Source organism: Spermophilus citellus (assembly GCF_964194105.1).
Source record: "Spermophilus citellus genome assembly, chromosome: 13".
NCBI lineage: Eukaryota > Metazoa > Chordata > Mammalia > Rodentia > Sciuridae > Spermophilus > Spermophilus citellus.
The window spans coordinates 102,203,480-102,275,568 of record NC_138193.1 but is presented as its reverse complement, the minus strand read 5'-3'; the positions used below and the strand labels follow the sequence as shown (position 1 = coordinate 102,275,568).

The window sequence follows — 72,089 nt, the reverse complement described above, 5'->3', positions numbered from 1 at the left end:
GGAAAGTTAGATCCAATTCATTCTGATGTCTTTCCTGTCCCTATCTTCCCTCTCTTCCCTTAATTCCCTGTTGTCTAATCCTATGAACATCTATTCTTCCCACCCCCTTTTTGTGTGTTAGCATCCACATATTAGAACATTTGGCCTTTGCTTTTGGGGATTGGCTTATTTCACTCAACATAAAATTCTCCTCTTCCATCCATTTACCTGCAAATGTCATAATTTCATTCTTCTTTATGCCTGAGTAATATTCCGTTGTGTATATATACCACATTTTCTTTATCCACCTAGTTTGGTTCCATAACTTAGCTATTGTGAATTAAGCTGCTATAAACATTGATGCAGCTGCATCACTGTAGTATGCTGATTTTAAGTCCTTTGGGCATAAACCAAGGAGTGGGATAACTGGATCAAATGGTGGCTCCATTCCAAGTTTCCTGAGGAATCTTGACATTCAAATTCACTAAGTTTCTATCTTTTCCAAATTGTCAATAGATCCTGCTTCTCTTTCTTACTTTGCCTAGAATTGACTACAAGTCCAATGTTTCATCAAACCAAAGAGGCTACTCCAACTTCTAAACTGTAAGCAAAGTAAGAATTAGTGAATCTATTCCCCCAGTGATGGACCAAAATGTTCTAGCAAAATCCATGCTACATTGCCATCCTTCTACATGTTGCCTGGGGATATGTGTGAGCACATTTGTACTGGATCATAAAATACATGTATATTTAATTTGACCAAGAATGACCAGATTCCTCTGCAGAATGTCTGTGTCAGCCCACTCTACCCTCAGCAAAGCTCAAGGGCTATTTTATGTCTGTATCTCCCCTCCAACATCTGGCATTATGAAATTTTGTCATTTTAGCAAGAATAACCAGTACAAAGTTGCATCATGCTTAATTTTCACCTCTTAATTTATTTGTTAGCCTCTTAGATTTTTTCCCCCATGGTAACTTGATTGCACACATTCTTGGTTCTTTATCCTAGAACCAATCCTAGAAGCATTCATGTCTTTTACATAGTGATTTTTGGGAATTCCTTTTCTGTCCTAGGTATGAATATCTTATCTACAATAGACACTTCAAGAATATTTCTAAGCTGTTATTGATTTTATTCATGATGCCCTTATATCTAACATAATAAAATATATCAATTTTTGTCCCATACATTGCATTTTAAAGATTTTATTTAAGAAGTTCTTCTACCTCCTACTCTTCAAAAAATATTCTCTATCTTCTTCAATTAACATTCTAGAATTTTCTTCTACATCTAAGTCTTTAGTCCATTAAACCTCACCTTTGCTAGTTGTCAGGTTTATTTTTCTTTATATTGTAAAAAGTTTTCCCAAATTCAGCTACTGAACAACTAACTATACTCTTCACCCCTATCAATTTGTTCTGTGGACTCTTTGTAATATTATGTTCTCAGAGATAAGTATAAATATAGATGATATAGATCGACAGGTCTCAGTTCTCCATTGTTTCATTAAATTATTTGTTTCCTGTATGCAATACCATGCTTTGGAACATGTCTTAATATCCAGCTAGAAAAAAAATTCCTTCTTTTTTCTATTTTTTATGGTTGACTTAGCAATTAATGGACCTTAATTCATTTATAAAATTTTTAGAATGTTTTTTGCAGATGTTTCAAAATATCTCACTGAATTTTTTTTAAACTGGGGATGGAAGCCATAAAACCTTCACCACTGAGCTACAACTCAGTTCTGTTCAAACCATTTTTACTTATTTTTTAATTTTATTTTAATGTTGAGACAGGGTCTTGCTAATTTGCTGAGTTCTTCTTGCTGAGCTGCCCAGGATGGCCTTGAACTTCAGATCCTACAGTTTTGTTTTCTCAAGTCACTGGGACAACAAGTACAAAGTTGATTTTGGTTATTAATTGTCACTTAATATTCCTCTTTTCGTTTATTTGTTAGCCTTTTAGGCATGCACTATCGTGTCCAGCTTCCCACTAAAATTTTAAGTGAATTGTATGAATTTGTAAATTAATTCTGGGAGAAAACAGCCTGTTGACACTAAGCCACTCCACACAACAACAAAGAGAGTCTCTCTCCATTTAAATAAATTGTCTTTTAAGTACTCTAATAGAACTTAATGGTTTTTCATGTAAATCTGTCACATACTCGGTTAAGCCAACTCCCATATACATTGTAGTGTTATTGGTGTTATGAAACTTATATTCTTTTTTTATTATCTTCTTTTCTTATTTATTTGATAGCTAATTATTGTTGGAGAAAATAGTATTGAATATATTTAAGTTGATGTAGAATCCTACAAACTTATTGAAATTTCTTATTCTAAGTTTCTAATTCTAAGTGCCTGTTTTTTTTATATTTTTATGGAAGTTTCTTTTTGTTTTATTTAATCAATTATTTCACTGAGTTACATAAAATATTCTTTTTTGGAATATTTTTATCTATGTGGAGATTATAGATTTTTTAAATGAGTATTTTTAAAATAACTGCATGGTAAATTATGGGAACCAAGAAGAGAGATCCAACTATATTTTCAAATGCAATATGTTTTACAGGAAAGCTACAATTGGAGGTAGACATTCCTCCTGGATCTTAGAGGGTTTGTGAATTCTGCTGACAACAAATCTATTTTATCTCAAAGATGTATTCATGATGTTTCACGTAGATGATAAAAATGAGACATAAAGGTTATAGTATGGTTTAAGAATCTTTTCACAGCTTATGTTAAAGAAAATGTTATATGAAAAAGGTGGATGAACATTTGTTACGCAGCACTGCTGACAGTTGCAAGCAGGAGAGTCATCCTTCTGAGTCCTGAGGACTTTCCCCAATGCTCTCCTATCAAAACATGTCTGATGCCACACCGTGTCTTCTTCTCAGCTCTTCAGTTCTACATCCTTCATCCCTTGTCCTACTTACACCTCTGGCCATGGTATGTTCAGGTTAAAGTTCCTGAAACTGGAAACATTCATGGAAACTGTTCCAAGTTCATTGAACTTTTGTCCTTTGGGTAATGTGCAGTTTGTTCAATGGCAGGTGTTTCCCTGTGCTATTCATAGCCCCCCTCGTGTTTCCACAAACCGGAAGAGCCCAGAAGAAATGAGAGCTATCTCTAGCTGAAGGCAGGAATATTATATCCTAAAATTAAAAAAAAAAATTCCATTCAGAGGAAATTTGTCACAATTTTCAAAATCCTTCCGTGAATTTTAAAGTGATGGTAGTGACCCTCATCACACAGAGGTCATTTGAAACAGTCATATTCTTTCACACTACTGAATCCTTTTCCTGAGTTTTTTTTTTTCTTACTATCAAAGAGCAGCTGGAAGACCTCTATGGTTCCACCCAGAAGCAAACATGCCATGAGATTCCATGCCAGTTTGGACAAGCAGCCAAGAACCACCCCACTTTGGAGGAAGCAGAGGGGTCTGCCACCATCAAAGCAGCTCTGGAAGGAATGAGCTACAGCAGGAGGGAGGGAGCAACTGGGTCTGGAACATGAATCTCGTTCAGCTCTTCTGAGACAGGCACATGCTACCACCTGGTTCCCATTACAGCCTCACTCTAGCGAGACTCGCCCACTGAGGCACCCAGGTGGAGAGTGAAGCACAGGCGCTCTGTGCTTGGAGCCCAGAGACTGTTCCCAGCATATCACAATTACAGAAACATCTGTGCCCAACAGCTTTCTGCTGAACTGCTGTGAAAATTTACAGTGTTCGATTGCTTTCAGAATTTCTCACTTCTCAGCCTAAGGCAGGGTGGTCCCAAGGCTGCCAATGAATTGCAGCAGGAAGAGAGAGATCACAATTTCCAGGGTTTGGATGAAATGTGGCATAAGGGTGGGAGAGGTGAGCCTGGAGCCCCAAGTACTGTGGGCTTCCATCAGCTGATCCTGTTTTCCTTCCATTTTCAACTGACGTACACTTCCTAAGCATAATGTAAACTGACTTTGCAAGGATAAAAATCAAAATGTTGGTCCTCACAGAGCCAAAGGCTTAGTGAGAAATGACCAGTGGGTGAAAATAATTCGAATACAGCGTATGATTCAGGTTGAAACTAAAAGACAACAATTATAAAATTTATATGTCGTACTAAACTTGGAAATAGATTCTATTGGTTTTAAAAACTCCATTTATAGCAGCACTAATCAAATAGAAACCCACAAACTAATCACATGAGCTGGCACCATGTCAGAAATGCAAATCTGTGATCCCTCCCATGTGGACTTACTATGTAAGAATAGGGCCCAGGAAACTGTGCATGCAAAAGCTCTCTGGTTGATGCTCACTAAAAATTTTAGAAGCCTTTACCCAGAATCTAGACAAAAAGAAGCAATAATTCTGAGGATAAATTACCCAAAACAACCTAACTTGCTTTTTCCAGAAGACCAGAAGAGACAAGCAATGAGGATGGACTGGTCAGGCCATCGCAGCCAAGAGTCAGAGCATGTGAGGGTAGGAGTGGACAAGGAGCCAGGCAATTAGGTTGCATTAAAAGACAGCGAGAGGCGAGTTGAGAGTCTTGGAAAACTATGGATATTCTGCAAGAGAGTACTTTCTTTACACACTTAGACTTTGTTAATTCTGATGTCATGCGAAGACCTCTCGATAATTAAAAACTAAACTATGTTTAAACTTGTGCTTTTAGATAATGTCTGTGCATGGTTGGGAACATTGGCCGATTATGACCTCTGTCCCCAGTTACCTAATGTCCCCACAACCATGCCCACCCCTTCCTGCATTAGGAATCAAGACATTTCACTCTTCCCCTCTTTTAAATGTTGGAACCTTGTATTAAAATGGTATTTTACCTGGAGGCAAACTGGGTAGTAGAGAGGCCAGCTGCTCTAGTTGAGGAAGGAACTAAGCCATTAAACCCTTTTATTTCCAGCTTTGAGAGGACTCATAAGAACTTCCAGGAATTTTATAACATGAAGTTAAAAGAAAATTCTGGGTGCTCTTCAAATATTCTGGTTCTGTCTTCAACCAACCCCCCACACACTCAGTTCTATCCTGGTCAACCCTGGGGAAACAAGAGAGGCTACCAGTCCCCAAATCATTCCTCCATCTCTCCTATCCTCCTATGGAGACCAAGTGCCCTCACAAGTACAATTTATTTCCAATATATTTCTGTGCCTCCTTTGGAAGAGAGAGGTCAATAATCCAGTTTTTTGAGGATTGGATCCAATTCTCTGATTTGGTCCGCATCTTGGTTCTGAGGTCAGCCAGAAGCAGAAGCAAGACACCAGACCTCTGGTGCAGAGTAGAACGTCACCCAAACAGAGTGTTTCCAAGAGACTCTACAACCTCCACCGTCCCCAACCAGGGCAGGATTAACTGCTGCCCTGATGCAAAGCTCTCATCACAGGCATTCAGCAATTTTACACTAAATACAGCCTCACAAAGGATTACTGCACGCTTAACTATGGCCAAACCTCGAACCTTCCAGTTTCTCATTGCACCACCTTTTTCTTCTTTGCCTCGGAGTCCTAATCTGGTAAAGTGGTAACGAAGAGCAAATGCTGGAATCGTGCAAGGAACGTTAGTTGCTCCTGGGTCAGCTCCTGACCTAGACTTGGTTCTTTTGTGGAAGTCCCGGTTTTGTTTTCTGTTGACTGGTTGCTTCACTGGTTGGAGGTTTTCGTTTTGCTTTGATTTTTTGTTGTTGTTGTCGCTTTTGAAAAGGTTGATCTGAAGCAAATTATGAGTTAGAAACCAATGATGAGGCCTCTAATAAATTATGCTAAAAAAATAAGAAACAAGAAGGATCTCTCTAAGTTTTGTATTTTCTCCTTGATTCTACAAGGAAATGTAGTAATAAAGAGAGAGAGAGATACCCTTATACAGCCTTAACTGAAAAGTCTGGATTCTGCCTGGTTATCAATATCTGCTCAACCTGTAAATATGTGAGGGAATACAAAAGAGGAAAAAGGAGGTGTTTTTTAAAAATTGCCAGTGGAAATGTTAAAATAATTACTTAAAGGCAAAAAATTCTCTTGGGCTTCTCTGGAAAAGACCTTTTTATACTGTTCTTGTATAGTGACCCGAAAGACAGGGCCTTAAACCTGTGTTAATCCCTGAGGCATAGGAATGTATCCTGAAAAAAAGAACAGCCACACAAAAGAGCACAGCATTGGCTGCATCAAAATATCAGTTTGAATCTTGGAGCACAAAGCTGTAAGCCTCACTAAAGTGTTCCAGAACAATCTCACATTTAATAGATGGGGGAAAATGATACTAGAAAAGAATCAGGTAAAAACAAATTTAAAAAATAAAAATGTTTTAAGTAAAATAACAGGCACTTTACCTGAGAAAAAACGAAAATAACCATAAACATGTAAAGTGGCTTAATTTGTTGGAAATGAAATTTGCTAGTTAAAACATCAATTACATAGAGAGATAGATGATAGGGTTTTTTGTTTTGTTTTGTTTTGGTTTTTTTTTTTTGGGGGGGGGGGGGGTGTTGGGTACTGAAGATTGAACCCAGAGGTGCTTTATCACTGAGCCACATCCCAAACCTTATTCTTTTTTTTTTTTTTTTTTTTTTTTTGAGTCATAGTGTAAGTTACTTAGGGCTTTGCTAACTTGAACTTGCAATCCTCCTGCCTCAGCCTCCCAAGTCACTGGGATTACAGGCATATATGCCATGGCATGCAGCAGTATTTTACACTCACTACAATGCAGACAAAAATTTAAGGTCCGACAATACCAATGTTGGTGAAGAAGTAGAGAAATGGAAACTCCCTACTCTGCCAGTCAGAAAAATATGTGGATTATAATTAATTTAGAAATCAGTTAGGCATGAAGTCAAGCATACATAATTCTGTCCATCCCATCTCTAAGACTGTATCTTAAAGAATTTCAACAGAGGTGACCTGGGTTTACCTGCTGTCACCAATAAAAAAATAAATAAATACATACATACAATGCAATACACTGGGTAGTTATCAACAATAGAATTTTATTTCTCACAGTTCCAGAAGCCAGGAAGTGCAAAGTCATTATCCAACATAGACAGTTTCTGGCCAGGGCCCTCTCCTGGCTTGCTTGGTTACACGCTTGGAAGAGACTAGCTAGCTCTATTGTGTCTCTAAACTATTCATGAGGGCTCCACTTTATGACCTAATCACCCCCTAAAAGCCCTACCTTTCAATACTATTGCCTTGGGCTTAGGGTTTCAAAATATGAATTTGAAGGTGGACATAAATATTCAGACCATAGCAGGTACCCAGGACATAGCGGGTACCCGTATTTGTTTTATTATTCTATAAACTATCCACATTCCCTTTGTGTGAATGTTTTTCATCATTAAAAAATAAAATTAAACCTGCAAATTTAACGAAACCAACATAGAGCAATAATCAAAAAGTGATTTTTCCAAATCACCCACAAATAAATGGCCAAACATAAACTTGAACTCAGATAATCAGAGTTGGAGAGTTTAATTACTGTGTTCTTTGGCTGATGGTTCTGCTATACACAGTATGTTCTAAAATTCCCACTTCACCTCACCAAATCTTATGTCATCATCTGTCAAATAGAAATTAAATATATGTTTGTAAAATTCTAAGCACATTGCTCAGCCTCAAAGAATACTAAGAAGGAAGAGGAGAGGAGGGAAGGAAAGAAGAGGGGAGGGAAGGAGGAAGAAAGAAGGTACAAGGAGAGAGAGAGAGAGAGAGAGAGAGAGAGAGAGAGAGAGAGAGAGATCGAGAGATCCCCAAATGAAGAACGGTATCCTTCAGGAACTGCACATGCCCAACTTGAAAATACACAAAGTAGAAGTATAAACTAGAAAATCTGTTTTCTCTTCATTGCTGCAGGCCCCAGAGCATCTGGCCTCATTAAAGGTGCAAAAGTCGAATATCCTATTGAAAATTCTCTTTGGTGTAGGAAATTAAGTTAAATTAAAAACATGACCTTTCTCTCAAACTGGCAAAAGTGATCTCGTGCTCCAAGCATGATCATGCCCTTCAGCAGTACATCAAAACCAGACGTCGCCGAGGGACTTCTATGGCTGAGCCATCAATCTCCTCCGAGACTCTCATTTATTTGGCTCCATTTAGGCAAAGAGATCAGGTTCTTTATAAAATCCAAAGGAAGAAGGTGATATCCGCCCAGGGAGGAGGGTTTCAAGTCTTCTCTAGCGTTTCACAGCCTTCCACCTGAAGACAGCTGCTCGGAGCCTAGAGAGTCCCTGCCCTCACTCTTCATTTTGGAGAAAATATTGGGGGCCAAGGGGAATGCAGAAAAGATTGCTCCTCTGGCTGAGGCTGAGTGGTGCATTTGATTATAAAGCCTAGCAAAGGAGAGGCCTGGAGTTCCCAGGACAAATATGGACCCAGAGACTCAAAGCAGCCCCTCTCTCTTTTAGCCTGTTTTGATGATTCTCTTCCCAGGCAGGGCCTATTTTTCCCTACCCAAGGCCCGACAAAGCAAAGGAGTATTATTAGTCTGCTTCATCATCCAATCAACCACAACTTTCCTGTTTCTGAAAACCTTCTGGAATCCAGAGAGAAATCAAGGGGAAAATGGGACTCTCCAAGGGGCAGAGACGCTAGCTTGGACCAGACAGAAGCCCAGAGAAGCAGATGAACTTCTGCGGCCAGAATCTAAAGATATATTCATAAATGGAGATAAATAATTATGTAGAAGCACACCAGTTGCAGTACTATTTATAGCATCAATGAGTCTAAATCAATTTAAATTTCAAGTCTAGAAGATGACTAAATAAATCATGGTCTAACCTATATTCTACCACTTAAAATAGCCTGTGACATGAAAATCTCATAACCTCCAATGAGAGTAGATTTTCCAATTAAACTGTTATGCCTGTTAGTATTACAACCTATACAAATATTAGCTAGGACAATACAATTTACAATGTGTCTTCCTTCTATTGAGTTTATCTCATTTAATCAATGAATGTATGAGCTAGGTTATTAATTATTCCCATTTCATACATAAGAAAACACTGGCTCAGAAAGAGTAAATAAATTGCCCAAGATCAGAACCCAATAAATAACAGATGATTTTCAAACCAAGGTTCTCAGACTCTGACGCTGAAGCTCTTTCTGCAAGGTTATGCGTATCCCATCAGCAAGAGTTGGAAGGAGTAGGCACAACAAAATGAGAATCCCCATATGAAGGAGCTTAAATGCACTGGAAAATGTATTTGATCAATATAAGGACTAAAAGAGGTTTTTGATATGATTGTGCTGAAAGAAACCTTTGCAACTCTGGGAAAGATTTTATCCCATACCCTTTAGAGTCATGAATAGGCTAAATAAACGTTAAAAGACAGAGTAGCTGTGTCTTAAATAAATAAGTAGTACTGGGGGTGAGGAGGAGGAGGGGAAAAGGAAGAAAAAAGGGAGCAAGATTAATGGTAGTAAATGAGTATTTATTCCACAATTTTCACAACAAGCACCTAACAACTGCTAAGAATCCCTTATGGATTACATTATGAAAAACCAGAGTCACACCTAGCTATTTATTTCTTTAATGCTTTCAATTCTTTCAATATCCAAAAACTCTTCAGGATTAAAAATAACTACAGGAAGTCTCCTGACCCATCTTAGTTATTTTCTGGACTTGTTCCTACTGGGGATTGGATAGGAATCTAAAGTCAAAGACAGTCATTTAGAGGAAAGTGAAAAAACACACCATACCAACAGATATTGTTTCATGCAGATTAATAATTAATAAATAATAATAACAATAATAAATACAGGAACAAAACAAACAATTCAAAAATGTATTGTGATACCAGCAAAGAGAAAATTGTACTGCCAGACCACAGTATGAAATTATGAATTAGTGTATATGTATGCCTATAAACTCGGGAAAAGGGGTAGTTAGGAAGAAAGAGAAGAAAATTACTTCTTAATTCCATGCAAGGATTAAAGCTACTGAACAAAAGATTGTCACACTGAGAGCTTTCAAACAGACCCCTCACTTCTGGAAATTGTCATCATTTCATATTTGTTCATCATCCCTTTCCAGTGGACTCATCTGCTACTCATGGAAACCTACAATTGTCGTTAATGAATCCAATGTTCTCTAAGTTTTCCATAAAGGGATCTTTTAAGGAAATGGAACGTGAGTAGTGCAACTGTTCTTAAAAGAATAGGCCGTCAGTTGTGCATTGTGACTTTCCCTGCACTCCTCCATGCTCTGAAGTCTTAATTAGAGCTACAGCTATCCTGAACTATTTTGGCCTTTGACTTTATAGCACAACATATAATTCCTATTGGAATAGTAAAGCAGTAACTTCAGTATTTATGAAAACTGAATAAAGTTTATAAGCCTATCAAAATACCTCTTGCTTCTTGTAAATATTTACGAAACATTTCTGAAATGTTTCTGAAAGTTAAGATCTTCAGAGTTAGCAGGATCCAAAGAGGGACCCCACTTTCCACCTTGCTTCCCTGCGAATGAAGCAAGTCCTGCACTCTGAAAGAGGCAAGGAGAGCCACAGGCATCCAAGAGGAGAGTCAGAGGAGATGGACTACAAGAGGACAACAGGCCTCTCACAGCCATGTAGGCAGATGGCATGCTTTGACCATTAAAAGCTTAGCAGCCTCCATTAAAAATAGCACCTGGATTCTCAAGAGATGTGAGAAATGAAGTAGGAAGAGTGTGGTCTCACTTCACATAGCCGTCTTTCATATATAGCCTTTACTTCTTATCCCTACACCATTTCTGAAAAATAAGTTCACATAATTGCTCTTTGGCAGGAATTTGAAATAATGCCTATGTGAAAGAAACTGACAAAATTTAGGGTCTCACCATAGATTCCAAAGGGCTACTGCTCCTTGTATAAGCTACTAAATGGAAATTATAGGAATACCAGACCCACTGAGTTATGACCATTAAATGAGAAAATTCATGAATACTTAGCATGGAATGAGAAAGAACTGGAACCTACTGTTATTAGGTGCTGCCATTGTTCCTGTTGCTCTAAGAAGCTCTGCAAGAGCCCTGGGCTGCTTCCAGAGAAACTCTGAGTGGTGCGGCCTTTTGCTGCTTCATACCTTGCTAGCTAGTTCTGAGAGATACTCACAACTTGATGCCTAATTCTCTTTAGATTAATGTAGAATTTGTGAAACATTTCCACTAGAACAGCATAGCAATAACAAGAAGATTCGTGGTTACTCATGCTCGACCATTTGCAAACCATGAGGTTCCTTGACATGTCACTTTAAAAGCATTATTGTTACTTACCATCTCATTTCTCCTCCTTTCTTCCCTCTTTTGAACATAATTTAATCAGGCCTTTGATTTCACTGTTACACTAAAGCAGCTCTTACCAAGTCCTCTTGTGATTTCCAGAATAACCTTCAACTCTCCCTCTCTGATGAAAGACATTTTTCTCTTAATACCACTCACTTGGTTCACCTCCAAATTTGTCACCTTTTCCTATGCCTGTTCCTTTACAAGTCTCTTCTCATCTTCCCAACTTCTAAATGATGAGTGTTCCAAAACTCTGCCCTGTGGACTTTTCTTTTCTTTTCTTTTTTCTTTCTTTTTTTTTTTTTTTTGAGAGACAGAGAGAGAGAGAGAGAGAGAGAGAGAGAGAATTTTAATATTTATTTTTTAGTTTTTGGCGGACACAACATCTTTGTATGTGGTGCTGAGGATCGAACCCAGGCTGCACGCATGCCAGGTGAGCGCGCTACCGCTTGAGCCACATCCCCAGCCCCAGACTTTTATTTTCTCTACACTGGCAATCTTTACAGACACGTGGCTTTAAATGAATTTTATATACCCATGACTCCATAATGTGTATCTCCAGCCTGAATATCCAACTACTTACTCAGTATTATCTCCACTGAAACACTAAACTGGTTACTTGAAATGTATCTTGCCCAAAATCAGATTTGGAATATTTACCTCAAAATCTGTTCCTCTCATTTTACTTCAACTCAGTAACTGACAACTCTCTTTTTAGTTGCTAGGAAAAAAATTCCTTGAACTTATTATTGACTCTTCTCACACAGGGTCTGAACTGTCAGCATATTCAATAGGTTTTACCTTCAGAATACATAGAGAGAATATAACTTGTCATTAGCTCCACCACTACCCACTAAATAAGTGAAATGGGAAACTATTCGGGGAACTCTGAGCAGAGAAATGGCCTGACATGATTTAGGTTTAAATGGACCTCTGTCTTCATTGGTAATGAACTACAGAAGATCTATGGCAGAAACAGGAGTCAATCACAAGCCTATCTCATTGACCCAGATAATAGATAGTATTTATTGCTGCATCCTCCCCACAGGCTAGAACCATTTTTGGCTCATAGTAAGTGTGAATAACTGTTGAACGAGGGAATAATATCATCGGATGGATTCAGGAGGGGCTGCAACAAAAGAGAGTTTATTATGATGGAAAGTAGATTAGACAAGGCATCCTCTTGGTGCAAAACATCAAAGTATATAATATGCATTGCATGCTTGATAATTGTCTGTTTGGTAGATAGACTGATGAATTGACCAGGGGAAGACAAGAGAAGACAAGTTCAAATTGAAGGAGAATGGAGTAAGAAGACCCACAGAAAACAATCTCTCCAGAATCATGGCCAGAATACTCAAGGAAAGCCATGTGAGGAAGACTGCTGGCCTTCAAAGTTTGTTTTTTGTTTGTTTTTTTTTTAAATCTCGCTACACTTAAAAACCATGTTTAAACATTCAGTATTTCATGACATTGGCCACAGTAGTTCTAGTAATGATTTTATTTGTTCTGTGACAGAATTAAAATTATAAATATTTTATCAAGCCAAACTTTTAAAATATTTATTAAAACACTGTTTTAACCCAACTGACCATGGCACCTTGCTTAAGCATGTCTTGTGGCTTTAAATGCCTTTTATGTACTAATGACTCTAAAATGTGTGTCTCCAGCCTGAATATCCAGCTACTTACCCACGTTCTGCTCACTATTCATATTGATGCTTCACATTCTTCACTTGACCAAACCTCTGTCACATGACACACACTTTACCTTTGTCAGCTATTTATCATGTAAGTTTGGACTTGCTCTTCGGCGATACAAATACCCCAAAAGACTAAAAAGTCTCTTTATCTCTCCCAAGAAATTCTCAGTGGCATCAAAAATTCACTGTTAGTTTGCTTCTCTGCCATCTTGGTCATTTCATGAAGCAACCCTGATACAGAATTTCCTGGGAGAGGCTAAGCAGCCATCTCCCAGTGGCCTGGGCTTAGAAGCAACAACCAACCCTTGTGCAATGATAGTTCAGCACTACGGACAGCAATGTGCTATTTGTGTGCCCCCCCCCAGATGATTTTAAGCATGTTCTAACTATACCCAAAAAGTACCCATCTTACGTTAGTGTGTGCCAAAAAAAATCCCATAATTATAACAGGTGAGATGTATTAAATACTGGTATTTGTTAAGCATTGTTCTAATCTATTTGGCCCCATAGTTTAGTTCTTTCAATAACCCTGCAAGATATGTATTTTTACTTTCATTTATGGATAAAGAATCTAAAATTCAGAGAGACTAAGCAACTTGCCAAACATCAACAACTAATAAGTCTCCAGAGTGGGTTCCTTGATCCCTTTACCACACATGTCCCCCCCACATACACACACACACACACACATACACACACACACACACACACTCTCCTCCTGGGAGTCTAGTGGAGGCCTCAGTTTCTCTAGCTCACTTTTAGGTAAGAGCCAGTGAGAGGAAGGTCCTGTCTCAGGTGGGGAAAATACAGTAGCCATCAGAGACACACAAGGAAAGCCATCATTGTATAGGAAAGAGAAGGGACTTCTGAAAACAGGTTTTACCTGGGCCCATCTACAAGTTACTCCTGAGGTCTGTAGGGTACAAAAACCATAGTGATAGGCACATTCCATTTACAAACACTTGAATAGATTTTCCTTTTCATGCTTCTGATCCCCAGAGCATTGCAGTTTCCTAATCAGTCCTGCATGTCTGTTCCCGACTGTGTATCTGAGAGTCAGCCAGCCAAGATGCAAAGTCCTTGGCCACAGTGGCACTGGCTTCCCCAGGATGGCTGCCTCGTCATCTGAAAGCTGCAGAGGCTCTCTGATCTCCCACTTGGACGAGACTGCAGCCAGGCCTTCCCGTCAGCACGCCCCTTCTCCAGAGGCCTTCCCTTCCCTGGAACACACCTCCCGCCCTCCTCTTCTACTGCGGCTCTAGGCAGCATCCCTCTGTCTGGGTGCTCCTCACACCTCCGTGACACCTCCAGAGCTCTAGTCTTTACAACAACAATGCCCTTCACACAGGTACTTAGCTTTTGGTCCTCCCTGGTTCTTTCGTTGGCACTGGGGAATCCTGCACCCTTGGTTGGTGCTCTGCAGCCAGAGCAGAGAAATTCGTGCTGAGCAAGCAGGTGGGGGTTGTGGTGTGCCTTCCAGGTCCTGCCCTGTGGGCAGCCCTGCCACTAGCCTCACGAGGCCACCATATTCCAGCTTTGGGTTTCTATTCTGGATCTGAGAGAGGCATGCTTACAGGGTGGCAGGCTTCCAGTCTTCTCTGTCTCCTCCTCACAAGGGACTACTGCATTCCATAAGAACTGAGAGCCATGGACTTCTGCCTGCACTGATCTCTATAGAAGAGCGATACCTACTGGAGGGTCTGATGTGCTTGCCCGTCACATGAATGATCTTTTTCACTCTTCACAACTACTCAAGTTACACTTAGACTTTCATTACCCTGTTTTACAAATAGCAAAAACAAAGGCGATTCTAGAACAGGAATTTCCCAATGATTTTATCTTACATAGCTGTAACTCCAGGGCCTAGAACAGTGCCTACACCAGTGCTCAAGAAGTAATTATTAAGTTCATGAATAATGAAGCCAAGGAAGATTCACTCAGCACAAGTAAATGTTAAATGATGTTCAGTTATTTGATTTGTCTTGGTTTAGTTTGAGTTGTTTGGTACTGAAGATTGAAAAATGAATACTTTTCCACTGAGCTACATCCCTAGCCCTTTCTATTTTCTTATTCTGAGACAGAGTCTCACTAAGTTGCTGAGGGTCTTGCTGTTACAGAAGCTGTCCTCAACTTTGCAATTCTCCTGCCTCAGCCTCCCAAGTCACTGGGATCACAGATGTGTGCCACTGAACCAGGCTTAAAGAATATTTTTGGAAGTGGGACTTCTGTGTTCCTGTACAATGTCCATGCAGTCATTTTGTGAGTAGGTTCAAGGCAGTAGTCAACATGGTAGGGTCTAGTGGGAGGTGAAGCTGGGAAGAACATGGACCTCAGCCCAGGTCCTGGATCCATGGTTTACTATGTGACACTGGACAAGTCATTTCAATTTCCTAATGTGAAAAATGAAAATAACATCATCCACTTTTTAGTATGTAATTTTAATGTGTCTTGCAAAAGTGAAAATATGCAAAGTCCTAGCAAAAAAAGTTGTATACATGCTCAACAGCCTGCAGTTATTGCATAATGATACTGAGCCTCACGAGGAAGCACAACACCATTTTTATGACATTCCTGCCAAGAAAACACAATCCAAATCAAATCATGGGGTCATGTTTCACAAATCCAAAAGAGGAACATTTTACCATATAACTGTCCTATCATCTTCATAAGTATCAAGGTTAGGAAAGACATGGAAAGACTTGAGAAGCTATTCGAGACCAAAAAGACCAGTGACAGATGACCACTAAATGCAACAGAGCATCAAGAATTGGATCCTCAGGAGTGTGGCTGTACATCCACTGATATACAGAGTGCTTGCCTCGCACATGTGAGGGACTGGGTTCAATCCTCAGCACAATATAAAAACAAACAAATGAAATAAACACATTCTGTCCATCTACAACTACAAAAAAGTTTTTTTAATGTAAAAAAAAAGAATTGGATCCTCTTTCTATAAAATCCATTGTTGGGAAAATCAGTAAAACTTGAATGAGCTCTAAGGATTAAATGGCAGTAATACATACGGATGTTAATTTACTGGTTTTGATACTTGGAGGGAAAGTGTTTGTTTGTCAGAATTACACATGAAAGTTTTCAATGACGACAGGACATCATGTTGGCAACTTTCCTCATTTGATTCTGGGAAAAAAATATTTGTGATAGTCCAGTAAACTTTCTATAAGCTTTAAATTTTATTAAAATAGAAAGAAAAAGAAAAATTAATTGAGGAACAAATATAGGAAAATTTTAATAAATGGAGAGATATTCGATATTTCTAGAATGGAAAAAACTATACATGGCAAAAAAGTCATTTTTTCTAAATAAATTTTACAAAATCAATACACTTCAAATAAAATTTTATTTGAAGTCCTGTGGATATAACTTAGTGTTGGAGCAATTGTTAGCTCATGCAAGACCCTAGATCCAATCCCCAGCACTGCAAACAAAATTTCAGAAAATTAAGAATTGCATTAGAAAGTCGAATTAATTCTAAAGTTCCTTCTGAAAGAATAGGGGTAAAAAGAGCCAATAAAATATGGAAATTTAAACATTCCAGGGAGAAATTTTCATTACATGGAATTTAAATGTATTTCAAAGCTTTAAGAATCCTAAGAGCAAGGCACTGAGACCAGTCTATATAACAGAACAGTTCAGCAAAATTAAAAGACACCAAAGAGTCAAGTACAAAGGTAAGTGTTAGGATCACAGGTAAATAATTTGGCAGGGGGGAGAATATGAATATGTATTTAATATATAATAATTTTTTCAAAAAAATATAAATTATAGAATATCATTTCTATCAAATTCCATTTATATTAGAATTTAAATACAAATAATGAACACACGTGAATAATAGACACACAAATTAATACTTATAAAATCTTGGGGCATAAAAGAACTTTATAAATATGACACCAGAGGTAGGAACAAGAAGGAAAATATGGATAGAATTATGTATATATGAGTTTAAAACACAGGTACATCAAAAAGTGCACAAAGAACCCACTCATTTCTACAATTAATATTCATGAAGAGTTATAATTTTTTGAAAAAATTTTTAGTTGTCAATGGACCTTTATTTTATTTATTGATACATGGTGCTGAGAATCAAACCCAGTGCCTCACACATGGTAGACAAGCACTCTGCCACTGAGCCACAATTCCAGCCCAAGGGTTATAATTTTTTTAAAGAACATAAAGAAAGGTGAAATGTTTTTAACAAAAATAGCAGAAAGTTCACAATCCTTACTATTTAAATAGCATTATTATATATCAATTAGAAAATATATACTTAGAAAAAAATAAGGAATAATTATATAAGATGAAACAGAAAGGGCCAGTAGTCGAGCTATAGAACAAACCTAGGGGCCCTTCAACAGATGAATCAATACAGAAAATGTGGTATATATACACAATGGAGTATTACTCAGCCATGAAGAAGAATGACTTCATGGCATTTGCCAGTAAATGGATGGAACTGAAGACTATCACACTAAGTAAAATAATCCAGTCCCAAAAAGTTAAAGGTTGACTCTTTTCTCTGATATGTAGAAGCTAATACTAAATAAGGAAGATGGAATACAAAAAAAGAATAGAAGAAAGATCAGTGAGGTACACAAAGGGGGATGAAGGGAAAGGAGGAGAATTGGAATAGGGAAAGACAGTGGAATGAATCGGACCTAACTTTCCTACGTACCTAGGTGAACACACCACGGAGCATCTCACCATCATGCACATCCACAACACATTTATTTTATAAAAAAATTTAAAAAACTATAAGTAAATAGCAGAAAAATTGGTAGAGGAAGGGAGAAGGGACAGGGAGGAGTGGAGGGTTAGGGGAAGTACTAGGGACTGAACTAGAACAAATTATATTCCAGGCTTTTATAATTATGTCAAAATGACTTCTAATGTTACGTATAACTAAAAAGAACCAATAAAAAATAAAATAAGAAAAAAATAAATACAAATGGCCAATAAACACATGACATTTAATGTTGAACTTCTTTAGAAATAAAAGTGTCAATTATATTATTTCCAATTATCAAATTAACATTAATTACATCTCAATCCAAGAACACTCTTTATAATACTAATAAAATATTGGAAGCCAGAACAATTTTTGAAAACAGGTAAACTGTAAAATAATTTATGATATTACAGTACACAGAAATACAAGGTGGTCTCCAGGATTTCTTGTCCCTGGTATATGTGCTCTGCAGACTAGTGAGGATTTTGAATGCAGTAGATTTTACCCCCCTGAAGAGGTGACATTGTCTGACACAGCTGACCTTTATAGGAGACTGTCCCACAAGCCTCACTTGATCATTTGAGCCCTTTAAGGTAGAGATTTCTCTCTAGCTGAACAGAGGAGGGAGTCGGAGATTCAAACATAATGACTCAGTGCACTGCTGCTGGCGTGAAGACAGGGACCACATGTCAAGGAAGGCAGGTGGCCTTAAGCTGCTAAGAGTAGTCCCCAGCTAACAACCTGCAAGGAAACCAGGACCTCGTCCCACACCCTCAGGGAACTGAAGTCTGCCAGGGAGACCAGCTTAGAAGCAGACCCTTCCCAGAGCCTCCAGATAAAAACTCAGCCCAGATGACACTGATTTCGGCCTTGGGACGGCCTGAACAGAAACCCAAGCATGCCATATAGTCTTCTGCCTACAGAAATGCAAGTCAGTAAGTGGGTATGAAGTTGCTAAATGTGTGGTTGTTTGTTACACATCAATAGAACACTAACACAGATTGTTTGGGTTAGCTTTTGTCATGTGACCAAAAGAACAACTTAAAAGAGAAAGTTTACCGTGGCTCACGGTTTCTGAAGTTCTGTCCACGTTTGGTCCACTCTGTATCTCTGGGCCTGAGGTGAGGCAGGTCATCATGGTGGAAGGGTGTGGCAGAAGAAAGACGCCCAGGACACTATAGCCAGGAAGCACAGAGACGGTCCCTCTCTCCAGGGACAAAATATAGACCCCAAAGATGTACCATGCAGTAACCTAACTCCTCCAGGACAGCGTTCCTGCCAGTGACCACCCAGTTAGTCCATATCAGTGGATTAATCCACTGATCAGCTTACAGCTCTCCTAATTCAATCTTTTCACTTTTGAACATTCTTGCACAGTCTCACACATGAGCTTTTGGGAGACACCTCATATCTAAACTATAATGCACGATGATGCATTCACAATAAATATTTCATAGTGATCAAATATACTTTCACTAGAGTACAAGAAAATTGGCTATTGTTTATGATATAATAGTTTTTTTAAAAAAAGGAAACAAACCCCAATGTATCTTATGATTGAAGTCTTATTTAATGTGTATACACAGAAGAAAGAGTACATGGAAATATATCAGAATGGCATCAGAGCTAATATCTGGTGAAAGGACTGAGTATTTTAAATTTCTCCCTCATATTTTTCTGATCCAATTTCTCCAAAATGAAGGCATATTACTCTAACAAGCAGAAATAAAATCAGCAATACAACTGCCAAGAACAAAGCATCTGGTTTTGAAGGGCTGCTAAAGTATTCCAGCTAGTTTATTAATAAGATGGAAAAGAACTCTTACACAGCATTTTTATACTAGAATTATGAATTAAACTCTGTTACGGAATAAAAATACACAAACACAAGTCAAACACAATAGGACTGCTGTGCTTTTCTGATCACATGTCCCAGATGTGACATTAATTCTGAAGCCCGAGTCTGCCCCACTTGGCAGCCTTGCAGTCCAGTTGGTCTCTGCTTCTGAGGGGGAACCTTGGAAGCGCCACAATATTAGCCTTCACTGTTAATCCTGCTAATGCACTCGCAATCTCCTTGACAGGCTGCCCATCACAGCCCTGTGTCAGGGCGAGCAGCCTTGGGAGGTGGCTGTGACGAGGGGATTACTGAGAGGACGCCCGGGGGGACACAGCAGCCCTCCCTCCACTGCATTCTGAGCGGCTCTGTAGATAGGCCACATACCACAGAGGGCACCTGGCAGAGGCTGGTCTTCAGACCCCTTGGCACAGAGATATCAGAGGGACAAGTTCAACTGTCCTCAGGGACAGCCAGGCCACTCCGAATATTACTCAGCAATAAAAGAGAATAGAATCATGGAATTTGCAGGTAAATGGATGGAGTTGGAGAAGATAATGCTAAGTGAAGTCAGCCAATCCCCAAAAAACAAATGCTGAATATTTTCTCTGATATAAGGAGGCTGACTCATAGTGGGGTAGAGAAGGGGAACATGGGAGGAATAAAGGAACTCTAGATAGGACAGAGGGGTGGGAGGGGAAGGGAGGGGGCAGGGGGTTAGCAATGATGGTGGAATGTGATGATCATTATTATCCAAAGTGCATGTATGAAGACATGAATTGGTGTCAACATACTTTATATACAAACAGAGATATGAAAAATTGTGTTCTATATGTGTAATAAGAATGGTGATACATTCCACTGTCATGTATTTAAAAAATAAAATCAAATATTAAAAAAAATAAAGTTGAAGGAGAAATTCATAGCCATGAGGACCTGGGATTATTCCTTAATAGCAAAGACCCTTGCCCTCTGGAGGCGCCAGTCGCTAGAGCAAATGAGAAAAAATTTCCTGCCTCTAGGCATGAGTCATCATGAGTCTTCCTTTACCTCTGACCACCAGGTTCCTGGTGAGCGGTTGACACTTCATAAAAGCCGTCTTTTCACAGGCTCGTTTTCATTGAATTAGCAGGAATGCTCTGTTTGCTCTCTAAATTTTCAGGAATATCATTTGTAATGCCTCATTTTAAATACAAGGTAAGATGGAAAGTAAAAGGCATGGCCTTCATGCTAGCAGATTATAGTTATTAAAAAAAAAAAAAAAGCAGTACAGGATTCATCCCAGAGCAATTTACTGTCAATTTGTGCAAACATATACTTCCTTCTGAAAATGTCCACCCCATCTTAAAAAAAAAGAAAATGAGAATACTATTTGTAGTTATATCATACTGCTCAGAATGATTTACACTACAAAGAAGCAAATCAATATTATATTACACATATAAAGAATACTTTTAGACACTGCTTTCCATGTTTCCTGCCAGTCAAAAGGATGTCTCAGAACCAGTTGTGAGATGACCTTAATATCCATAGCTAAAGTCCACGTAGTTGTTACCTGGCTTAGATTCACTCCCTCATTTCAATCTGTTAGTTAGTTCCTTGCCACATCTAAGAACCAGTGCAGAGATGGAGAGAGAGTCCCTGCCCATCGTGGAGTGTTGGAACTCCTTGTCTCATAAGGATGGTCTTAAGCAAAAATTCCCATTTTAATACCGAGTGTGGTTGATGTGTCCACTACAGGACACATCATGTGTCCACTACAAGGCTCTCTTCCTTGAAAGTGAGTTTTACTTCATTTGTCTCTCTAGAAACAGGTATTTATAATTCAAAGCTCTATGGTAATTATTTTGAAATTTTTGTTTTGTCAGTGTTCTTACTTTAAAAACAGTTGGTTTGCTTTCATTGTGCTTCTGGAGCAAGTTGGAAAATTCATAAGCATGAGATTGATTTACTAATTATAGCTATATTTTAATCTTCGTCTGTCTACAACACCATTCTCTCAATCATGTGCAAGATTTCTTTCTGCCTGAATCTATGTGGGTGATATAGCGAGTCTCAGGATACCTAAAAAATCACAGTACCCAGGAGAGAAATATATATTTTTTCTTACTCATAACAATCTAGTCAATCTTGGAAATTAAGCCTGAGGTGTGTGTGTGGGGGGGGGGGGGGGGCTTTTACACCTATTTCAAACTTTCTTTTTGCACTGACTTTTTTTCAGTTTTACCTGTTGTTGTTATTGTTGTTGTTTTTAATTAAACATGACAGTAGAATGTATTTTGGCAAATTATACATACACAGAGTGTAACTCATTCTACTTAGGATCCCACTCTTGGGTTGTACATGATACAGAGTTACCCTGGTCGTGTGTTCAAATACAAGGCTAGGAAAGTTATCACCAGTTAATTCTACCGTCTTTCCTGTTCCCTCCCCACCCCTTTCCTTAGTCTCTCTTTGTCTAATCCAATGGACTTCTATTCTTCCCCTGCCCACCTCCTTTGTTTGGGTTAACATCCACATGTCAGAGAGAACATTCAGCCTTTGGTTTGTTGGGGGGAAAAAAAAAATCTTAAAACACAGAAGAAACATCAGGAAGGAAGAAAGACCAGCAGAGAAAGCAAAATCATTCTTAGATATACTAATCTTTCCCTGACTTCCTGAATTATATAGATTATCTTTGATGGTTGAAGCAAAAAGGATAGCATTGAATAGAAGATATAATCTGCAGAGTTAGTTCCTTGCCACATCTAAGAACCTGTGCAGTGTGGGTCTCAATGTATGCAGAAAAAAAAGATTTAAGATAATTACTTCATACACAGGGAGAATAAAAGAACTCAAGGTTTCTATACTCAAACTGGTGAAATGCTGACACCAGAAGATCTCTGTGGTGGTTACAGGAACCTATGTTTGTGATAAAATAGCAAAAAACAATATATGCACTTTGTACAAATAGTTTCCTGGTTATGCTATAGTATTATTATGCAAGACTTAAGCTGCTATGGTTTGAATATGGAAGTACTCAACAAGGGTCCATATCTAAAGGCTTGGCCCCAAATGGCAGTATTGGGAGGTGCTGTGGACCTTTAAGAGGTGGGGCTTAGTGGGAGGTCCTTAGGTTAGGGAGGGTGGTGCCCAAAAGGGATTGAGGGATCCTGGTCCTTCCTCCCTTTCTTCTTTCCTGTTGTAAATATGAACAATCATCCCAACATCATTTCTTGCCATTACCATCTACTGCCTTCATCAGAACTGTGTACCAAAATAAATCTCTCATTACTTCATAAGCAACCTGTGGCAGGTATTTTGTTTTAGTAATGAAAAAATAATTCAAAAGGTTGGTAAATTTGAATGTTGAAATATTTTATCATAAAAATATTGCTATTTCACTCCAGTGTGATAATAATGTAAAATAACACCTTTATTCCTGAAATATGTGTGTCTCTTAGTCTGTTTTATATTGCTGTAACAAAATATTTAAAGCTGGGTACTTAATGAAGAAAGGAAGTTTATTTAGCTGACAGTTTTGGAGATGAAAGTCCAAGATAAAGTGTCCTTATTCAGTATATCTGAAATGGTTTTCTGCAGTTCAGGGAGAATGATTGATGTGTTGAAATCAAGGAACATGCCAGGCAGTGGCGCACATCTGTAATTCCAGCTGCTCAGGAGGCTGAGGTGAGAAGATACTGAGCTCAAAGCCAGCCTAAGCAACTTACTGAGGTCCTAAGCAACTCAGTGAGATTGTCTCTAAATCAAATATTTTTAAAAAATGGCTGGGGATGTGACTCAGTGGTTGAGTGTCTCTGGGTTCAATCCCCTGTACCAAAAAAAACCCCAAAAAACCAACCAAACAAGGAACATCAGTCCAAAGGCTCATCGTCTATAGGGCTGTGCAGACTGAAGTTCTCAACATTGTTTTCTTAAAGCCAGCCTGTATTGGTCCCCATTGTGGAAGTATTGGCAGGTGGTACCTTTGAGAGGTATTTGGGTCTATTAAGAGGAATTAATGCTTTCCTCACAGGAGTGAGTTCACACTGTCCTGGGACTTGCTAGGTTACCGCAAGAATGAGTGGTTATGATATAAGTTTGGCTTCCTTGCTTCTTTCTTGCTTCCTCTTTCAATGTGTGTCCCTTCCACATGACCCCTCCATGTGATGCTATCAACCATGAGCCCCCTCACGGTAATTTAATGCTGTGCTGTGTCCTCAGACCTCCAGAACTATGAGCTCGATAAACTTTTATTTACTTAAAAAAAAAAAAAGGTAAGGTGTCCTCATCTGTTCAACTATGGTAGGGGCCTCCTTGGCTGAATTACAACACAGCAGAGAAGTAAGAAGGAAACCAGCCTCCTCAGGAACTACCAGGATTCCACGAGAACTGCACTAATTCCTTCTCAGAGAGGTATACCCAATGCCTAACCATGTTCCAAGTTTCCACCACCTCAACACCATCACCCTGGAGACCCTGCTTCTAGCACATATACCATTGGGAGACAAACCATATCTAAACCATAGTGTATGGGCCAAAGCATTTATAGGTGAAATATAATGAGGCCTGGAACTTTCAAATAGTTCAGAGAGAAGACTGATAGGGAACCAAATTTTACAGAATAATGTTGATTATGACTCTATGAGTAAGATCTGAAGGAGTTCCTGGTACTAAACCTTTAATTATTCTCTATGTTTGTACAATTCCCCTTTTGGAAAAAAAAATGGAAGGATGGCTTGAGAGATGGGTATGTGATAAAGCAAGTATAGCAAAAATTTTAATTGTGAAATATAGGTGGTGGGTCATTGGGTAGTAGTATAAAGTTCTTTCAATCTTTCTGTATGTTTGGAAATATTTAGAGGGAATACTGGGGTAGGGGACACTGGAGGAACCTATCACAACCCAGAGTCCTCTTCTAACATTTCCAATCCTCCTTGGCTCAGTTAAATACACACTTAAGACAATTAAAATAAAAATCAGCCTTTGCTAGGGATAACAGCTTGCCTGGCTTCCTAGCTGGATAAGCCCTACCACTGCTTCACCTTGTTCCCATAGTGATGATGCTCCAGCCACTGCCACTGTCCCAACCAAAACACTAAGGAGTCCCTATGTGTACTGTTGGTTATCAAGAAGAGACAAATCTGAGCTTGGTTGTATCGACCTCGTGAATATTCTCCTTTTCCCAGCAGCTATGTGAAATATAAAAGATTAATGCCCCTTAGGCAAGCAGCCAAAACCAAGGAGTATTTAAAGAGTCAGGGAATTTGGAGTAACAAATAACTAGGGACCTTTTTAGGTGTTAAGTATATTCATTGTATTATTAAGGAGTCCAAGTGATATATCATTACTGAACTTGAGACTCTAAGTAAATATGTTAAACATTTAAGAGCAATCACTCAAGAAATTGAGCTAAAACTAATCATTTTAATCAGAAGTCAAGAATGGGGCATCAAAAGTTTCAAAACTAAAAATGTAAAATGGGATTATAGAAGTTAAACTGTAGAAGTTAATAGAAAAATATACATTATCACAATAAATGTAAATAGGTTAAATAGTTATATATGCATATGAGTGTGCTGACTAAAGTATCAAAGTTAGGAATTAACAAAGAAATTTAAAAACATGAAAACTAGAAGATATAAGTCTTATAACTGAAGAGATGGCTCTTATGAACACATGAATTTCTCTTAACAGTTATTAAAAACTCTCTAGTATCCACAATTATCTCAGAGTATCCCTGCTCAAATGTTTCAGTGTTGATCAATCTCTCCAATGACAAGGACATCCAGACAGTTCCTAATAGCTCCAGCACCACACTTGCCTACCACAGACCTGGAAAAGGTGCTACAGATGCTTCAACATACTGAAGCAATTAACTGCACAACGACAGACATTCAGCCCTCAACATAGGTTAATAAGAAGCAGACCATCTTCCAGGTAAATTTCATTATTAAAGGCAAGTCAGCTTTTTTTCACTGTGAACAAACCAAGAACAACTTAGAGGAGGAAAGGTTTCTTTTAGCTCACAGTTTCGGAGATGTCAGTTCGTGGTCAGACTGCAGAAACATCATGGCAGAAGGGGACTGCAGAGGAAAGCTGCTGAGCTCTCAGAAGCTGGAGAACAGAGAGAGAAAACAAAGGAAGGGACCAAGACAGGTATAGTCCCCAAGGCCATGCCTCCAGTGACTTACCTCCCCCGACCCTGCTCCACCTGCCTAGAGCTCATAATATTTCAGTTATTCATGAATGAATCCAGCAACTATATTAATTCACTAATGAGGTCAGAGTCCTAATCTTTGCTTAAAAGCCCCACCTCTGAACCTCGCTGCACTGAGAATCATGCTTTCAACACATGAGCTTTGGGGGAGTTATTCAAGATATCAACCATAAGAAGAAGGTCCAAATGCTCTAGAAATTCCTATTCTCTCTCTTGTCACTTGAGAGGTAAATAATCTAGCCATTCCTAGACTATATCTACTGATTTTATTCCACATCCCTATACTTTCTCATCTCATGTCACCATGCTCCAAGTGGTGCCCACTCCTTCCAATGACAGAGAGCAATCCATCCCTTTTTATCATGACAAAAGCCCTTATCTTATCTTCCTAGTAAAAGAGCAATCAAACCAAACATTTAAAATGAATTAATTGAACTTTATACATCCCCAGAGATGGCCTAACTGCTAAGAGCAAGTTCAGTGTTTGGAAAAGAGAAACAAAAACACTCAAACCAACATCCATCACATCACTTTTCTCGGTTAATCCTTTATCCTCATTGCTGGAACTGGAACTAGCAATGGCCAGGAAAACTGTCCAAGAATGGCAGCAAATATCTAGGACTAGGGTGACTGTGTAGAGGAATGTTTTGAAAGATGCTACCATGTAATAGGGTTGTGTGACCTTCTTTTTCTTAAGCTAGCATGCTCTTGCACAAGGCAAAAAAAAAAAAAAAAAGGCAAACTCACAGAGGGTGTTTCACTCTGCAGGTGTGTCTTTGAGCACATACCTATACAAGCAGATATTTTGCATGCTTAGGCCCTTGCCCTGCCGCACACCTCAGTCTGCCTGAGGTTGGTTTTTACTCCCTGAACATATGTTGCAATCCAGTAATGAGTAATGGCTCTTATAGGCTTTCACTCCCTTCCTAACCAAACATAATATGCAAATTGATTAAGCCACTTGTCCCCACAAAACTGGAAAAGTTTTTCCAGAGGTTTCAGGACCACCAGTTCAGGTGGCCTTCTCCCATTCTCATCGCTTGTCAGGATCCCTGAGTTATGACAGTGAAGATGGGGAAGATTGGATTATAAGGCAAAACAGGCGGCAGGTACTGCAGGATGCTGAGAGAAGCATTCTAATAATATATTTACATGATGTTTCACAAATGCCTACGATATTCTACCACACATCAAAGAGCACTTTTTGTTTCAAGTAATGAACACATTGACAGAATGTATATGATTCTACATCAGCTGAATGAGGAAGAGCATTATTACAGGAAGAAAACTGGGGAACATTCCCAAAAGCTTTTGTGTTTGAGGAAAAACTCGGTCTCCTGGTCCCTAGACTTGAAGAAAATACAGCTTCTAACTTTTTCTCTGCCACTGAGTTTGAATTCCAACGAAGAATTTCACGTCTGTCGTGCAAATTGGGCCTGTCTGGTTCTAAACAAAGTCGGATCGAATAGGTGGGAGACCAATGCTGTGTGGGGACGGGGGGGGGGGGGGGGGGGGGGGGCAAGGCCTGTGTCTCAGCGACCCTAACAGGCAGACCCCGCCTCTCCCTGCTGGCTCAGATCCCAAGGACTTCCCTCGGACTACTGCTGCTTGGGACTGCAGATACCACTGTCTCAAGTCAAGGGTTTCCAGCCCGGGTTAACGCAAATCGACCTCCTCCGTCTGCATCTCTAGCGCTCACATAGACCAATGTCTGGATGCTGGATGCAGGCATTGGACCAGTGTTCCATGGAGTTTGGGATCCCTAAAAGCAGAACGTGGAATTCGAAGGTGATTACCCAGGACCGCGCAGAGCCCGAGCTCCTCTTGCAGCCACCGAACAGGCCAGTGAGATTCTTCTGCGCCTGCGCGCGGAGCTTGCGCTGTAGGCGGGGAGTCGGCCCAGGCAGGGGCCGGCCAAGGTGGGCGGGGCCCTGGTGGGCGGGGCGGCTATGCAACTTCAACAGGTGCCAAAACTCTTTGCTGGTAGAGACCACTCTATATCACTGGATTCAGCGGAGGGCGTTGATGGTCACCGACCTTCACTCAAGGCACCTGTCTGCGTTTCACGTCCGCGGATCCTGTTGGTGGGGACAAAACGATTCGTGGCTCTTACGAGGGCAGGATTCTCGGGGCGAGACTGGGAAGCCTGGATGTCGCGACCCCGGGAAGGACACTTATGTGACGTCATAATGCTACGTAAATAGGTTACACTGTAGAAATGTGCCCTTGCGCTCTAGTCAGAGGTTTGTGGGACGCCACTGTGCCTGCTGGAGGAGGCTGTGACGTCACAGAGCCAACAGCGCCCTGGAAGTTGGGAACGAGACGCCTTTGAGCCTGATAACAAGATAATAAAAGGCTTAGGGTATTTCAGGTCCCACCTCCGTGGAGCTGAGGTGACCTCAGTATGATCCTCAGATCATACCAGGACGTCTTTCCCTTCCCCCTGTAAGCAATGAAGGGGGTACCTGGGAAAACTTCCCTTAGGGCGCCTCGAATCCCTAGCTACATTCTGGAAGAAGGGACCAAAACTTGTTCTTTACCCAAGGCGCTCCTGGTCTCTTCACAGAGAGAACTCCAAGCTGCCCGCAAGGATTATCACTCCTCCTAATGTCCCTTGGGGAGATGATTCTTCAAGGCTGTGTATCTCCTCCGCCTCCTTCACATTAAAACCGCAGGCCAAATTTAGGATGGGCCCCAGCTGATTCCCAGCTGGCCAGCTCTACCAGCTTCTTTGCTCCTGAAACCCACCCCATCTCCTCTGGGCGCCCAGACAGACATTTGGATGCAAGAAGATTATTGTAGTGGGGAGTGGGGTCTTTCTAGGAGCACAGCATGGAGAGTTGTCACAGGCAAGAAAATCCAACTTGCTCTATTGAATTTTTTGTTTGTTTGTTTGTTTTAATTTATATATGACAGTGGAATGCAATGAATGTGATGATCATTATTATCCAAAGTACAGGTATTGCATGTTTTTTGGACTCACAAGGAATACCAGGGATAAACTGCCCCAGCCACATCAGCTGGGAACTGTAGCCTCTGAGGTGTCTGATGCCCCCCCCCCCCCAGCCACAGCCTGCCTTTAAACTGCATTTGCACAGCCAATGAATCACTGCAGGGGTCTACTCTGAGAAATGGTGGAGGATGATAGCAACCTTAGGTAGAGCAAGCAGAGGAGGACTTCTGAGTAGGCTAGGGATCTCTAGCTAGCACCCTGCCCCACTCCCCAACCCCTCTAAAATTTCTGCCCTGGGAATCCTTTTCTTCCAAGGATGCACATATGATACTGGAAATTTCTCCACAGTAAGGCCCAGGATATGACCAGGTTTCATAGTGCTAGAGGTGAAGTGGGCCAGAAAGGAAAACATCCCAGGGCAAATTTCCCCATTTCAAAGCATTTATGATGTCCTGAGGCCTGGCTAGCTGCAGAGGCTCTTTGGCCCTGAGAAGAGGAGTGTTGAGGGTGGAGGGGGATGCAGGATAAGATGCTATCCCAGAAAAGAGGCACAAGAGAGGGCTCCCTTTTCCCATGTCCTCAGAAGTGCCCACGGTGGTCCTTAGTGTCTCCGTGTGTATATACTTTAACAACTCACTTGTCTGGGAGCCACCATGGCCCTGCATAAGAGAAACTTTGTGGTCAATGCAGTTGGCCCTATCTCAAGCCATTACCAAACACAGACCATCCCATAACCTGTGCTGGTTTACTCAGGCGCTGGACGCCCAAAACATGCAGGCTAACCCTCCCTCCATGCACAATAGGTCCCAAGTCTCAGGAAGGGAATGTTCATCCTTGGACAGTCCTTGTGGACCTGGTAAAAGAGTGGTTGAGCTTTTGTGTGAATAGTGGAGACCCCACAGGTCTGTTCTGGCCTGGCAACGCCCTTACCCTTGGCCCTGGGACCAATCGAGAAGGTTTTGAGGGCTACACCTATGTGAATAGAAGACTGGGGTTGCCACAGTTACTTTAGGCTGCGGGCAGGACACATTGGGTGCCTGGAGTCATGGGCCGCCCCTCCAGGCGTGTCCAGCAGGGGGCGGGGCGGATCACAACAAAAAAGGCAGGGCTATTCCGTGCGGTTTTGCAGAGACCACATTGCTAATTTAGGTTCCCGGATTAGGGAGTTCTATCCCGCACAGGGCCTGGGAGTGTTCCCAAAGAAAGTGGGGAGGGGGCCGGCGGTGAAAGGCGGGAGCACTTTACCACCTGCAGCCCAGGCCCTTTTCTCAGTTCGCAGGGCCCTGTTGGAGGGAAGTGCTGCAGGGAATCTCAACTCAGTGGTCTCCGCCGCACGGCGGTGAGTGCTGAAGCCCATCAGGCAGCTCTTGCCTCGCGGAAGGCCGAGGGCGCCACCGCCTGCGTGCACCCGCGGTCAGGGCGCTGTACAAGCAGGCGCCCCGCCCCGCCTCTGAACAAGAGAGCTCCGAGTGACCTACCCTCCCTCTAATTGTGGGAACACTAGACGTCCTGGGGGTGGTTCGACTTGAGGGGGGTGGGGGAGACTCGGATTTCTCTTTCTAAACATCCCCAGCCTCCAAGGGCGCCCGCCCGCCCTTCCTATTGCTCAGACCGCTTTAAAACTGCAGAATATCTTCGCTGGTATGGAGTCGCGATCCGAACAGGGTATAAACCCCATTGTGTAGCTGGGGGAGGGGCGGCGGGGAGAGAATGATCATAAATAAGGGAAGGAGGGAAGGATGTAGTTTTGTGACTTTGGGGAGACAGCCTGCTGGAACCCAGAGAAACTGGGCGCAGCACTCATCTGAAGCTCTGTGAAAGCAGGTCTTTCCACTCCAAAGCATAAGCCAGAGGCCAGTAGGAAAGTTACTAGTTGGTGGTGGGGTGGGATGAAGGGGGAAGTTGATATTCTGTCCCTTCAGCGAACACCAAACGACCCTGGCACTTGGAGATGCTGGGATTTCTCATGGCCATGTGCGGCCTCAGACTCGGGTTCTTTTTAAACTCGCCGCTCTCGGGAAGTGAAGGGTGGAGACTGCGACCCTGACACCGAAGCGGAGAATAGTAAGAAAATATAAAGTTGGGCAGAGGTAGACCAACACCCTAAAAACGGGTTTTCTCCCCCCATCCCCAGCCCCATCACCCCAAGACGACGAGGCGAGGGAAGTAGGACAGGTTGAAGTCAAGCAGAGAAACCTGATCCTCTCATAGAAAGGAGTGGTTTCCTGCGGTTCAAGAGGGAAATTACCCGTCCTGCAGTGCCTGTAAAATAACCGTTTATTTAATAGTTAAAAAAAAAAAAACAACAACTCCAGTGATAAATGTCCGTTACCGATGGTCAGCATAAAGTGCCAGTCGCAATACAACGCCCGGCTCCTGGCCCGCTGCTCGCTCGCTGTGACGCGGCGGTGGAGCAGGGGAGCCGCGGCCGGGCTCCTCCCGACCCCGGGCGCGAGATCCCTGCCCCGCCATCCGAGTCCCGGAGCCCTCGGCCGGCTGCGCGGCAGCAGCGGGAGCCGGCGCTCCGGACCCAGCGGTCCCTGGGGCCGGGCGGCTGAAGCAGATACACCGATTACACTTTTGCAGGGTCCCAGGGTGGGGATGGGGACTGGAGGAGAAGTTAGAAGTTGCGGGCGCGCAGAACTTTTTTCCTCTCTCCTATCCGCAGTCAAGAGTTACAAGCTTATATGGTCAAAGAAAAAAAATAAAGAAAATGTATAAAATAACAATAGAAAAAGTAATACTTCTGGGAGAGGCGCCGCTGCGTCTCCACGGAGCTTTCGTTCTTTTTTTAATACAGTTTCCCTTCCGCCACGTGAGTTCCTCCTTTTGGCCCAAAGTTAAGCCGCGTCCTGGGGGAGCCGCCCGGGCGGTCAGGGTCATGGCCCCGGGCAGGACTCTGTAGTGCCGCGTGTGCCGAGGACCCAGGGGACATTGTTGGGGTGGGGGGAAGTCCCAAGCGCCCCTCCCGCTGCCCGCCAGAGTCGCCTTCAGCTTCGGGTTCCTCCAGAGGAGGGGGCAGCGTGGCCACGGTCCTGGTGGTCCAGAGGGTGTTTAGCATTTGATCTTGGAAGTTTTGAGCTCCTTCACCTGTGAGTGTAGCGTCTTGTGGACAGCGAGAGTCCTGGACTGGCAGAATCCCTTTCCACATTCTTGACATTTGAAAGGCTTCTCTTTGGAGTGAATGTATCTGAGGACAGAAATGACAATTAATCCTTGCAAAAGGATGCAATGTTATTGTAAACAGTTGCCCCAAGATCCCCTCCTATATTTGCATTATAGATGGGGAGGAGTATGGGGTACCAAGTATGCAACTAGCATAATGCAGACTCTGGACAGAGCAAGGAGGTGACAGAGAACCTGGGCAACTTTGCTCCTTAAACAAGGCAAGGCAAACAGACCATCTGCCTTTCTGAGGAGGAAGGGCAGGCAGCAACCTTACAAGGCCTGATTCACCTAGAGGTCCATCAGGGAATTGGTTAACAGACCATTCCTAGAGCTGCATTCTCCAAGACTGCCCACCGGTACATGTGGTTGATAATTAAAATTAAATAAAACTAAAAACAGTTTCCCAGGCTCACTAGTTGCACATTTCAAGTGTTCGGTTGTTTTGTTCATCATTGCAGGAACTTCACTATTGGACAACTCTGGGGATGGAGAAGGGGGGCAGCAGCAACACTGCCAGTCTGGAGCTCTAATCTAGTCCTGGGTCCTATTCATACCCACATTTCCTCCACAGGTGCTCCCAAACCTAATCCTGACCCTTCCTGCCTGGGTGAAATTCCCGGATCCATAGGCTTGAAGCCAGCAGGGGTTCCCTAGGGAGGAGGAAGGTGAAACCCTAAGCAAGCTCTCTAGGGCCTCCCCAAGTGCCGCACCTGTGGTCCCTTAGGTGGTCTTGCCTCCGGAAGGCTTTGTGGCAGATGTCACAGGTGTAGGGCCGCTCATCCGTGTGCGTCCGCTCATGGATGAGTAGGTTGTAGGACTTTGTGAAGTGGCGGCCACAAAACTTGCAGACGAATTCTTTCTTGGTCTTGGAAGGCAGGCGTCCCCTCGTGGGCTTCTTTTCTGGGGACAGCTTGGTCACATCCAGGAGGGCACCTAGCCCACCTGCAGGGGAGCCTGGGCCCTCCCCTCGGGCAAGCTTAGTGGGATCTTCTTGTGTGGCGGCCAGGGCCAGGTTGGCGAAATCAAAACGAGGCTTGGTCTTGAGCGCTGGACCGCTGCCTCCAGCGGTGATCTCTGGCTTGGGCTGGATGACATGAGGGAACCAAGGAAAGGCCGGCAGCTGGAAGCGCGCGTCCACCAGGCTGGATACTGCACCCGGCACTTTGGAGAAAGAGGAGCGGGGCAGATGCATGGCTGGGTAACCTAGCGTCCACTGGTGCAGGTGCACAGCGTGCAGAGCACTGAAACCATACAGATTGGGCAGGTGGTCCGAGGGCACTGTGGGAAGGCCATTCACTGCCTGGAGGAAAGAGTAGTTGGTGAGCTGCAAGGATGGGTGGATGGGCACCGGGGCTGGCAAAGTTTTGCTGCCCATTGTGGTAGTTGCAGTGGTTCTCAATCTCGATCTGCAAAGAAAGGAAAAAAGAAGAGGGGGGGGGAAGTTCAGGGTAGGTTGCCTTCCTCCTGAAAACCAGCCCAGACACACTTTCTCTGACTCACAGTGTAGAAGCTGGGAGTTTTAAGGTCCCACCCCCACCCCCCATTGCCCTCACACAGAAGATGGGAAAGTAAGGTACAGGAGAGCCCTCTCCTTGAAAGACTTCCTGGTGTTAGGGCTCCCTCCAAATGGCCTTTGACAGAGATACACACTTGATAAGAGACACTAGTATGAAATCAAGTCTTTTGCAATACAACTAATTTAAAATAAGGACCAACTGCATAAAGAACACCGTCTCTAAGGCACAAACCCAGAGCAACTGCACGTAAAAACCTACATCCAGGGAAGCCAGGCCCTGCAAAGATAACAGAATTTGGAAGCAGACATTCAGGTGCAGATAAACATGAAAATGCACACTAACAGATAAACACAAATCCACAGGTTCTAATGCAGATGTGACAAGAATGTGCACAAATAAATTGGGACAGTCAATTTTATAGGACAACACTGGTCACAAAACACAGAGCCCATAACACATACAAACACATACAAGGAATCATATCATACCCACGAAGAGCCTCCACAAACAGCAAGTATACACATAAAGACAAATGCACACATCTCCTAGTTTCTGCATATGAAGGTCTGACTGATCTTTGATTTGGTTTCCAGAAGCCAAAGCTGTGTTACCTTCCTTTATTGAACCACAATTTGCTACCCTCCCTTACAAGTACTAGTGATACTTTGGGCAGCTATCTTTTGGCAACTCCTTGCAGACCGAGTCCCTATTATAGTGCTTGGGGGTTGCCTTCATTTCAAAGAGGGTGCTGTGACCCACACATTCACTTATTCTGTTAAACATCTGCAGTCACATACCAGGAGACTCAAATGTCTTTTTTTTTTTCCTCAGAGGAAAAGGGAGCAGGGTCTTTGGATGCTAACAAATTTTATGTACATAAAGAACTCTGGGCAGGTGGGTATGTATATGGGCAAGAACACTGAAGTAAGGCTCCATTACTGTGGTCTGTACTCTGTACTCTCCAACTGGAAGGTTAGGATGCTTGAGCAACGCCAGAGAGAAACCACAAGTGACCAAGATCTGTCATCTCCTGATCTCCTTTGTCAGGGTCTCCAACTTGCATGGGAAGAAACCTTTAATCCTTGCCCCTCACAGACACTCTTAATTAGGTTCTATCCCCTGGTGGGGGGAGGGGAGCCAAAAAGTAGCAGGGATCCTTGAGAAGCCCAGGTGCTCAACTCCTGGCTCCCAGCTTACTGGGAGCTACTCCAAAAAATAAATAAATAAATAAATATCAGAGCCAGGTCACCAGGACCCTTCACTTCGCCTCTTCTTAGGACCTCTCCTCTAACCCAGAGTAAAGTCCTTACCTGGGAGGTGCAGGCCACCACCTTGCTCCCTAAGGCATAGCACACTCAGCCTTCCTAGGCCTGGCCAGCCCTCAAGTCCCAGTTCAAGGTCCCAGCCTTTTGCTTTAAAATTCTGGTCTTGTGCAGGGATGTGCACTGTCTGTTCTTGGAAGGTGTGAGGACAATCTTCAGAAAATCTTTCCCTCTAGAAGCTGACAGGAGGGTCACTGATTGTGTGGTGGGCTCTAAGGAAAGAGGTAGTGTCTAAAAACCATGAGCCCCTAGAGAGTTGCCTACACGAATTAAATTATCCATAGGATGAAAACCAAGTCTGATCACTACCATTAATTCAGCTGCAGGGTAGAGGAGGCACATATCTGCAGCAATGAGACCTCAGAAGCAACAGCAATGGCCATAGTAGAGCTTCTGCAAGGGTCTTCTCTACTGCTCTGAAACAAGAACGAAGCAAAATACCAACAGAGCTAAAGGAGAAGCTGGGACCGCTTGTATTGGAAGTGGGAAGAGAAGACTGCTAACTTCAAAGGTCGCCTAGACTTAGGCAAGATGAGCGCTCTTTGATTTTGCTGTCACCTCTTCTTCCCCTCCAGGCACTAGAAATCAGATCCTTGTCTCCAGTCATCGGAGCCCGCAGGGATACCGGGAGGCCTGGGCTTGCTCCTCTCCAAGAGGCCTTAGCGGCGGGACTTGGAGCTGCACGCCGGCCCAAGCCTGGAGCTCAGGTGGGAGTCCCCACCAACCTCGCCTTGCCTTTCCTCACCTCCCTTCAAGGAGCAAAGAAGACCCAGCGGTCTTGGGGCTCCGTGGGGGGCCAGAGAGGGGGGATGCTGCCACCACGGCTCTTGGGAGCCAACCTTTCCGGGCTATCTGCCCAATCTTATTTCCCCCAACACTCCATTTATTTTCCTCGGCGGCCCGGGCAGTTTCTTATTTTCTGCAGCAGCATTCCGAGGCCAGGGCTCCCCAGGCTCCCGCCAATGACTTTCCGGCGGACGAAATTCGTTCGAAACGTGGCTCCCTGACACTAGTACCCAGAATGGGCGGGGTGCATGATCTGGTTTCAGGCGGTCAGCTACGAGAAAAACACAGTATCAACCTTGCTTCCCCAGCCAGAGAGGATGAGCGGGAAACCCGGCTTCTCCGGCTCTCCTTGTCCTAACCCCAAGACCCCAGTGCGAATGCTTTTGATCTTTTAACGCGAAACGAACACCTCTCCCCGAAGCCAGGCATTTACTCCACAAAGAGTCCGTGCCTCTGGCCTTGAGAAGCGGTAGCAAAGGTCTCGACTAGCACAGCAAAGGCAATTCGCGCTCGGGTCCCTGCTCAGTTCAGGCACTCGCGTACCTCGCGCGGTGGAGCGCCAATTCCAGGTCTGCCGCAAGCCCTAAGCAGGACATTAATGAAGTGTGCAGAGTCTATTAAAGTGGTTTATTCGGGGCTAATTGAGCGTGAGCGAGTTAACTGCTTGCATTAATAAGGATGGAGCGAACTACAGGAGCTTGCGCCTGCAGGAGCCCAGCAGCAGCCCAAGATAATCATCCTCCACATTGAATCCCCAACAGGAATGGTGACAGGCGTCCGGACGCCCGACGAGAGGTTGACCAACACCTGATACTTCGGTTACATTCTCCCCAGGAACAAGATCCATCGAAACTATTGGTGAGGCGTCCATCCTGCTGCACTGAAATGCCCGTTGCGTCTTCGGGGATCTATCTGCTCTCGGGTCTTAATGAAACTGCATTTACTTTCAGGAGCCTGGGAAGGTCCATCTATACACCAGTAGCTTCCCATCTCGGCCTGCCCTTCTCTCCCCTAGGAAGCTGTGAACCCGGGAGACTAGCTTTGCACGTGGTTCTGTTCCTAAGAGTCAAGGTATAGCAATAAATCCGGGTGAAATTTGTGGAATTATTGCAACAAAGAAACTCTTGAAGCTGGTTTGTTCTCCGGAGACCCACTCTGCTACTACCTGGGCTGCTGAAAAAGGACTGGATGTGGGTTTTCATTCTTATTAGAGGCATTTCATGGGACAAATTAGTTCAGCAGGCATTTTCTCACTTCCGTCCCTCTCTCCTCAGGCTTCCACTTCTCTCCAGAAAGCTGGATTAGGGGACAGTCAGGGGAGCATAAGAACTCTTTTCTACCAATCCCCAGCCCCCAGACACTTGAACCTCCACAGTGTTTATGCTACTGCGGCATGCGGTCTCGAACTGAGAAGAAAGCCTGTGCCCCACATGCCTGGGAAAGTCCATGCCTAACTGCACCTGGGCAATCGAGGGTTACGCTCCAGGCCTTAACCCCATGGAGAGATCTACTGTATAGAGAGTATTCCGAAGTCAGAGTTCGGGGCAAAGCTGACTTCAGAAATGCAGCAGTGAGCACCAGGGTCTAGCCGGCCTGGAACCTGAACAGAACTCGGTAAAAGTCAAACTAAAGCGCGACCAGGCGGGGACGTGCACCTGTCCCTGGAGTTGTGGACTGTGGCGATGGCTATCCACTCTCTCCTTCCCTTTCATCAACTAAGGCAGATCAGCCTGAGCTAGGATCGCGTCTGCCAAAGTTTGTGCCTGCTGAAGTTGCTCCGGTTTCTTAAAGCGGGCCCACAGACTGACTTGCAAAGTCCGTGGGCACCTTGACCCGGATTCCGAGTAGCCCAGCGCGACTGGGGGCGATGACTGAGGCCCGCCCCCTTATTCTCCCGAGGTCAGAGGCCCAGGACCCTGCGTGCAAAGTCCCTGAGTCAGCACCCCTTACCCTGGGCTGCTGACGCTCTCACTTTCACAAAGGTTCTACAGCTTTCGCTGGGCAAGAGGAGCTTCTTTCACGACAATGAGAGACACGGAGAGAGAGAGACAGAGACAGAGGCGGGGAGAGGGAGAAGGACCGCCGCGCTGTGACAAGGAACCCTGGAGTACTGCCTTCACTCGGGTTGCTGAGCCCCAGAGCCCAGGGCTGTAGTTACCTCGTTCCGCGGTGGTCCAGCTGCTGAGCGCGTCTCTGGGGCTCGCTGCGCGGGACCCGGGAAGCCACAGGAGCTGAAGCCCACAGACACGCCTGGTGTTTTGGAGTCCTGACCCCTCTCCAGCCGCGGGGACTCCGAAGGCCCCACACGCGGGAGCGCTCAGCAGCCCGGGAGTCCTGCCTGCCGGGGGATCGTGAGCCTCGCTCCTGGTTCCCTCGCTGGTTCTGAACCGAAGCTGCTGGGAACGTTCTGGGGAGAGGCCAAGCTCCGACTCACTCATCCCTTAGCACCGAGCCGCCTACTTATTTTAATCCACCACCCTCCCTCCTCCCCAGCCCCCCCCCCCCGCCCCTTGCCTCAGGATTCCTCCCCTCCCTCCCCTGCCCCCCAACCCTGCCTTGCGCCTGCGCACTGAGAGACAAAGTTTTGCTGACCCGGGCAGCCAACTTTGGCAGCTGCGCTCGCCGGGCCCGGCTTCTACCAAACCTGCGTCCCCTGCTCTCCGGTTCCACACGACCCTTTCTGCGTTTTTAGGACCACAAGGGCACACCTGTCGCGCTACAGGAAACAGCTCCCAGCAGATGGGAACCGGCTGGAACCGCGCGTTTCTTCAAGCGCTCCTAGGGCACAGCTTGTGCCCTGGAAGGTGGCAGAGCGGGGTGGGGAGGAGCTCTGTGTACCGAGATGCCGGCCCCGCAGCTTAGGCTCCAGAGCGCTTTGTAGGCTAACAGAGTTGCCCCTCCAGCGAGAATCGCTTTCAGAGGCGGAAGACCCCGCGCGTGGAGCAGCTCCTGAACACCCAAGCGTGTTCATGGCCAGGGCGATAACCCAGGCAGCATTAGCTACTTCCTGGTGCTGGTGGGCCAGGATTACTAGCTCCAGCAAGCCGAAACATCTGAATGCCTAAATCTGACCCCAGGCCCTGGGCTGAGGAGTTCAGTAGTAAGACCAGAGGTAGATCATTGGGGAAGGAGATCAGGAGTTATTTTCCTGGAACCCAGAACTCTCTGGGATTCCGCCTCTAAGCACAGCCGCACAGTTGCACACTCTAATCACATATTTGTTTCAGGATGGATGAGACTTTGGAGAGCTGCACAGGCATACAAACCAAGCTCCGAAGTTGTCAACTCCAAGGCCTCTGTCAAAGAACTGATTCAGATGGAATCTGAAATCTAAAAAGCTCTGGTGAAGAAAAATTCTGCCTTCACTGCCTAGGCCTTATGGAAGGTACCAGTACTCTCTTGACTGCTTAGCTTCTAGAAGCTACCTTCAGCTGACCCCAGCCTTGATCCTCCTATCTGCCACCTGTCTGGAACACCTTGCCTGGGTCTCCTACAAGAGGAGGTGTTTGTATATAGTGACTTGGATGGGTCCAGATTCATAGCTCACAACCCCACATTCCCTTCCAGAGTTGTTGCAGACCCTTCTGCACATGAGATTGGGACCAGATCCTGACCTCCATGGGTCTTTACCATACTGGTACAGCATCTCTTCAGAGTAACTTTCATCCTGTCCAGCTTTGGTTTGTAAAGCCAGCCTGATTTTCTTGAGATGGGTGAGAATTTGATCCTTGACCTAGGAAGATGGTCATGGACAAAGGCATAGTTGGAAGAGATTCTTCTGTGTATCCCTAAGCCTCCAGCCCTGATAATTTTGGTTTGTTCAGGAGGAGGAGGAGAGGAGCAGATCTTTGCCCCAAAGATGGATTTTACCCCATTCTACAGGTTAGTGTAGGAGCAAAAGGCCCACATTAATTTGCCTGTGCATCTGGAATCTCAGAAACTGTCAATATGGGGTGATATCCTGGCCAGAGTGAGGCCCCTTGGAGTCAAAGGAAACTGAGATCACCCCCTTCCAAGAGAGTCCAGGGCAGCAAGACTTAAGAACAGGGGAAGACCTGGTAGGAAAATTCAATCAAAGCATTATTGGCCTTCACTGATTCCAAATTTGGGTAAAGGAGTTTGTATGGACAAGCCTCAGCCTCTCCAGGTAGTCAAAGCTTGGGGAACCTCCATATCCGCAGTGAACATATCCAAAAAGAGATAGACACAATAGGACCTCTGGCTGTCTGACACTTAGGAAGAGTGACTGGAAGTTCCTGTGGCATAGTATATATACACCATCTCCTGCTCTGACTTTCTCCATGCTCACCTGTGTTTCCTCCACATTTCTACTTGTCTCTCTCTTCAAAAACTGGCCCTTCAATCAACATGCCTCAGGACATCTAAAAAGCTCCAAGTAGTAGGATCCCTAAAGAGCTCTTGGTGAAAAAGGGTCCATTATTCTAAGGGAAGGAATATGGAACTGGACTTTTAAATTAAGCTTTTGCTAGGCTTTCTGGAAACTTGATCCTGACTCAAGTCAAACCCCTAAACTTAATGGATGTGGGGCAGGGTGGAGAAGCAAGGTTTAGTGCAATATCTTCAGGACCCAGGGTCCCAAACTTTGCTGCCTGAAGCCGATCGATCGTAATGCAGGACAGGACTGTGATAAAAAGTGTATGTGCCTGCTGGCATTCCTGAGCCTCTGCAAGGGTTCCCTCTTTCAGACTTCCAAGTTGCTGCCTCCTAGGTAGCCCACAACTGCACAACTTCAGAAAGACAGGAAAACGAAATATGAGATTGGCTAGGAGCTGAAAGGTCCTCCATCCCACTGAGGTCCTAAGTAAAGGACCCCCAAACATTGGCCTCCATCAGAGTCCTGATTCCCTCTGAAGCAAGGCCAGCAGGAAGAAGCCCAGGAGGCTAGGGACCCCTCTGCTCCTGGGTACAAGGGAGAGCAACTGGTGGAATCCTTCCCCCCCCTCCTATTTAAGAGAAATTGATCAGATCTTGTAGGGCCTACATCTTAATGCTGTATCGGGATTGCGACTGGGATGATCCAGGAGGACTGGACCCAGGACACCCAAGAGCTATGAAAGCACTTTTTAGCAAAGTCAAATCGTTTAAGACTCCAGAGGACCTCAGGTTTTAAATTTGGTAAAATGCCCTCGGTAGTTTGGATCCACCCAACGGTCCTGTCCTCCCAGGAGCCCAGCGCACTCCTGTCCACACGCCCGCCTCACTACTGGGGGTCTAGCGCACTCAGCAACCGAGCGCAGTCTGCCACACGCGGCTGCTGGCAGCCTCTGCTCGCTTAGAGCCTTCGGAATCCAGCCCGCGACCAGACCCTGAGCGAAAGCCGCGGCTCCTGGCTCTCTCGCCCATTGCCTGCCCGGCAGAACCAAAGACATCCAGAGGGATCCCAGACTCAGCTGGACCTGGCATTCTTAAGAGTCCCTCCCCACCGTAGGAACCAGAACTCCAGGTCCGGGTCCCTCGCTGCACTCTACAACCCGCGTGTCCCGGTGGAGTCCAGCAGGAGTGCGATCCCCAATTCAACCCCTAGCCTCCTGGTCACTGACCCCCTGATCTCAGCCAGTCCGCTGCTTTTCTCGGTCACACTGGGAAGCTAAGAACTTTTGCTTTTCTTCACTCCCCAACTCCAGCCCTTCTCCAGCTCACTGGGAAAGAAAGAGCCCTAGTCTGTCTTTGGAGTGAAAATTGAGCAGCTTCCAGAAAATTAACTAGAAAGTGGCCTATATTGCTTTGGGTTGTTTGGGATTAAAAAAAAAATTAAATGAACCCTACCTCTCTGCACTCCCCAGACACACGAACATGACCTCATTCTTTTAAGTGGAATTTACTTAACACTTGCAGCTTTTTTGCTTCCAAAGCAAGTTTTCCTGTAACTACTCCGTGGACATTTGGGTGTCTACTGATTAACCACCACCCCCCTTTCCCATGTACAGAGCTTTCAAATAATCGGGAGATTTAGGTGTCCCTCTGTATTCATTTAGATGATGGATTGTAATGGCTCAATAGTTCCTCTGGAACCATTACGGTCAATCAGGTCAAAAATCCAGCTTGGGGAGGGGAAAGTTTTTACGTTCTGGAGGTAGGTAACAACCTGACTTCTACGAACATTTGTGGCTGTAATACCTCTGAGAATGCACACCCAGTGCAGGGTCCTGAGTCAGAGAGACGCCAGATGAACGCAAAAGCGGGTGTTTATTGTTGTGACATGGACATACAAGTTACAGTATCAAAACTGAAAGGGAAAGTGAACTGCATTTTTTTTTTTTCTGGGCAGTTCCCGTTTCCTAAGTTCTTTATGAGCACATACGTAGTTTGTCATTATTTGCCACCTGAATAAATGAAATAATGCACACACGCGCTTATCTACCTTTCCTTTATGAGAATACGCAGAAAACATGAGTGTTTGTATGGAATTGCATTTACCATTACCATAAAATGTAAGGATAATGACTTGTGAGGCTTACACGTAAAATATGTGCAAAAGGCAAGGTAAATGTTTTTATTATTATTATTTTGGTGAAAATTTGAGTTGTCAAAATTATTTTTTTTACATGTAACAGATGTGTTCTAGGGTCACTGAACTTTTTCTTTATCCAAGGTGGAAGTAAGTGCATCAGAAACGACCCAGCGTCTAATAAACAGAGGATGATGAAGGATAGTTATTTGAACGGAATTGTTCGTAGTTGGAGTGAAACTGCACCTAGAATCACCTTTCCTGGCAGCGCTGCGTCCTGGATGGGCTCTGTCTGCGGCGGTCCGCGCTGAAGGAAAGCACGTTCGCGGTAATTAAACATTTCCAGACACTGGAGGGTTATTATCTGCGGAGCGATTTCCGGCAGGGGACTCTGAGCAAGTCTGGTTGCGAGGTTTTAACAAGAAATTCCCTGACCCAATCTTAAAGAAAACGTGCCCCCTGCTGGTGAGCAAGCGACATGTCCCGGTGCCCCTTCCTCGAAAAGTCACAAATCCAGTTATCCCCATTTCATTTTACCTACGAGGGATTTTTATTTCCTTGAATATTTATTTTCTCAGTTACGAAATTTACTTTCGTTTGTTTAAAACTAGGCGTGCTCTTACTCTACCAGAGATCCAAGCGAGGAATTCCCTGTCGCTAGGGAATTTCTGTTTCCCTGCTCCAAACCTTTTATATCTGTGAGGACATTTTTTTTCCCTCAATAATCGGAAACCCGTAGAAACTATTTACTACCATCAGCTTCTGATCCTAAGATGAGCCAAGATCTACTGGGGACCCTTCAGTAGGCATACCTCCCCTCCGCAGGGCGCAGGGTGGCATGGGGTTGGCTGTGAAAGGGCCTCGCTGTCCCATGGATTCGCTCCCTCCCCAGCTCCAGGTACCCCTTTGTACCCAGCCTCCTGCGGATTCAGATGCCCAGCTCTCAGAAGAAGTGATGGAACGGAGACTCTGTTGCTTTGAATTAGTTTCACTGAAATGCATGAGGCTTCCTGTCCCTTCCTTTCTCCTAGACCATTTTGTTGATTCCTTTCCCTCTTGGAATTCTCTCAGGGTATTTTAGTCAAACCCTCTCTTTTCTTTGTCATCAAAGCTCTAACTCTTTGATAGGTCCTCTGCCTACAGAGGAACGCCTGGGCTCAGAGATCCTCCAGGAGCTTTGGTTGTGCTGTGCTCCCTTGCCTGGATCCACACTCCTTCCTGGCACTTTTGGAAGCTAGAGCAGAAATCACACTTTCTAAAAGAAAGAACACAGAGGCCGAGAGCAAGGTTGTGTCAAGTCACACTGCATTTTCCGGGCAGAAGCATCACTTACTATATCCTTGGTTTCTCCAATTTCATTTGGCAGCTCTTACTCCAGTCATTGGAGCAAAGTCTTCACAACATCCACAGGGAAAACAAGCCAGGGACAAGGGAAAGACCCACTCTCTGCCCTGCTCCAGGAAGTTAGAGAAAGGTTTGTGTGTTCCTGCCACCCATCCACCATTCATTGCTCCCTTAAGAGGTAGAATCTCCCCGTTGCACATCCTAAGCTTTCCGTAAGGGGGGGAAGGAACCCAACCTACACACTCTAGACAACTGCTACATTCTCCAACCCTCTGTAAGTGATACAAAGCCACATTGTGCCTCACCCTGGTGTACAAATAACTACCTACAGAATGGAAGGGGACTGGGTCATTTGCCTCTTTAGTGCTTATAGGTGGCTTCCTCTATTCAGACTGTTGAGTGGTAGAGGTGCTGGGTCCCCATGTGGTAGCCCAAGAGGAAGAGAAGCTTTTTCTCCTGGGAACCTGGGTGGAATCCTATCTGATTCTGTGCTGCTATCTGATGTTTCTCCATTAAGTGCAACTTGAACCCAAATACTAGATTTTAAGAGATGTGGGAGGTAAGGTAGGGTGAGGGATTGGAATTAAGGATGCTCCCCTATGGGGACAAATCCAGAGTAACCAGCAATCTGGAAAAAAACTATTCTCTCTGCTAGAAGAAACCTCATTGCTCATTTCTAGGAAGTTAGATTCCTAAATAGGAGATATATTTATGGATCTGTGTTACACCATAATGTAGTGGAATATCTGCACAGACCAAGGAAACATAGTCCCTTATTGTAGCCATCCACAAGGGCCAGGCACCCTTTTCTCAGGGTCTAAGATAAAAGCTATCTCTTGTATTTGGAATGGCAATCCCAACACAGTCCCCTGCCCCTTGGGCGACTCCAGGCAAATCAATTTGTCAGTCATGAATCTAATTCCCTAATTCCCTTTTCACTTAAGAGAGAAGCATTTACTGAAACACTTTGAGCAAATACAAAATAGAAAACGGATACTCTATTAGCATGTGATTTTTATTTCAAAATCACTAATGGTTGGGTTCTTTTGGTCCATTTAGATATAAGTTTGCATATTACATGTCAGCAATAAGGAAACGTGGAGAAAACTTAAAAGTAAAGTGTTGGTATCTATCTATTTCAGATGAAGAGTTTCTGGAATTATGACTTTGACAAAAATTCAGTCTGTAACAAACATTTCAGGAGATCCATCTAAAGAGAAATAAGCCATGTATTATAGTGGGCATTATTCATTCATTCCCTGAGAAGGTAGCCAGGAGGATCTGCAAAGGGCCACCGGGCTTGAATGGGTGGCAAAAGGGCTTAGTTCTCAGCACCCAGGGTCATGCACGGGCAGTAACATAACTGTGAACTGGGTGCCCAAGCAGGATGCCTGTCATGGGACATCTCAATCTTAGCCAACCTAGCACAAGGGCCACCCACTGAAGAAAGGCTGAGCTGGGCTAATGTCCCCAGCTCAGTTCAAGAACAGCTCAGTCAACTACTTCTGGCTGGGATGGTAACTGAGCATTAAGGTGTTCATGTTTTAAGAAGGTCCTTGTCAAAAATATTGTGCCACAAAATCCCTCCGAGAGCTTGGGAAAATGCAGGTTCTCAAGCTCTATCTTTGGCACCTCTCATTTAGGAGACCTACAGTGACCCTGGGAGTTTGCCTTTTGAAAAGCCCTACAGATTATTCTGATAACAGAAAACTTTAGAACACAAGGATTCCAAGAACACTGGCAACTAATGGTTCCACAGAGTAGTGTCTGGGTTTTGATAAGAATCCTAAGGATTGAAAAGAGAGCAAGATTCAAAGACATGGCTCCTCACTAAAGCCTTTCACACACTTGAGTAGGTGTTTCTAGTTGCAAATCTCCCTTTCTTTATCTATAGGAGAAGGAGATTCATTCAACCTGATACTTATCAAAAGCCTTTTCAACTCCTAAACTTTAAGTCTCCACTACCTACTAGTAGAGTAAAGAATGATCTGAGGGCAAGGTACTTGGGTTTGTTCCCAGTCACCTCATGTAGGAGGCTCTCCTGGTGCCTACATGTAGATTTATCTGAGTGAGCGAACCACCCAAGGTCTTGGAAAAATACCCACGGTGGTCCAAAGAGAACAAGTCACTTTTGCAAGAGTGCTGTCTTGGGAATGCAAGAGAGAATCAGTGAACAAACCTGTCCCCTTAAACATTGGTCAAATGGAGGAGAGTAGTTTCAGGCCAGCAGGTGTTAGCTCGAATGCTGGAAATCTAGTCACATTGTGAGAGAAGCCGGAACAAGAGATCTCTGACTCTGTTTAGAAGGCTGAATAGAGGTACTAGGACAGCTGATCATGCCTATTTGTGTTTCTTGGGATCAGGATATTACACACTAGCCAATAGCTATGTTTGATTTTCAAATAGTTTTATTTTGACGGTACTTTTTTTAATGTCGGTGTGGTAAAATTTCACTTTATATATCTATTCATTTTAAAAGTAGTATAAACTTGATCTCTAGTAAACGTTTTAGTCATCTGTCATGTGCATAGATGAGGTGGTAATATACATAAATGTGAAGCATTCAGAAGGATTTTCTTAGATTAGGTGTATGTATACAGTTTAATAGAAAGGAACCTTGCTTTCAATCCTTTGCACTATTTAAGTCACTTTACCAACGAAGGAGACAAAGTCACTTGAGAAAACATGGCTCTACTATGCTGCACCATCAGATGGAGACATCATTCTGTGACTCTTATTTTGTTAGCAAGGTCCGGGGGCCTTCCTGTGGCTGGGCCAGCCTCTTCAGTAGCGTCCTGGAAATGGAAGGAAGCCTTGAGACGGGGACAGCCATGGGGCTTCTCTGGACTCTTTCTTCTCCAGAGCTTGGCAGGCAGTGTGGACCTGCCAAAACTCTGTGAATTCTTTCAGCAAAATGAAGAGTCCAATACGATGATTATTTTCAATTTACGTCTGAAGACGCTGTGGCTTAGACATGGTATGCAACTTCTCCCAGTCACGCAGCTGGAGCCAGGATCGAAACCCAGCTATGTTCAATTCCAAAGCCTAAGTTTCTAATGGAGGCCCCCTGGATACTTGGTATGGTCTGCTGGTGACATCAGCTTCACCTGGGAACTTGCTAGAAATGCAGAAACACAGGCCTTGGCCCAGACCTACTGATTTAGCATTTGTGTTTTTACAAGATCTGGGCCCCATAGGGAGGCATGTGAATGTTTGCAACACATACCATTCTGATTCCCATGCCTAGGCATCAGCCCTGCTCAGTGTCTTTGCTTTAATCTCAGCTTCTAGAACAAAAAAATAGAAAAAAAAATACAAAATCAAACCAAAGGCTTATAGACTACAGCTCAGGAAAAAAAAAAAAAATAAGGAACGGTGATGCCAGCCACAGGTACCCTATGGAGCCACAAGCCCCAAATCTGCTGCCACTTCTACTCTGGCCTGACAGGAAGGAGTTTATCTGGCCAGCAACTTGGCTTTGACTCTTCCATGTGGTCACTCCTTTCCCGTGGCACCAGAAGTCAGAGTGACTGAGCACAGAGTCACTGACAGGGAGAGGTGAGCAGCTTCTCTGTAAGGCTAGGCTTCAGGGCTTGTTTCCTGGATAATGAGGGCTGCAGCTGAACCTGGCAGTACCTGGGGGTGGAGGACAATGGCACCTGCCTTTACCCCCCACCTCCTAGTGCAAGAGGAAATAAGAAAGAGCTCATGCATTTACACAATAATATACATGTTGATGATATTTGCACATTAATTATGCATTGTTCCTGAGTAATCTTAGCACGGATAACATTTTTAAGTTCAAAAGGTATTGATAGTTAATGATAGCATGAGAAAATTATGCAAAGGATCAATGCTTTGAAGATCACGAAGCTTGTAAATATGTACTCTTATCTGATTATTTCCACCAACTAGTTATTATATCATTGCCAGTTGACTACCAACATTCAACTTCCTTACCAACAAAAGGAAGCCCATTACAAAAAGTATCCTTTTCAGACCTCTCTCTAGACAATTAAATGCAGAAAGTGCTTAGGTTGAGGCAAAGTGGCGAGTGTCCAACTGTGTGAAGCAGCTACAGAGCAGCACAAGGTCAGCGTGCGGGTCTACAACAACGTCATGGTCTCCCTCTTTACATGGGCCTTTCTGTCTGGAAACCCAGGGCTTTCAGGCTGGTCTGAATCTGCTTTCAGAGTCTTTCTTATTCTGAGCTTGGAAGGGTAGCAAGCATCATCACATCCCAGAGATGTGCTTTTAAAGAGGAGGGTCAGAAAAAAGAAACATGTTTAACTTAGAGGATTGACATAGAAACAGTGACCCTGCCTCTCTCTTAAAAAGCTCAAAGTAGAAAATATTGAAGAAACCTTACTTATCATCTTTGATATTCCCATGTCACCGATGAGAAATTCAACTCTGGAAATACAGTTCACCCTGTACAACTGAAACTCAGAGCCCGCTTACCTGACAGTCAGTAGGGGCTTTGTGCATTTTGTTTCCTGTTCCCAACTTTGTGACTTAGGACTTGAAGGGAGGTGCTTTACCCAGGGCCTCTCTTTGTTTCGTGTCTTCAGAGGACAAAGCCAGCATTCCTCAGTGATGTTTCGGGTACGATGCCCTTCACAGACCTACATGCACACCAGGGCATCCAGACCTATGCCTGGGCCGGGTTTGGATGATTGCTGCTCAGTGTAGCAGCTTTATGAAAACATTAAATGTCATTACTCATTTCTTCATGTTCAGAATATATACTTCAACATTTTTTTCTCTGCAGACAAGTGCCACTTTTACTGCAATCTTCAGGCCAGATGTTCTTGATATAAGTGGTAACAGCTGCCACGCTGGCAGGAGTGTGGCTCCAGCCAAGTCACTTTCCAAAAGAGCCCAAAAGCCCTTTGTGTAAGAACACTGATGTGACAGGAGAAACCCATACCTGGCCCTCCAGAGCTGCCCAGGAAACCTCTGTGAAGGCTGGAACAAGGGCACTTGGGGAGGGCTACCTGCCAAGCTGCGGACTGCATTTCCTTCTTCCTCGGTGACGAGTTGGAGACCCAGGGTAGGGAGAGCAACTGCCTCCTTCCCTCAGGCTCCTTTCAAAGCAGTGTTTGGAATGCCATCACCCATTATCCACATCCTCATTTGTCTGGGGACCAAGTTACTACCCTTGCTTTCTGTCACACTCACCACAGCCTTCTGTGATCTTAAGTTGACATGCTATTGTTTTTGAATTTTGCTCCAGTTGCAGACGCCTGGTAGCATTTATCTTCTCAGTTCCCTTGGGCCTTGGTGAATTCCTCAATAAGGTCCCATCTCAGCGTCAGCATTTCCAGAAACTACAAGCACAATTTACTTCCATCTTCAGTTAAGACTGGAGACTGGATTCAGCCAAAAAAGTAACTATTGCCTTTGCAATGTTTGGCTCTTGGATGAATGGCCTGTTATCCAAGAATCTCATCATGTTGAGTAAGGTTGAATTTATAAGATCCACAAAGACATGGACAGACAGACAGGCACGCTCTGCTTTCTCCACACACTACCTAATACAGCTGTGGGTGGCTGCAGCGTGGCCCTTCTTTCAATAGGTGGCGAGCTCATTCTGACTAAGTCCTGGCTCCTTCCCATGGGAGTGAGGCCAGTCTTTGGCAGGAGTAAATCACTTTTGGTGTTGAGTCTGGCTGAATGTGAACTTCAAGAATGGACACCCTCCTGAGCTTGAGTTTTCAAGAGGCCAGTGGTCAGCAGAGGACATTTGGCCAATGACTTCCAGGGGTGGTCCATTCACTGTCCCTCCATCCAGGATCATGGGCCTCGGCCCTGAAGAAGCAGCATGCTGCCTACAAACCAAGAGGTGTAGGAGAAAGCTGGGCTTTGGGATCACATTGGACAGTTTCTAGTCCTGACCTTGCCTCTTATCAGCTACTGGGTCTTGGACAAGCAGCTTAACCACTTGAAATTTCCATTTCCTCATCTGTAAAAGGGGATGAACACCTGTTTTATGGGATTGTTGTGATTAATGAACCGACATTCAGAAAGCTCCTGGCATCAAGAAAAGAGCTGATAAATGCTCTTTCTTTATTCAACAGGGTCCAGATTGTGGTTTATTCATTTTTGAGCCAAGCAGACTTTTGGGGGAAGCCCTGCCCCACATTCAGGAAAGTTTTTAAGCCTGACACTGCAAGTATAGTCAGGGCAACTGTACCTATTAGTATGCCAGGGTTGCCCAGTTCTTCACCCACTTTTCCACACTCTGCCTAGTGCCCTGGGGCTGAAGCCCTGAAAACTACATTTCTCTTGACTGCTGTCATGCAGTTAGACTTGAGATAGAGGGCGTAGCATGGAGGAGAGACTGGAATGTGGTTTGCTCCTGCTTTTGTCATTGTTACCCTAATGATGGCCCTTCACTCAGCATCACCAACAGGTTCTAGTCTCCAATTTTTCCAACACACCTAGAACAAGTTTTATCCAGCCCTGGGGCTGTCACCTGCTGTCTGGGCAATGCCCTGTCCCAGAGTAGAGTTTCTACTCCATGGACTTCCTATTCTGAGGTCTGAACCTTTCAGAACTGGCAGGGAAATGCTCCCTCCTCAAGAGGCCGAGCACAGGTCCCCCTGAGCTTCTAGATTGTAATAACTGCCCCCCCCACCTTTGGGTTCCCATCCTCACTCTAGTTCTCTTGCTCTCTCAGACTCCCTCATCTGCTGAGCACATTTTCTACATTAAATTCTACCTGTTGAAATGCCTAGCATGGCCTCTGTCTTCCTGGAGGGACCCCGACTGTCACAGAGACCATATGCCTCAGTTTGCTCTGCCTCTTCAAACTTGTTTTCCTGGCTTCTTATCTGAACTAGTATTTGTCCCCGACAAAATTGTTCTGGTTTTCATGATCAATTGTAAGGCCGATTTAGGTCTAGTTGACCCCCACAACAACAGGCCGGGGGGAAGGAGTTTAAGCATCTGTGTTTATTAGGCTTCTTGCTGTAGATTTCTTTAATTTCTCTTTCATCTGGAGCCAAATATGTATTTTCCCACATTCAGACAGGGCATTCCCCTGATGGTTTAGAAAGAGGGAGCTCTGTGATCATGACCCACTGTCAGAGCCACAAAAACATTGCCCATCTTGTCTCTCCTGTAATTCTGTACTTAGCCCATGAGTCCTGTCTTCATGGTCCCTTTCCAGGCTGACCTCTCAGGGAAGAGATTTCTCCAATTTAGAATATTTTATATATGAATACCCTAGTTTTTGTTGTCATTATTTGTTCATTTGTTTACTTGCTCTGTGGTATTTTTTTTTTTTTTGGTGGATTTTTGATTTGTTTGTTCATTTTGTTTTGTTTGGTATTTTTTCCATGTAGGGTTCGCTCCTATGCAATCCTCAAGTGACTAGAGTTCATGGCGTCTCTGAGCCTTTGAGCAAGGTGCTCTCTTTCCTTGGGGTGACATTCTATTGATTCTCAGCCTACTCACTCATTGTCCCCTCTCTGCTCAGGCAGGGCCACCTCCTTGAGCCCTTCCCCAGTGTGTCCCCGGTCCCATCAACCCATGCCATGTCATTCTCCGGCTCACTTGGGCCCTTGCCTCTTATGATTGGGCTTCGTGTCTTTCAGGGCTCTCCTATTACCATCGTTTTAAATGCATTTTTATCAGTTGGAACAGATGGTCAGCACCTTGACAGAACTTTCTGTACTTTTCTTAGCTCCCTCTCAGAACAGATCAATTTTCTTTTTCACGCCAGTGATCCCCAGGTTCTTCTTGCTCGTGCCTCCTATCCGTGACCTTTCTTTCCCCTTCTCTACTTCCTAACCTCACATGCTCCGGGATCTCTTACACGTTTGTGTTTTTGCTCGTGTTGTTTTCTCAGCTTGGAGCTCACCTTCCTCTGCAACCTACGCTTCCTTCATGTGCTTCCTTTGTTACTCCAGGTTGAGCTCAGTGTCCTTCTGGACCGTCATTGTCCTCTCTCACGACCCCTATCACTGCACTGGCCACATTTTGCTGAAGCTATCTCTTTTATGCCCGTCTCTTCGAGTGGGCTTCTCCATAAGCTCCAAGGATGAATGATGTGTCTTGGGTGCCTCAGGCCTCACAGTGCGTAATATAATGCCTGTCACACAGGAGGCACTTGATAAATGTCTGTTGACCTAAACTTAATACATATTTGCTGAATGATTGAGTGACATGGAGGCAGTGATTCCATGAGCTGCCATTTTTTTTCTCCCCTGAACCCATATTTATCTCCTTCTTCCCCTGCCAAAACCCCAAAGATTGCTTCACTATGCTGTATAATCTTTCTGTCAGGTCTCTGACACACAAAACACATGTAATCATTCCATTATGAGGCCTGGCACTAAGTTGAAGCTGAATGTGCAGATTTATTAGATCTTGTACCAGGAAACCAGTGAGGCAGGGATTTAGGGGGATTTCCCAAGGGGATGCCTCATGGACTTTGAGGCAATTCTGTGCTCCATTGGGAGCCTCAGCTGTCCTTACAGATTGTGTTTCTGCATCTTCCTTTGAGATATGTGGGCTAGCTACTGCTTTGAGCTGACATGTAACTAGCAACCTGCACGTTGAACATTTATGGCAGCCCCATGAATTGACTAGAATGTGCTCTACTATGGACCGTCTACGTTAGTGCAAACGCAACTTGCAAACAATTTAAACATCTGTTCACTTGAAAGTGCACATTGCATTCTGGCTACTTTGCTGCACTGATTTGCTTATGAACTCTTCTTCTTGGAAAGAAAAGGTGTTGGTTGCAGATAGCAAATACCTAGCAGGTATTCTCCAAGTGTTTGTCTGTCCCTGTTTATTTAGGAGAGTGTAAGACTGTAAGACTCCTGCCTCCTCTAAAAAGCTTTTTCAACCATTCTGGTTCAAGGCCTTTCTCTTGCAGCTCTGAAGATGAATGATGCCCAAGTTCAGGACTTCAGTGTATTGTCTTAAAGGGACATGTTAGTGCTTAAGAGCTCTGGCAGGGATTTATAACATTCAAATACTGGTCCAGGTACCTTTGTGATGTTGGCTAAGTCACTCAATTCAGTGAGCTTTGTCCCCTTCCCTTCTCTTTCATCATCTCCTCTTTCTTCTCCTTCCCTTGTCTCTCCCTCTCTTATGTAACGCTGCCTCCTCAGTTTTATGGGGACGATCAAATGACATAAACGTGAAAAAACTGTGAAGACTATAAAAAACACGAGAGCAAAGGTCACTGAATAAAAAGGAAGGATAGTAGATATCCTTATTCCGTAGGCTCTGCCATCAGGAGCTGGTGGCAGCAGGAGGCAGTGGGTGATTCCAAAAAGCCAGATTTAGGAGGATTCATTCCTCCTATAGATGGGGGTCAAGTTTGAATTGAATGGGAAACTAGTGCCAAAGCATTCATCAAAGGGGCCTAAAATCAAGGGAACCATGGGGTCCAAATCTTAGAAACAACCAGAGCAATGGCCCATTCTTTCGCTTGTTCAAGGTACAGTTACCAAGTATCACTAAGTACCAGATACTGTGTGCTGTGGTCTGTAGGTTGGAGCCCTCACCTCCAGTGTGATGATATTTGGGGATGGTGCCTTCAATAAATGCCTTTGTCCATTTTGTGTTGCTGTCACAGACTATCTGATGCTGGAAAATATATAAAGAACAGGTTTATTTGGCCCAAGAGTCTGGTGACTGGAGAGTCCAAATAGCAAAGAATCTGAGAAGGGCCCCCAGGAAGCCTCACAACATGATGGAGAAGCAGAGGGGAAGTATGCAGGTGTGAAAGAGAGGCAGCAGGCTGGTGAGAGGGGATGCAAGACAGGGGAAGGCCTGGCTTGCTCACTTCTTTATACCTACCCATTCTCAGGGGGACAAATCCAGTTGGGAGACCAGCACTGGTTCCTCCATGAGGGCCATCCTGACACAGACGACACGAGTTTTGACAGGGATAAACCACAGCCAAACCAGAGCAGAAAGATAATTAGGTTTTGATTAGATCGCAAGGGTGAAGCTTTCATGATGGGACTCTTGTCCTCATAAGAAGAGAGACCAAATTCCCCCCACTTTCCTCTCTCACCCACACATACACCCAGGCACCAAGGAAAGGTCATGTGACACAGTGAGATGGTGATTTGCTTTCCAGGAAGAAGATCCCCACCAGAACCCAGCCACATGGACATCCTGATCTCAGAACAGTGAGACAGTGAGAAATGACCGTCTGTCTCCTCAGCCACATGGTTTGTGGTGTCCTGCCATGGCAGTCATGCAGTGAGGCACCGCATGGGGCACAGGAGACGCTGTAGTGAAGCAGGCACAGTCCCTGTCCCTCCTGAGTCTCCTACCCACTGGGGAGTGAGACTAGGAGAAAGACAGGTGATGCACAGAGGTATGGATTATAAGGGGAGCACCACCAGGGGACAGGAGAGCTCCTAACTGGGTGCTGGGGGTGCCAGGAGGGTCTTCCAAAACAAAGTGACATCACACTCAGGAATGAAGCTTGCAAATGAAGAACAAATACAAAAAGTTCAAGATCAGGGATCTGAGGACTCTCTAGGGAGAGACAACAAATAAATAAATAAAACACTTTAAAAAAATGTCATACTTTGTGAGTTTTTCTCATTTTAAGTAAAAGACAGGCCTTGAGCGTCAGTCCTCCCACTGGTCTAGACACTCTTCAGGACCCTGATAGGGGTCCCAGCAGTGTGCAATATGGCCTTTCTTCTAGGTCCCACCTTCCTTCATGAAGGGAAAGCTTCTAGAAAGAGTGACTCCTATATCCACTCTGCACAAAAACCAGATGCCAAGACATGAAAGTTAAGACCAGAGACATATGTATGTGGGTCGAGGGAAAAAATTACATATACAGGGACAGAAATTAGTCTATTAGAAAATTCTCTCAGATCTCAAAGCTCTTTATGGCCCACATGTGATAGATAAATTCTTACAAATTTATAATACTGCCAACAGCCAGTGTAAAAATAAAGTTGCTTAACGTATCAATGGCAAAACTAAATTTCAATCACTCATGATAGAGGAAAGACTTATCTTTCCACTCTGTATAAAATTTTTTTCTCACAGGAAAAGAGATTAAAGAGTATACAGCCAAAAATATAGGGAAAATTCATTATCAGGCAATTAACTAATAAAAATATTGTTTATATTTTATAATGTATTTGTCATTTTTTAAAAAAATGTTCTATTTTGTGAGTTTTTCTCATATTAAGTAAATATTCACTTATGCCTAATTTTGTTTTACAATTTTCAGTTCTTTTTCTCAACAAAGGCTTCACAAATCACCGTAAGCTTCTGGGTCTTCCAAATCTAGGCATATCCTGGTTAACCAAATGAGTTCCTTGAATTGCTGGAACTCATTTCTCCTGGAACTGAGAGTTTCTTCAGAAATGTTAGTTTTTGATTGGTGTGTAGATCCGGGCCCTGAGGCATGAATTTCTCCTACAGCCAGTGTGCCCTTCAATGACTGCAATGACTGTAAGCCACTAGTTCCCTCCACTTTGTAGTTGAGCCAATGAGGAGATACTTGAAGGCCTGAGGAACCTATTTTCCTTCCCAGAAAGATGCTATATTCTGAGAAGAGTCAGTTAGAGGCCAAAGGCCTGGTAGAGTACTGGTTTGTGCAACTGGAGACCAGAGAGTGTCCACTTCTGCATTTTGTTGCCTGTCTTAGTCAATGTACGCTGCTATAACAAATGTCAAAAGGCTGGGTACCTTATAAACAACAGAAATTCATTTCTCACAGTTCTAGGAAGTCCCAATATCAAGACACTAGCAAAATTGGTTCTTGGTAAGGGCTGTTTTCTGCTTGTAAAATGGTACAATGATGTTGCATCCTTTGAGAGGAGATGACCACTGTGTCCTCCTAAAGTGGAAGAAACAGAAAGCGAAAAAGGACTTAGTAGTTCCCTTTATAAGTGGAGCCTCCTGGCTTCATCTCTCCTTCAGGCCCCACCTCTGGATACCAGTGCCCTGTGGATTATTGCAACCTAAATTCTGAAGTGACACAAATGACCAAACCAGAGCATTTCCCTGCACAAGATTTTGGATGAAGAACCTCCAGGGAAGTGGGGAATGTAACAAGAGCCCCAGGCTAGATGGGGGTGATACGGGGAACTCAGGAGGGCAGAAGGAAGGGAAAGGCTTGTTAAAATCAGGCAAAGAGACCCCTGTGAATATCACCAAACCACCTCCAGATTCCAAGAAGAGCGGTGTGAGCAGCACCTAGTGGAGCTATGGGTCATGCATGACACCAGCCCGTGGGCTCACAATGGACAAGCTGGCCACAGCTCTAAGTAATGGAAAATTGGAGACACATGGCAGCAACAATTGAGAAAAGCAGGGTGGGAGCCGTCAGCCAGACCTGGAAAGGCTCGGTCCATACGGGGATTGGTTGTCTATTTACAAGGGCAAATACTCTTAGGCACCTGACTCTTTTGTTTTCTTTTTTGGTCAAATGCCTACAATGCACTTTGGACATTGATAAAACAAAGGCAAAGACTCCTGGATTAGGTAGAGGTCTCTAGAGACACAGAACAAACGTCTTCTAATAAAGAATTGGCTCGTGCAATCGAGGAAGCTGACAGGTTTCAAGATCCGCAGTCATTACGCTGGCGACCCTGGAGAGAGGATGCTGTAGTTCCAGTCCAAGTCCAAAAACCCGAACACCAAGGGAACTGATGGTGTCATTCCCATCCAAAAGCCAGCAGACTCAGGACTGAAAAGAACCATTTTTTTTTTCAGTCTTAGGTGGGAAAAGACTAGTGTTCTAGCTGGAGCAGTCACCCAGGGAGTATACTTATTCAGTCTTTCTGTTCCATCCAGGTTTTTAATTGATTGGATGAGGCCCATCCAAATCAGGGAAGACAATTCTTAACCTCATTAAGAAAAACCCACACAGACATACCCAGAGTGATGTTTGACGAAGTGTCTAGAACCTTGTGGCCCAATCAAGTTGACACATAAAATAAACCATCACAACCCTCAACTCCTTTTGTCTTATCTCTTGGAAAGCAAGAAAGAAATGAGAAAGAAAATGAGGAAAATTCTTACACTGTTTTTTTGGGCCTGGAGAAACAGAGGTTTTCCTACCTCACCTTAAAAAAAAAATCCATTAGTGTGGGTGGTACACCAAAGATTAGGTAGAAGCAGGGATTTTTTTCAAGGGGTGTTTGGTATCCCAAACACAAGCAATTCTGCTAGGTTTATCCTTTCTTCATTACTTTTTATATTCACAATAAGACTTAAAGTTCTCTGAAGGCAAAAGACTCCACCTTTCCTCATGTACACCAGTCACCAAAGCTGAACTTACTAATTGCTGAATAATTTGCAGGCAAAGCTCTAGGTCTCAGGTAGCTTCCTGCGGGAAAGATTTGTTGCTCATTAATAGAGAATTATCGCCTTTCAATAATCCAGTTCTACAGGGAGTGCACAAAAAGCTTAAAGACCCTCAAATATTGAGGAATAAAATCAAAACCACACATTCATGACTTAAATTAATCATTCTTTAATGATGTCCTGTGGTGTCTCCATCATAGGGATTCATACAGGAAAGCATTGTCTAAATCCAGATCCAACATCCTTAGCAGAAATTCAGATAAAGCCATGAGAAATTCAAGGACATAATTGTGGAATAAGTATTAACTATTTTAACAAAGAAAGATGAGTTCAACTAAAATAAATTATCATACTTAATTGTGCACATCTAAATAAATCCAAATTTTAATAATTTTACTTTTTTTCTGCCCATATTAGCAATGCAGATAAATAACATGTCAATTTTTAAAATATCATATCAATCCATTTTTAAATTTTTTATCTTATTTTTAAAGTGGCTATGTTTTAAAATCCCCATTTATACAAAGACATTGAGATGAATTTTTTCTTCTCTTTATATGTATACACTCAAAAAATAAATATTGAGGGTCAAGCCCGGCAGCCCAGATCCACCCACATTGGCCTGTGTGGGACCCAGGCTCACAGTAGGCCCAGGTCCATCCCTCCATAGGCAGACACTCACCCTGGGCACAGGACCACCTTTTCGGACCAGCAGACTATCATAAGAGCTCAGGCCTGGCCCAGATCTGCCCACACCAACTTGTTCAGAACCCAGGTCCAGGATAGGTCTGAGTTTGGGCACCCCACCCCACCTGGGAACCTAAGCCTAACCCACTTTCATCTTGGGACACTGCAGTCAGCACCATAGCCTTCCACACACAGTAGCCCCTAACTTTTTGACAATAGACAAGGCCTAGAAGCAGCTGCATCTCAGAGCAGGCATCCCAAAGAGAATGTGAGAACCACCCTTTCAGCCCCATCTCTGTAAGACATTGCATCCATCTTGGGGCACCTCCACTATTATCTAAAGTTACCTCAGCTATTGCCACCACCACCTTTAGTTCTAGTGGCATACATTGAGGGACACCAGCAGGGTCTGGAAGTCCAACGTCAAGGTGAGGTACAGACAATCTGCATGGGTACTACAATATAGGGCAGAAACTGTAATATCTCAGATGCACCCTGCAAGAAAGGAAGACACATAGACAACTTAAAAAAGGGAGGAAAGTGCCCCGAACAAACCAGGACACTATAGTAATAGAACCCATGTACAGTAAAGTTGATGAAATGTCAGAGACGGAGTTCAGAAGAATCATAATTAAAATGACCTGTGAATTAAAGAATGACCTAAATGAGCAAATACGGGCAAAAATTGATCACTCCAACAAAGAAATAAGAGAACAAATACAGGTAGCAAAAAATTACTTCAAGAAAGAGGTAGAGACTCTGAAAAATAACCAGTCAGAAATCCTTGAAATGAAGGATACAATAAACCAAATAAGAAACTCAATAGAAAGCATAACCAACAGACTAGATGACTTGGAAGAAAGAACGTCAGATAATGAAGACAAAGTATACAATCTGGAAAATAAAGTTGATCACACAGTGAAAATAATAAGAAACCATGAACAGAACATCCAAGAATTATTGGACAGCATCAAATGACCAAATATAAGAGTTATTAGGAAAGAGGAAGGCACAGAGTTTCAAACCAAAGCAATGCACAATCTTTCAATGAGATAATATCAGAAAATTTCCCAAGCATAAAGAACAAATTGGAAAACCAAATACAAGGGGTTTACAGGACACCAAATGTACAAAATTACAACAGATCTACACCAAGGCACATTATAATGAAAATGTCTTGCATACAGAATAAGGATAGAATCTTAAAAGCTGCAAGAGAGAGGAATCAGAACACATATAAGGGGAGACAAATTCATATCTCAGCAGATTTTTCAATTTAGACCCTCAAAGTCAGGAGATCATGGAACAACATATACCAAGCTCTGAAAGAAAATGGATGTCAACCAAGAATCTTATATCCAGCAAAACTAAGCTTTAGATTTGATGTTGAAATAAAACCATCCATGATAAACAAAAGTTAAAAGAATTTACAACTAAAAAGCCTGCACTGCAAAACGTCCTCAGCAAAGTATTCCACACAGAGGAAATGAAAAACAATGATGAAGATCAGCAGAAGGAGGTATTACACTAAAGGAAAATCTAATCTGAGGAGAAACCAAGTCACGTTAAATACCAAAAATTAACAAAAATAGCTGGTAATACAAATCATGTCTCAATAATATCCCTGAATGTTAATGGCCTAAACTCACCAGTTAAAAGACATAGACTAGCAGATTGGATAAAAAAAAAAAAAACCAACAATATGCTGCCTCTAAGAGACTTATCTATAACAAAAGACATCACAGACTGAAAGTGAAGTGTTGGGACAAATCATACCACTCACATGGACTGCAGAAGCAAGCAGGGGTTTCCATCCTCATATCAAATAAACTATACTTCAAGCTAAAGTCATTCAAAAAGTATAAAGAAGGACATTACATACTGCTTAAAGGGAACTATATACCAACAAAATTTAACAATTATAAATATATATGCCCCAAACAAGGGAGCATCTACATTCATCAAACTCTTCTCGAATTCAAGTGTCAAGTAGACCACAACACTATAATTTTGGGTGACTTTAACACACCCTTTGCACCATTGTGTAGATCTTCCAAACAAAAGCTGAACAAAGAAACTATAGAACTCAATAACACAATCAATAACTAAGACTTAACTGACATATATAGAATATTTCATAGTTCAGCAAGCAAATACGCTTTCTTCTCAGCAGCACATGGATCCTTCTCTAAAACAGACCATATATTATGCCACAAAGAAAATCATACCAAATATAAAAAAGTAGAGATACTACCCTGCATTCTATCAGATCATAATGGAGTGAAGTTAGAAATCAATGATAAAATAGGAAAGAAAAGCTACTCCAACACCTGGAGACTAAATAATATGCTACTGAATGTACAATTGGTTGCAGAAGACCTCAAGGAGGAGATTAAGAAATATTTAGAGGTGAATGAGAACACAGATACAACATATCAAAGTCTCAGGGACACTTGAAAGCCATTCTAAGACGAAAGTTCATTGCATGGAGTTCATTTCTTAAAAGAAGAAAAAGTCAACAAATAAATGATCTAACATTACATCTCAAAGCCCTAGAAAAAGAAGAACAAATCAACACCAAAAGCAGTAGAAGGCAGGGAATAATTAAAATCAGAGCTGAAATCAATGAAATTGAAACAAGAGGGAAAAAAATTGAAAAAATTCACAGAACAAAAAGTTGGCCCTTGGGGCTGGGGATGTGGCTCAAGCGGTAGCGCGCTCGCCTGCCATGCGTGCGGCCCGGGTTCGATCCTCAGCACCACATACAAAAAAAAAAAAAAAAAAACAAAGATGTTGTGTCCGCCGAGAACTAAAAAATAAATATTAAAATTCTCTCTCTCTCTATTGAAAAAAAAAAGTTGACCCTTTGAAAAAGTAAATAAAATTGACAGACCCTTAAACATGCTAATGAAGAGAAGGAGAGAGAAAACTCAAAATACTAACATACATGATGAAAAAGGAAATATCACAACAAACACAACAGAAATACAGAAGATAATTATAAATTATTTTTAAAAACTTGTACTCCAATAAAATAGAAAATATCAAAGATATTGACAAATTTCTAAAGGCATATAATTTGCCCAAATTGAATCAGAATGATATACACAATTTAAACAGATCAATTTCAAGTGACTAAGTAGAAGATGCCATCAGAAGTCTACCAACCAAGAAAAGCTCAGGACCGGATGGATACACAGCTGAGTTCTACAAGACTGTTAAAGAAGAACAAATACCAATACTCTTCCATTGATTTCTGAAAATTGAAAAAGACGGAGCACTTCCAAACTCATTCTACGAGGCCAATATCACCCTGATTCCAAATCCAGGCAAAGACACGTTAAAAAAACAAAACTTCAGACCAATATCTCTAATGAATATAGATGCAAAAATTCTCAATAAAATTCTGGAAAATCAAATACAAAAATATATCAAAAAGACAGTGCACCCCTTAATATTCAAAACACTAGAAATATTAGGGATAACAGGAACATATCTCAACATTATAAAAGCTATCTATGCTAAACCCCAGGCCAATGTCATTCTAAATGGAGAAAAATTGAAGGCATTCCCTCTAAAAACTGGAACAAGACAGGAATGCCCTCTTTCACCACTTCTATTTAACATAGTTCTTGAAACACTGGCCAGAGCAATTAGACAGATGAAAGAAATTAAAGGCATACACATAGGAGAAGAAGAACTCAAATTGGCACTATTTGCTGATGATATGATTCTTTACCTAGAAAACCCAAAAAATTCCACCAGAAAACTTCAACAAAGTAGCAGGATATAAAATCAACACCCATAAATAAAATGCATTTCTGTATATCAGTGACAAATTCTTAGAAAGGGAAATGAGGAAAACTACCCCATTTACAATAGCCTCAAAAAGAAACAAAATACTTGGGAATCAACTTAACAAAAGAGGTGAAAGATCAATAAAAATTACTGAACTCTAAAGAATGGTTCAAGGACCTAGGAATAAAACCAGAGACACTATATCTAATAAAAGAAAAACTAGGCCCCAATCTCCATCATGTGGGATTAGGCTCCAACTTCCTTAATAAGACTCCTTTGGTGGGAGAATTAAAATCAAGAATCAATAAATGGGATGGACTCAAACTAAAAAGTTTCTTCTCTGCAAAAGAAACAATTAGTGAGGTGAATAGAGAGCCTACATCTTGGGAGAAAATCTTTACCCTTCACACATCAGATACAGCACTAATCTGTAGAGTACATAAAGAACACAAAAAACTAAGCACACACACAAAAACAAATACTTCTCAGAAGAGGATATACAATCAATCAACAAATACATGAAAAAATGTTCATCATCTCTAGCAATTAGAGAAATGCAAATCAAAATTACTCTCTTTTCATCTCACTACAGTCAGAATGGCAGCTATTTTGAATACAAACAACAATAAGTGTTGGTGAGGATGTGGGGAAAAAGGTACACTCATACACTCCTGGTGGGCCTGAAAATTGGTGCAGCCAATCTGGAAAGCAGTATGGAGATTCCTTGGAAAATTGGGAATGGAACCACCATTTGACCCAGCTATCCCTCTCCTCGGTCTATACCCAAAGGACTTAGAAACACCATACTACAGGGACCCAGCCACATCAATGTTTATAGCAGCACAATTCACAATAGCTAAACTGTGGAACCAACCTAGATGCCCTTCAGTGGATGAATGGATAAAGAAAATGTGGTATATATACACAATGGAATATTACTCAGCAATAAAAGAGAATTAAATCATGGCATTTGCAAGTAAATGTATGGAGTTAGAGAAGATAATGCTAAGTGAAGTTAGCCAATCCCCGAAAACAAAATGCCAAATGTTTTCTCTGATAGAAGGAGGCTGATTCATAGTGGGGTAAGGAAGGGGAGCATGGGAGAAATAGAAGAACTCTAGGGCAGAGTGGTAGGAGGGGAAGAGAGGGGGCATGCGGTTAGAAATGATGGTGGAATGTGATGGACATTATTATCCAAAGCACAGGTATGAAGACATGAATTGATGTGAATATACTTTGTATACAACCAGAGATATGAAAAATTGTGCTCTATATGTGTAATAAGAATTGTAATGCATTCCACTGTCATATATAAATAAAAAAATAACTTAAAAAATAAAATAAATATTGAAGATACTTAGCAGGGCAACTTTGCTTTAAATTTATCAGAAGAAAAGTTATTGGAGAAAATGGAGGCCATGGCATGGAAAAGTTACCAATTCAAATCCTTCTGTTTGTGCTTAAAAAAAAAAGACTTTGGATTCTGCATGAAGCAAGAGTCTCAGAAGCTGAGTAACTCTAAGATCACATTGGGACACTTAAATTTCAGAGCACAAGAGGAAGTGATGTGAGAATTCTTCAGGATAGAATAGTAGATATTTGGTTCCAATGAGTGATATTTGTCCAGTGCAGGTAAGTGCTTACTTAGAATTTGGAATGATGGGCTGCAGACATCAGCACTCTGACCTGCTTCTAGAAGAGAGCTCATTCATCTACACTGTACCTCCTGGGCCAAGAGAATGAGATGCTTAGGGAAGAATGGGACTCTGGCCCTCAGTGAGGAATTTTGAATCAGAACTGGTCTAAAATGGCCAAGGTCATTAACTGTCCATCTATTCTGTCCTGGGCTATTCCTTTACCATTTGGCCCTGACTTCTTTCATAAATTCTTGGCCTCAGCATCTATTGAATGGTTTCTATCTTCCCAGATCTACCTTCCCAGAACTTAGTGAATGCATCCAGAAGCCAACATGCATATACTGCTCTTGCTGGATTATCTGCTGATACATATCTTGATAAACTCAGAAATATCCCTTGTGCTGATAGTGTGGCTCCCCTTGTAGATGGGGATCTGGAGTATTATATTGCCAAGAAAAAGTGGCATTATAGATCTTCCTTTGTTTCCCTGTTTGTCTTACATAATGATACTACCTCACAACAGTTTGAGACTCCCCAAGTCGGGGTACTTACTGGCCCGTTTTTGATGTAACTATATCTGGGGTCACTGGAAACTAAAAAGAAGAAAGGGAAAGAAACAGTCTCATATGCCCCATACAGACATTTCTCTTTCTAGCTGCTCACTTCCAGAGAGTTTTGCCAAGTGAAAAATTCCAGAACATCAGGCTTTGACAGGACCCTTGAGATTTTATTAACCCCTAACTTTATAGTTTAGAATACTGAGAGCAGGAGAGAGAAATTTTCTAAGCTTGGGATGCTCAAGAGAGTGTCTGAGCAGCGGCTGGTCTGGATGACTCCCTGCCCGGTGCTCTTCCTGCTCTCGTCAGGCTGCATCTTTCAATAGTTCCTGCCTTAAGAACATCATCAAGGCAACTTTGAACACGCACATTCTTAATGAGAAAAATTCTGGGCAAAATGTTACTTTGTCCAAGGACTTGGGTACTATTTTGAGGTCTCTCTCTGGTAATTTTCTGGGGAGGATGCTCTGTCTTTCAGCAAATGAGGAACTGGGTGACTGATGTCCAAGCTAGGGAGGAAGCACCTAGGGTGATAGCTTACGTAAAACCACAGTAGGCAGAAACTGGTAGCTCATTTTAACCTCTTACCCTTTTAAATAATTACATTTGTACTTCTGATACATGAAATGGTTAACTCTGTCGAAGGAGACCTAGAGACAGTACCTAATCCCAGCTTGATGCAATTACTTTAACATGAATTTAAAATGAAATTAAAGTTAACAGTTTAAACTGATGTTTGAGGGTTTTAAAAAGATTTAGTTTCCTTTGGAACCACTGTGTTATTTGATCCAGTACAATCTTTTTGAGCTCCATGCATAACATCTTTACCCAAGTACCATTACTACCAGATTATGCCCATAGGTTGAGTTACAAATGTCTAAAAATCTTAAAATTATTAAGCTCAGATTAGAGTGTTCAAAGACTATGGTGTTATTTTAGTCTCCTGCCATATCCTCCATTTACTATAAACTTGTTATATTGGCATTCAAATAAAATGTCATAAAGCAAGTATGTAAGGAGGTGTTTGGGGTTTGTTTCAGGCCTCTGTGAGCCAAGTTTGCATGGCAACCAAGATGTATAACAGAAACACTCAAATGGTCTTCATAAAAAGAAACGCTGAGCAGAGCTCGAGTCAGGCAACTCTAAGTCAGGGCAGACTACTAGAGCTGGTCAGAGTTGCAACCGAGGGCACGGGTAGGGACAGCCTGTTATCCCGTGTTGCTCAGTGGTACTTCACGTCCCTTTTTCCTGTGGCCACCAAGTTCCAAGGCCTCCGAGGTCAAGCCTCCAGAGATCAATTTACAGACATTACAGTTGGAAGAATCCCTCCACGCCATCTTAACCAAACCCCTTGTTTTATAGATGAGGAGATGGGGATCCAGAGCTAGGATTTGTTCAGCTTCAGTGGTCTGTTTGCACAGCAGAAGCACATGAGTATGCTCTAACCGTGTCCCCTATTTTCCCAATTGAGCATAAATTGCAATCGTTCTGAGTTAGAATACAGAAAGCAAGTGTCCGGGCACAGGCTTCCATCTGGGAATTGCCTCTGCAGTACAGCAGGGAAAGTTGTTTTTTATTTTTTGTTTCATATATCATGGACTTCCCAGATCCAGTAGCTCCCTCTGTAGAAGGTTCCCCTCATAAAAGCAAGTCAATGGCACTTTGTTTCCACCGTGGAGAAGAGATTCATCAGAGCTGAATGGACTCCCATGGCACCCAGAGAAAGGGAGACTCTCTCCTTTGAGACTCTTTGCTTTGTGTTCCTGAAACCTGGATGAAGGATGCAAGAGAAGTGACCAGAACAAGGGGAGGTAGGATCCACAAATTGGGAACTAAGGTATTATTAACGATCCAAGAGGATGCAGTCTACGTGCACAGCACCAGAGCTGTCCATCCATTTCTAAACATTCTGACAGCCCTCAGGGTGTCTCTACCCAGCACTGCTAAGAGACAAGCTGATTAAGACCTATGATAAAGATCATCCATGAGTACCTCTGAAAACACAAAGTGAAACAGGATGAGAAGCCAGAAAATCAATGTTTGGCACTACTGGGAAATGGTACTTCATTATATAAGAATTTATTGTATGCATGCCTAGAATTACTTTACAGGGTTATCAATTTGTCTCTTCTCTTACCTAAAGTACTTCCATCATTTAGATTCTGTTTGAAATTTATAGTTTCCAGTGATGAAGGAGATCTAACTGTAAATCAGTTAGGATTTGGTCAGAGAAGCAGAGAAACTATGAGTGATATAGAATCAGGAATTTATTGTGGGAATTAGACCTTATACAGTTCTGAGAGCTGGTTATGCCATGGACATAAGACTCTTGTCTCCGAATCTAGTGTTTTCTCCAAAGTTCATAGGGCCCATGGATGGATATGAAATGGGCCGAGGGGAACAAAGACAAGCCAGACCCCATCTGTTTCTTCATGCCTCCAGTCTTGACGGTGTGGGTGATGGAGGGTATGTTGGCACACTTTCCATAGAGATGTTTGTGCACCAGACTTAGGGAGAAGAAGATTCATTGGAAGCTGGAAAAGCTACCGGCCCAGCTTCGGCTTCATCAGCAAAGTGAGCCAGCTGATCACGGACAATGTTTGTGAGCTGTACCTGAAGCTCACAGATCTTCCAAGTGTGAAAGGACTGTACCTTCACCTCTGCCTTCCAATCTTAAGCAGATGCTTCTTGTGCCCAAGATTATCCTGGAACCATTCAGAAAAAAAGAAACTCTGAAAAATGTACTTCAGGGTCAGCTAGGTTGACACAATACAAAATCATCACACAGGGCTGGGGTTGTGGCTCCGTGGTAGAGCACTGGCCTAGCATGTGTGAGGCACTGGGTTTGATCCTCAGCACCACATTAAAAAAAAGTAAACTAATAAAATAAAGTTTTAAAAAATTAAAAAAAAAATCACCACAACAGCCCTAAAACTTCCACCATGGTGAATTTGAGTTATAATTGCATCATAGTTTGATGGTGTCAATCTTTTTATTTTAACCAATTCTGATGTTGTATAATGGTATCTCATTGAAGATTTAACATACATTACTGGATAGCTAAGAAGACTGGGCACTTTATTATGTGTTAACTGGCCTTTGGGGTACCTTTTTTTTTGTGAAGCTCCCATTTGCCGCAGTCTTGGCTGGGCACAGAATCACGAGCCACTCAAGCAGGAACAAAACTTTATTTTGAAAAAGCCGCCAATACTCCGTAGGCGAGGGCAAGCCAAACCCGGTCCTCCCACGCAGGCGTCTGCCTGAACTGCGCTGTTCCCCCTGAATCGGGGCCCCCGGACCTCCCCCGGAATTTCCTCCTACTATCCTTCCCCAACCAATGGGAATTCTCCAGGAGTCCAGTAACTTGAGTCCGGTAGCAGGCCAAGGTGAACAGCAGGAGCCCAATTTGCATATGAATGTAAATCTTAACATAATCATATCATCTCAGTGGCTAGCTGGCGTCACTTTACAAGCAAAGGTGCCATGCATCATTTATCTGCTTGTGGCTCCTAGCACCCATTCAAGTTCTTTTGCCCATTTTTCTATTTGGCTGTTTTGCTTTTTGTTGTTGTTGTTGTTGTTTTGTATGAGTCCCCTTTATACATGTGTTCTAGATACTTTTTTTTTTTTCAAATATATTTATTAAAATACTCTCTCCCATATGTGGCATGCCTTTTTGACCTGTTAATGATGTCTTTTCATTATTAATTATAGTGTACATACAATATAACATTCTTATTGGTCCATTTGGTGTCCCATTTAAGAGATCTTTTATTACCTCAAGATCACAAAGTTATTTACTTATGTTGTATTCTAGAAACCTTATATATTTACCTGCTGCAGTGCTTTACATTTATTTAGATATGTTTTGTCTGTTTCTCTAGCTGTTTTTGGTAGAAGGCAATCCTCATAGCTGTTCATTCATCTTTCCTGTATAAAGGCAGGGGTGTGCTTGGCTTTTTATGTCTTTGCTCTGGGCAACTTAACCTTTTAAAAAAATGCCTTGAGAGGAAAATTGATGGGTGTTGGGAACCTCACATCTCTTCAGGGTTTTGGCTTCTCAAGGTCTCGCTGCCTTCTGACTCTCAAACTCCAATTGTTGTCTCCTAATCTCATGAGATTGCTAAAACTCTGCTGGATTCTCTACTGAGCAGCCATGCTCCAGGAGGCTTCAACCTGCTCCAAAAATTAGCAACTGAAGAAAAGAAACGTGATGGATTGTATGTTAGTGCACCTCTTTCTCTCTGAGACCTTTGCCACCCAAATCAAAAATCACCTCCTGATGCCTTCACAAAGTTTTCTCTCCCGTTTTATTTGGGTGTGATAGAGTCCTTCTATACTCTTTATGGTTCCAACAAATGTAGTTCATGTAAATTGATTTATGCTGTTGCTGTTTTTGCTGATTCTAGCACTTTATGATTTTTTTCTTCTTTGTATACTGTTTGAGTTTCTCCAGAGAAACAGAACCAATGGGATAAATATTCGTATGTTTGTTTGATTACTTGTTTTAAGGAATTGACTTATGCAATTATGGAGGCTGAAAAGTCCAAAATTCTACAGGATGAGTTGGCAACCTGGAGACCCAAGAGAGCTGGTGGTGTAGTTTCAGTCTGTAGTTTCGGCGGGCTCAAAAACCAGGAGCAAGTCAATGTCCCAGCTCAAGGGTAGTAAAAGAAAATATCCTATCATTCTTGGCAGATAGTCAGCTTTTTTGTTCTATCCAGTCCTTCAATGGATTGTATAAAGTCTAACCCTTCTAGAAACATCAATCTGCTTTGCTCAGGCTACTCATTAAAATGATAATCTCACGGGGCTGGGGATGTGGCTCAAGTGGTAGCGCGCTCGCCTGGCATGCATGCGGCCCAGGTTCGATCCTCAGCACCACATACAAAGATGTTGTGTCCGCCGAGAACTAAAAAATAAATATTAAAAATTCTCTCTCTCTCTCTCCTCTCTCACTCTCTCTTTAAAAAAAAAATGATAATCTCACACAAAACAGCTCCCCAAACTACCCAGAATAACGTTTGACCAAATATTTGGATACTCTGTGGCCCAGTCAAGTTGACACTTGAAATTAATTTCCACAAATAATGATTATTGCCTGGGGGTCTGCCATTTCATAGGGAGACTTACTTGTGGACTATCTGCCACGTCTTCAGTGAGGTTTACTTTTTTCCCAAGGACATTGTGTTTGCTTCTTTAGATAGTCAGACCATTTTAAACTGAGGACATGGTTTGTGGGGTTCTGAATCGACCCATATCGTAAGATCTGGGTACAACAACATCAAGGGCTGATTTGTAACAACAGCTTCCAGGACACATTTTACTTCTGCTCTGCTCTTTGCTAAGGCAGTTCTGTGGGCGTGTGGAGGCGGTAGGCAGACTTGATCTTTGTTCATTTACATACTGAAGATATATCACTCAGCATTTCAAGTTCCTGATTTTACAGTGGAGAAATTTTACTACTAAATCCTTTACCTTGGGCTATTGATGCTTTCTGTCCTTACAATGCACAAGGCTAAGAAAATTTAAACAAGTTTATTTGGTTGTGCAAATGGTCTTGTAGCTAAAGTGTTTTACTTTCTGCATACTTCTTTGGTTTTCCATCTTTACTAATTTGGGGCTTGAAAAATTCTTACCATCTGGGCTGGGGATATAGCTCAGTTGGTAGAGTGCTTGCCTCACATGCACAAGGCCCTGGGTTCAATCCCCAGCCCTACACACATAGACACAAAACGGATACTATAATTGTGTGTCTCCTGGGCTGGGATTGTGGTTCAAGAGTACTTGCCTAGCACGTGTGAGGCACTGGGTTCGATCCTCAGCACCACATAAAAATAAAATAAAGATATTGTATCCACCTAAGACTGATTGACTAAATAAATAAATATTTAAAAAAAAAATTCTTACCATCTTACCAACTCCCAGCATGTGTAGTAAGTTTAAGAATACTTAATCAAATATTTATATATTGTTATATAGTTATTCAGGCTGTATATTTTATTGGTATTATATCATGTCACACATATCATATTGTAATATATCTATTACACAATACATATTATATATCATACTATATAATGTAATTCAATATTATGAATACATAATAAAATGCTTATATAAGGCAATTTTATATTATATCATATTACATTATATTTTTATGGGTCTGGCAAGGTGCCTGGACTGACCATCTTATAGAATATAACTAAAAATCTTGAACAAAATATTAAAAGTAAATCCATATTTAAGCCTCTCAAATTGAAAATCATTAACAGATTTTATAATCCTTATTTTTTGTGAAGACAAATGCAATTTCTTGCAGAAGTTAACTGATATTCTGCAATCCTATCTTCTCCCCCATCTTCCCTAGGGGCAACCTCATGATGGCCTGCCAGTATCCAAGTTTTATGTCTTTACATGTACAAGAATGGACTCTTTAGGTACATTTTTCCCAGCTTTATTTTTTTTTCATTTACCATTACAGTTAAAAGAGAATCTATACCCTTTGCCTCACGTTACCATATTAAACATCCTCCATCACAGTACTTCTTCACATTTTTACTCATTTCTTATCATGGGATGACATGTGAATTACCTAAGAGGCAAGGTTGGAAAAGGCAATCTTGTTGGTCTCTGTCTGTGTTGGGCACAGAGCTTCTCTAGAATGTCAGCATTGAGTTCTGCCCTCCATCATGTGCTCAGAGTTCTGTTCTTTATGGAGAAGGCCCATGGACCCATGACTGTGAACTATGTCAGCAAATTATGCAAAACTGCATAATTCATGGAAAGTGCTAGGAACCTCATTTTGACTACAGTTCTGAGCCATAGTCTTTCAATCAGTAACATTAACCATATCTATCTATCTACATATATATGTGTGTGTGTTTGTGTGTGTGTATGTGTGTGTGTAGATTTTGAGAAAGGAACATGATGTGAGGTGGAGATTGTTGATACATCTGGACAGATGGAGCTGAACTAAACTCCTGAGGTCCTGCATCAGACCAACACAGCAGTGCAGTGATATTAGCACAGCCAATATATTAGCACTGTGCTTTGCAGAGAGAACCATCACACTGGGTCAGACCCTGCTGGGGAGGCACAGCTGAGATCTGTGTGTATTTATGAGATTGTCTTTAGGAATGTCAAATGATGGACACAGGGACCTAGAGAGGCAACAATCCCACTTTCTTCTTTTGATTCTACAAAGTCCAGGAGAAAGAACAGAAAGTAAGATTTTGACACCCCTGACTTTGCAAACTAATATTTGCCATCTACACAGATTCCTTTGGGATTTTTAAAAATGCATATCTCCATAACAAATGGGTCCCAACCCCAGCCCAGATGTAGAACCAAGTCATTTGCTGCTGTGAGAACAGGGTGTATAGAGATCAGGACTCAGAACAGAGTGTATAGAGATCAGGACTCAGTAGACCAGGACCTGTTTCAGAAGGAGCAGTAGGTGGTCTGGAAGCATGTTCTGAAAGCATTTAGAGTCACTTTCCTGAGTGGACACAACATTACTGCCCACAGAGGAGAGGACAAGAATGCTTTGTTGGGATCAGTGGATGAGACCGATAATTACTAGAAGCTGAACCTTTTCTTGGAGAGAAAAGGATGGTTTTGTCCACAGTCAGCAGAAGCCATTCTATCCACAAAATCAGTGCACTCCTTAACCAGCTGCAGATGCCCATGTTCATCAACTTAGTCTTCAACTCAGTAATCAAACTGTTTGGGCTCCTTCTTTCACTATGGCAGAGCATAATTTGCCATCAAGCTGCAAACAGATGATTCTGCACTGACATGAGGGAAACCCCTTAACTGACTGTCACTGAACCAATTGACCAGTTTAATTAACACCTCCCACTTTTCTCTTTCTATTTGTGTTTTTATCAGCTTTTTATTATGAAAAATTTCAAACATATCCAAAAGTCCAGAGAATCATGTTATGAGCCCTCAAGTACCCTGAGAAGTGAAATTCCTGCGTCAAAAGGTAAGTGCACCAGTGATTACACTGGATGTGACTGATTTCCTCCTGGAGGGATTCTTTAGATTATGTCTCCACTAATAACAAATAAGAGTGTTTATTTACTCACAGAACCAACAAAACATATATTGTCGACACTTAAAATGTTAGCTGAAATAATGAGTGAGAAATGGTTATCTCACTGCAGTTTAATATATATTTTCTTTCAATGAGTAAGGTTGAACAATTTTCAAATGGGTTGAAAGTTATGTGTATTTCTTTTTTCTGTGAACTGGGCCATATCTCTGTACTATGATTCTACAGAGTTATTGACATTGTAATTCTCTTTGTAGTTGTTCTTAATATATTAAGTATAAATTGCCATTCTTATATATCAAGAGTCACATATTGACAGTTTGATAAGGTTGAACCCAACGTTAGATATGTGACCCTTTTATCATTCAGGGAGTTGACAATATTGGTTACTCATATTTTTACTTTTCTTCTTTTCTCCTGAAAAAGTTTTAAAAATTATTTTAAGTAATCAAATTTCTGTTTTTTCATCATTACTCATTACTATTGGATTTTGAGTCTAGGATAGTTTCTCCCATGGACACAGAATGAGGAAGTTAACTAAATCTGCTTTTAGTACTTGCTATGGTTTCACTATCATTTTAAAAATATTTAAAATGCCTGACCATTTTGGACTTCATACTGATAATTTATCCTGGCATGTGGAGTGGGAAATAAATCCAACTTAACCTTTATCTATGTCCTTATCCAGTGAGCTCGATACTAGTTATTAGAAAATTCCTCGGCTCACCTGAGATGCCATCACCACCACACAGTATTTTTAAAA

The 72,089-nt window shown here is 42.7% G+C and overlaps 1 protein-coding gene across 1 annotated transcript; it reads right to left on the bottom strand.

Moving 5' to 3' along the window:
• Positions 1–30,938: 30,938 nt before the first annotated feature.
• On the bottom strand, positions 30,939–37,986 carry OSR1 (odd-skipped related transcription factor 1). Its single transcript, XM_081264866.1, has 3 exons — positions 37,620–37,986; positions 32,547–33,242; positions 30,939–31,858 (listed from the first exon to the last, which is right to left on the bottom strand). Exons 2-3 carry the CDS (start codon positions 33,209–33,211, stop codon positions 31,723–31,725), a joined length of 801 nt encoding a protein of 266 aa, XP_081120992.1. The 5' UTR covers positions 33,212–33,242; positions 37,620–37,986; the 3' UTR covers positions 30,939–31,722.
• Positions 37,987–72,089: the final 34,103 nt, after the last annotated feature.

Excerpts from the sequence above, each read along its gene's own strand:
- OSR1 (XM_081264866.1), bottom strand. The coding sequence starts at position 33,211 with ATGGGCAGCAAAACTTTGCCAGCCCCGGTGCCCATCCACCCATCCTTG. Across the intron at positions 31,859-32,546 it reads GACCACCTAAGGGACCACAG|ATACATTCACTCCAAAGAGA; the intron begins GTGCGGCACTTG and ends TTCTGTCCTCAG.